Source organism: Protopterus annectens, chromosome 3.part1 (assembly GCF_019279795.1).
Source record: "Protopterus annectens isolate FY-2018-M chromosome 3.part1, PAN1.0, whole genome shotgun sequence".
Classification (NCBI taxonomy): domain Eukaryota; kingdom Metazoa; phylum Chordata; order Ceratodontiformes; family Protopteridae; genus Protopterus; species Protopterus annectens.
In genome coordinates, this window is record NC_056732.1 from 3,397,852 (window position 1) to 3,469,940 (window position 72,089).

Sequence of the window (72,089 nt, forward strand, 5' to 3'; positions counted from 1 at the left end):
AGGGAGAAAGTAGTATTTTGAAAGATGAAAAAGTCATAGAAGGAACAAAAGTAGACCATTCTTTAAGAGAAGTTTTGATATTGATAAGCTAAATAATGAAAGATCACATGAAGTTAGACTTACAGTCCCCTATTCTTGTGATAAGGCCATACAGGAAGTAATAAGAAATTGGGGGATTTTGACAGTAGATGAAAGGATTACTAACATTACAGGTACCAAACCAAGATATGCTTATAAAAATAAGAAATCTTTGAAGAGAATGCTTTGTTATGAAAAAGAGAATAACAGAGTCCAGTCCCACCGGAAATGAACTTTTTAATGCAGAAATTGTAATCGGTGAATGTACATGGCCAACGGTAATACTTTCATACCCAGTGACACAGAAGGTGTACAAGTTTGATCACTATGTGGTCTGTAAGACGTCAGACTTGGTGTACTTGGCTTCCTGCATAAAATGCTCTTCTTTTTATATAGGAAAAAACAATAGGACGCTGAGGGAGAAGGTTAGAGAGCATTTGTATGCAATAAATAGGGAGAATGACACCAATGCATTGGCACAGCATGTACTTAATAATGACTTTGCACAAATTTTCATTTCTAGTAGTTGAGTTAGTGAATAAGAGCATTAGGTTAGGGAATTTTAAGAACTACACCGAACAACTTGAAAACAAATGTATCATCAGACTGCAGGTTGATAAAGCCTGTGGATTGAATGATAAGATTTCCCTTAAACCCTTTCCTAGTTGCTAGACCTCTCAAACATTTGGAATTGTTATAAGTATTTTTTTGACATTTTATTGTTCTGTTCAGTTAAATTAATATATACTTTATCCATTTTGTATTTTTATGATGTTAGACTTAAGTACTTGCTTTTTGAAATTCCACAAAATATCATAATAGCTATCGGGAATTATTTGGCCATTTTAAATGTCTGAGTTTTTTGTGTGTACATTATACTATATTATAATATTTTGATGTTAAGAAAGCTGAGTATCAATGACCGTTAGTCTTGTGTGCAGAATCAGGGAAGGTTTATTAAGAACCACCCCATGTGGGTTAATTTTTGCAGTGATATGATTGGCAACTATTAGTATTTAAACTGAGGCTGTGATATATGGAATTTGTCTGATGAAGCGTTCTTAAGTTGAACATGAAAGCGTGCTCATTTTTACCTTGTTTTACACTAATAAAGTGTACTGGTACCCAAACCATGGAACCTTCTCTCTAGTTTGTTTTTATCGTATATTGGATTTTAAGAGAGCAGCTTTGTCCTTGATTATCTCTGCTGTTTATTGGGTCTTTCAAGTTGTTGCATATGTCTAGTGAGGTACATGCCAAACGGGGCATTGTACTCTATGACTGGTCTAATGAAGAAAGAGTAGAGAGAGAATGACCTCTTTCTTCCTGGATGCAAATCCCTTTGGAATGAGATGAGCCACATAGAAGGTTTTTCTGGCCACAGTGGCAATGTGATTGTCAAAGGAGAGGTTGCTATCCACTTGTGTTCCCAGATTTTTTATAACAACTTCAGTGTTCAGTGGGCTATCATTGATGTGCTAATTCATGGCTACCTTGTTTTTCCCCAAAGAGAGTGGCAATGCACTTTTTGATATTGAGCTTAAAGCCATGGATGTTCGTTTCACTGTTGCAGTCATTACATTTGGGTAATCTGCTGGCAGGTTGCCCTCAGTCGGCCTGATTAACAAAGTCTTGGGTCCTGTGTCAGTTGCTGTCCCTTCTTCCATGACGTCAGGTCATCAGGGGTATAAAACATGCAGCCGACACCATTACATCAGTCTTTCTTGCTGTGCGGTGCACGAAGCAGAAGCAGTTCGCAAGTGCCGGTTGGCCGACTCCTGAAATTTTTGTTTTCGAATTTCAGAACCGAAGTCTTCAACTTAAAACTAAGTACCCCGTTGGGGAAACTTTTTCTTGCTCCTTACCGATGTCAGTAAAAGTTAATAATTGCATTACTTGTGGAAAGCAAATTCCTCATAAAGATTTTCATTTGTACTGTATTCCTTGTCTAGGCCCTGACCACGACGTACCTTGCTGTCAGTTTTGTGCTTTATTTAATCAGCGCACTATCCGTCGTCGGTACATTTTTGCCTCTAAATATTTCGGTTCTCGGTTTAATTATCTAGAAATGACATTGGTTAGCCATCTGGCTATCAGGATTCTGAAAAAATGCAAAGATAAAGACAGACAGGCCGTCGAGGTCCAAAACTGCCAACGACACTTCACGTAAGCCAGTCACCAGTTCGCTGGTACTCAGTGAGGTGCTTTTGCAGCCCGTGATACCTGCTACTTCTGACTCATTTGCCTCTACTGAGAACCATTCGGAGTCCGGTATGCCGCGAAATGCTTCACCTACGGAACTCGCAGATGTTTCTACCTTGGATGGGTCCAGAGTCGCTGTGCAGGCACTGGCGTCTGAGGGTGTATTCAGGCCTACAGACTTGCATATTAAACCAACTCCACCTTCTATTCTAAGGCCTAAATCTCTATCAGGCCACATGTTCAGGCCCCTATGCCTAAAAAAAACAAATGATCAAAATGGCTGAAGATCTAATTACTCTAATCGGGGATAGTCAACCCCCCCCCCCCTTCTAAGAGGCCTAGGGCTGAGCTTGACTAGGAATCTTCTGATCAGGACTCTGTTTCTTCTGACTCTTCTAATGACCTGGATTTGTCCATACCTAATTATGAGGATTCTGATGCAGAGGATTCCATTCCCTCTGCTTGCCCCCCCCCCCCCCGAGGACTTTTCTTTTGGGGAAACTTTACATATCTTAAGGGAGCATTTCCACTGGGAAAGTCAGGAATTTTCTGATTCAAAAAAGAGGCTTAGGGATTTCCTTCTTCTACTTCAGCATAGGCCTTTGGCTATACCTCCTGTACTAGACATTGTTGATGTGTTTTTGGAATCCATTATAGCCCCTGATTCCCTGTCTCCGGCTCATAGTAAGCCTGATAGATACTACAGGGTTCCTGAGTCCCACAAGTTCCTTTTCAAAAATCCTGTTGCAGATCCAGAAACCATTTCTCAGGGGCCCAAGGGCATTAAGGCTTCTACTGCTAAAATTCCTACCCCTTCTGATAGAGACTCCAGGGCGCTGGACAGATTGGGTAAAAAGGTTTATACTTCTGCAACCTTGGCAATCAGGGCTTTAAACTGCCAATTTCATATGTTAAAAATCAACAGCATATTATTGGACTGCTTAAACAAAAAATTATGTTGATTTCTGACTGTGTGGAAAATAAAGATTTACAGGATTTATTGCATTCTGCTGAACAAGTTGGAAAACATACTTTGCAATGTGGTTTTGATTCTTTAGAGGTCTCATGCAGGGCTGCTGTTACTGGGTTTGTGCTTAGAAGGCATGCTTGGCTTAAGAAGCAATCTCTGCCTGATCATGTTAAAGCAAAATTGTTGGATGCTCCTTTAAATCAGGACTACCTGTTTGGCAATAAGGCTGCAGAAGTTCTAAAAAAATATGGAAGAGAAAGCTAAATCTATGCAAACTGTAAAAGATTTCTTACAAGTGCAACCTCCAAGATTTAGTAGGCACTGGCTACTAAGAAATGGTCTTTCCAGATCTTCTCAGGCCAAACCCAGACGCACCAAAAGCACCAGGTTTCAGTCCCAGGGGACGATCAGAACTAAGCAATGGGGAGCCTCCACTTCCAAATCTGGAAATAACAAGACATCCCCCTTTGGTAAACAGTCTCAATGGCTTTCCTTTAAAATTGCCAAGCACTTGCCTTTTAGCCACCCCTTTGGGGGGAAAGATTGCGCTTCATGCAAAAAACTGGGAATTCATAACCCAGGACAAATGGGTTTTAAATAGTGTCCCAGGGATACAGATTTCATGTCCACACGTTGCCAACACCAAACTGGTGGCCAGACCTGCCCCCAAATCAGTGGGCAGAGGCTCAAAAACAAGTACTTTCCCTCTTAAACATGGGGGCTATTCAACCGGTACCAGAAGAGGAAAAGGGACAAGATTTCTATTCCAGTCTTTTCCTGGAACCCAGAAAAGACAAATCATGGCGTCCAATTCTGGACCTGTCTACTCTAAATACCTTTCTGGACATTCCAAAATTCAAGATCGTGACTCTTCACCAGTTACTTCCTTTGCTAGGCAAAGATGCCTGGTTGGCAACTCTAGATTTAAAAGAAGCATACCTGCACATCCCAATCAGGGAATCTTGCAGAAGATACCTACACTTCAAAGCAGGCTACTTGCATTATCAGTTCTCTGCACTGTCCTTTGGCTTGTCTACTGCGCTCAGGGTATTCACAAAGTGCCTGGTTCCAGTAATTGCATTTTGCAGGCAAAGAAATATTAAAATATATCCATACCTAGACGATTGTCTAATTCAGGCAGAAAACCAGGGCATACTTCTAAATCATCTGGCGTTTGTAAAAAAGGTTCTAACTTGTCTGGGGTACACCATAAACGTAAAGAAATCACAACTGGTACCCTCTCAATAGATTACATTCCTGGGTGCAAGCTTGAATACAACTGCCCAGATGGCTTTCTTCATGCCAGAGAAGCAAATTCATTTGGTAACTTACTTCAAACAAGTGGCCACAAAAACCCTGTTATCTGCAAGACAAATACTGCAAGCCTTGTGGTTCATGGCCTCCTGCATTCTTCTAATACCATATGCAAGACTGCATATGAGGAAACTACAATGGTACTTAAAAAGTCTATGGAGTCAACATTGTCACAGCCTGGAAACAACGATTCCCATCATACCTTGCCTACGCCTGGAGTTCCTATATTGGGCAGAGGCCTGCCACCAAAACAAGGGACTGCCATTCACACTACCCCTTGCTATCCAAACCCTAACTACAGATGCATCAGACTATGCATGGGGGGGGGGTTCACCTGGCAGGGAAGTGCATTCAGGGCAAATGGAACCCAAATCAAATGCACCTACATATCAGTCAAAAAGAAATGGCTGTACAGAATGCTATGACAGCCTTCAAGGACTACATTTTTCCAGGACAACTAATGGTAAAGACGGACAACACCACAGTTATGTGGTACATAAACAAGTAGGGGGGTACACATTCCTACCCCCTCTGCAGACTAGCCATGGCATTGTGGAACACAGCCTTGAGCTACCAAGTGCACCTTACAAGCTCAATTCCTGCCAGGAAAATTGAATACACTGGCAGACTGACTAAGCAGAAATCTCATGGACCCACACGAGTGGAAACTGGAACAACGAATTTTCAACATGTTGACAAGCAAATGAGGGAGCCCAGACATAGATCTATTTGCCTCCCCCAGAACTACCAGTTGGACAAGTTTTGCACAAGGACTCCCCATAAAAAAGCCTGGAAAGTGGATGCTCTGTCCTTCAGCTGGAAAAACCTATCAATCTACACCTTTTCCCCTCTGCCTCTTCTCTCCAAAGTTCTGCAAAAAGTCAAACAGGACAAACCAAGAATGATTTTGATTGCTCCAGACTGGCCACTCCAGCACTGGTACCCACTCCTGCACAGTGTGTCACAAATATCTCCATGGCACCTGCCTCAGACACCTTCCTTGCTGTCTCAGCAGGAGAACCAAATTCTGCATCCTCAGCTCCCAACATTGAACCTTGCAGCCTGGCTAATCACTTAAATTCACCCTTCGCATCCCTCAGCAAACCTGTGATGGATGTCATCTTGGAGGTGAGAAGACCTAGTACTAGAAAATCTTATGCTGACAAATGGAAAAGATTCGTGCCTGGAACCAATCTTTAGGGATGAACACAGCAGCGCCCAATTTACGTCAGATTTTGCAATACTTAACTGAGATGCTTCACAAGGACTTGTCTTTTTCCTCTATTAAAATCCACGCCTCTGCTATTTCAGCTCATTATAACACAGAACCACCCCTCTTTTCTCATCCCCTGCACAAAGAGCTTAGAGGGGCAAAGAACTTGAGACCACCCAGGAGAGAACTTGTACCCCTGCGTGGGACCTTAACTTTGTTTTGGAGACGCTCACTTCAACTCCTTTCGAGCCAGCTGCTACTGCAGACTTAAAATCTCTTTCTTGGAAAACAGCCTTCCTTTTAGCAATCACTTCAGCTAGAAGGATATCTGAATTACAGGCCCTTATGGCAGTGGAGCCTTTCATCATCTTTCATGTGGAAGGGCATCTCCGAGGACCAATCTATCCTTCATGCCCAAGGTGGTTTCCAGTGTGGCTCTTAATCAGTCCATTCATTTGCCAACCTTTTTCCCAATCCACAGAACAAAGGGGAATGGATTCTGCATTCCTTGGACGTGCACAGACAACTTAGATTCTACTTGGACAGAACTAAATTTCGAAGAAAATCTGAACAATTGCTAGTAGCATTTGCTGCTGGGGCAGAGGGGAAGGCTATTTCAAAACAAACCATTTCTAAATGGGTTAAGCCATTGCATTAATTTCTGCTATAAGCACCATGGAAAACCTATCCCCCAAGGGGATCAGATCTCACTCCACCAGGGCTGCATCTACTTCTGCAGCCTTTCTCAGAGGTGTTCTGCCAGGGATATTCAAGAAGCTGCTACCTGGAGTTTTGTACATACTTTCACCAACAATTATCATTTACCAATTTTCTCTAAATCCAGAGCTGGCTTTTCCACTGCTGTCTTGCTGGGCCTTATAGCTTGTCCTAATGCTGTATAAATTCCTCCTCCCAACCATAGCTTTGGAAAACTACACAAATGTAATGACTGCAACAGTGAAACATGAAGAATATAGTACAGTTGTGTACACTTACCATAAATGTAGATGTTTGAGTGTATTCACTGTTGCAGTCCTGGTTACCCTCTTTCCAGCCCCCTGTTTTTCTCTTGACTATACCTCTACTTTCTTTTACTATGCTTAAAAGCCTTTTTGGTGTATTTGCTTTTGGTTGGAGGTATATTTTTGGGTTTTTAATTTTATTTGCTCACCATTTGGGGGGCACCTGACATCTGGGGCAAGAAAAACTGATGTAATGGCGTCGGCTGCATGTTTTATACCCCTGATGACCTGACGTCATGGAAGAAGGGACAGCAACTGACACAAGACCCAAGACTTTGTTAATCAGGCCGACTGGGGGCAACCTGTCAGCAGATTACCCAAATGTAATGACTGCAACAGTGAATACACTCTAACATCTACATTTATGGTACGTGTACACAACTGTACTTTCTAACACCAGTCATTGGTCTCCCTGAGTCCTTCCTGTAAAATGTCAACATTGGAGAGCTAGTAATGGCACCCAGTTTGGTCTGCCAGAGTCCTTTGGTTTTGGCCTAGACTTCAGAAAAGTAGATGCCAAAACAGGAGAGGACCAAGGACCTGATCCCTGTGGGAATACACTCGTGACTGGTAGTCTGACTTGGAGTCTGCTACTTTCATAGTGTGTTTTCTGTTGATGAGCCAGTTTGCAACCCATCTTGTGACATAGGTGCTGATGCCTAGTTTAGTGAGTTTATCGACTATTCTTGAGTGAGGAATTGTATCAAATGCCTTGGCCAGGTCGTGGTAGGCTGTGTGAACTACCATGCCTTCATCCACAGCTCTGGTGACAGGCTCTAGAAAGTCTACCAGTTTGAGCAGACATGAACTACCCTTCACAAATCCAAACTGTGTGGGCTCTAAAGTCTGAAGATTGCCTATGTCCTTATTTATTAGGTCCATGATGATGCACTCCATGGCCTAACACATCAGACTCGTTAGGCTAATGAGGCAGTAGTTCCCAGGGTCCATAGTCACACCCCCTTTGTGGAGAGGATGACTGTGGCAGTGTGCCATTCGGTGGGGACAAAGCCTGAAGTGAGGCTGCGATTGAACAGGGTGCAGAGGTGTGGTACCAGTTCATTTTGTAATTAATGTAGAACACAGCCAGGGATATTGTCAGTTCCCATGGATGCTGTATTCTTAGCCTTGGATAGTGTGATTTTAACCTGTGTAATTGTAATATTGGGTATTAGGCATTCCTCTGTTATTGCTATTGGCCCTTTAGGGGGTGAGGGGGTAGAGTTGGCACTGAATCTGTTGGCCAGTATATTGCCAATGTCTGTTGGCTCAGTATAGGATAAAAAAGAGCCAGCACAAGCATGTAGCAGCCAAGGTAAATAATCTTTATTGTGCCATCAAAATGTTTCAGACTGGTTTCAGCACACAGCCTTCATCACTGATGCACAGACTTCCAGCACAATTCCTTAAATATCAATTCAAAGCACTTATCCTGTAATATCATTTCCCTCATATTTTAAAATTTGTCATTAAAGCTAGGAGTAAAAAGTGCCCCTAATTTAACTATCCACTTTTTTTCTTTATAATTAAGCAGAGAATGCCATCCCCCTTTACATCCTTTATTATCTAGTATTCTGTCAATAATGATGAAAGTAAATTTGGCAGAGTGGTGTGTTTGACCGTATCTATGCAATGCATTGGTTATGTGTTTATTATGAACATCACTTAGTTGTTCTGATATTCTCAAACGAAAGGGTCTAGATGTCTGTCCTATGTAGAATGAACGACAGTGACAGCTAGCTAAATAGATGACCCAATCGGTTCCACAATTAGCGTAGAAATTGATGTCATACACATGACCAGTATTTTGGCTATAAAACTGCTTGGTTTTAGATATATGCTGGCAAAATGAACAATGTCCGCATGGATAGCAACCTACTAACTTCTCCCCTACAATACTGAGTTGGCGAATGGATTCCCTATTTCTGGGCTGTTTATGAGAAAAGTGGGACCCTATTGTTTTGCCACGATGAAAACAAAAGGGACAACTATCCAGTAACCATTGGCTAAGCTCCTCATTGGCCATCAAAATGTTCCAATGTTTATTAACCACATCCCTGAGTAAATTAACATTTCTCCCATATGTGGTTATTAATCTGATAACATCCAATTCTTTTTGGTCATCCTTATTCCTGTATTTAAGTAAATCCTCCTGAGTTTGCTGGGAAGCCCATTCCTGAGCAGTGACCACATCCCCCAACCTATATTCCCTGTTCAAGAGTCTACATGTAAGATCCTGGTTGGAAGGATTGTAATCTTCTCTTGAACAGATATGTCTAATCCTAGAGAATTTCGACTTAGGTATGTTCCTTATGGTATGTGTGGGGTGTAGACTGGTCGCAAATACTATATTATATTGTGGACATTTCCTAAATTCTACAGTCTATAAAGAGTTGTCAGGTTCCCTTAGGATCTTAACGTCCAAAAAATTGATTTCATCATAACTATATGTTAGAGAACTCAATGCCCCATTTATTGTCATTGAGGTATTGTGCAAACTATTTCATATATTCTATACCCCCATACCACACCAACCAACAGTTGTCCAAGAATCTCCTCCATATGTCCATATCAGGGCAGATATATGTTGTGTGACATATCATACATCAATACCTGCTCAATATAACCCATAAAAAGATCTGCATATATGGGGGCAAAGGATGCCCCCATTGCTGTTCCCTGGGTTTGCCAATAGCAACTTCCCTGAAAATAAAAAAAAAATGTTGTCAGGACATGCTCTGCCATACAATGAGTATTACATCCCACAGGATACAGACCAGTTAAATTCAACCAATAATCCAAGGCCTGTAGTCCCGCCCAGTGGGGTATGCTGGTATATAGGGTTTTGATGTCCAAGGTACACATGAGCCAGTGTGATTCCAATTCAGAATCAGAAATAATTTGCAGGAATTCAGTAGTGTCTCTAATCCTAGCCCGAACATTTGTTAATAGTAGCTGTAGATATTGAGTCAAATATGCTGATAGTGGCTCAGTCAATGAGCCTATACCTGAAACTATAGGTCTACCCGGAGGCTTATCCAAACTCTTATGAATCTTAGGTAAAAGATACAAAATTTGTTTAACCGGGTCCCTTACTATTATCTGTAACATAGTAGATTTATTTATAATTCCCTCCTCCACTGCCTGCTCCAAGAATGAGTCAGTCAATTCTTAAATCTAGGAGTGGGGTCTGTATCCATACGCATGTAGTGCAGAGGGTTAAACAGTTGTCTATTTCCCTCTGCCCAATAACTGGTATCCATGAGCACAACTGCCCCTCCTTTATCAGCAGGGAGAATGGTAATGTCAGTATTACTTCTAAGCTCTTGAAGGTGTATTAGATGTGTTAGCTTTCTGTAGAAAAATTTATTTGAAACTGTTTTTGGGTCCAATTCAGACTCTCAAAGATCTATGGAATTTAAGTTTTTTAAGTCTAGCTTTATGCCACCTATGAACAAAAATGTGGCTATATTTCAGCAAGCCATACTCAAAGATCTACACTTTAAGCTATGCTCTACTCGGCTGCTTAGACATAACCTTAGACAGGATGAACAAAGGGTCCTTTTTCTAAGGTGACTTTGCGGAATATTTTAAGATGTCCTTTATGATCATCCCTTATGACAGATCAACATTGTTTCATCCTAAAGTGAAGAACTCTCTCTCCAGAAATAAAAAGGAAGGCAAATCCATTTCTGCTGTACAGTAAGAAGAGTCACAGAGTTACAGGCATTAATGGCAGTGGAACCTTTCATCATTTTTCATCAGGACAGGGTCTCACTAAGGACAAACAAACATTTATGCCAAAGGTAACCAAACCATTAATTTGCCAACTTTCTCTCCAAATCCCCAGAATAAGGGGGAGTGACTTCTGCACGCTTTGGACATACACAGACAGCTACGATTCTACTTGGACAAAACAAAAGCTTTCAGAAAAACTGAGCAACTGTTTGTAGCTTATGCTGCAGGATCACAAGGAAAGCCTATCTCAAAGCAGACAATTTCAAAATGGATAGGACACTGCATTTGCTTCTGCTATGCACAACATGGCAAATCACTGCCTAAGGGCATTAGGCCACATTCTACCAGAGCAGCAGACACTTCAACAGCCTTTCTCATAGGAGTACCAACCAAAGACATCTTAGAAGCTGCAACCTGGAGTTCAGTGCACACTTTCACCAAGCACTACCACTTACCTCTTTACTCTAAATCCAGAGCAGGCTTTGCCACTGCAGTCCTGCAGGGCCTGGTAGCTTCTCCTAATCCTATTTAAGACCAGGCACCCAACCTCAGCTTTGGGATTCTACCCAAGTGTAATGACTGCAACAGTGAAACACGATGAACATAGTACAGTTGTGTACCTACCATAAATGTAGATGTTCGAGTGTATTCACTGTTGCAGTCCAGGTAAACAACCCACCATCCCCCTTTTCTTTGCTGGGACGTTTCTGTACTTCTCAATTCTATACAACCTATGTGGTGTATTTGCTTGTAGATGAAGGAAACGTTTATTTTACTACATGCATGCTTTTTGGCATACTTTTTTACAGCCTTCCTATTTGGGAGCACCTGACAACTGAGGCAAGAAAAACTGAAGAAAATTGTGTTGGTTGCATCTTTTATACCCCTGGCACACTGACATCAGGGAAGAGGCAACAGCAACCGACGCCGAACCTAGACTTTGGAACTCTGGCCGACTGCGGGCAGCCTGCTAGCAGGATAACCCAAGTGCAATGACTGCAACAGTGAATACACTCGAACATCTACATTTATGGTAGGTACACAACTGTACTTTTTGTTCTGATCCCCAGGGTGTGTCACTGAGCTATGCTGTGTGCCACAATTGCCTCTCAGTATTCCTTTATGCTTTCCATCCCATTCCTCTTATTCCAAAATTTTACAGAAGGCACTGGCGAATAAGATCACACTTATCCTTATCGCCCATTACTGGCATCAATGGGTATGGTTTCCCTTCCTCTGGCCTCATCTGGTACACCCTACCTGGATGCTGGGCTCTGCTCCACATCTACTATCTCACATGGACATTCAGTCTATCAGGTTGACTACATGGTTTTTCCATTTCCAGTAAAAGCTAGTCATTTTCTTCCTCGGTTATTCACATTCTAACTTCTTCTCAGAAATAAATACATAAGATTTACAAAAATAAATGGAAAAGGTTCTCCATATGGGCAATTAAGAACAATCTTGATTATTTTTGGCTCCCCTTCCATCAGTTTTAGAATTCCTGGCCAGACCTTTTCAGAATGCCTCCAGCTGTTGCACTATCAAAGTATAATTAGCAGCCATTTCTTCCTTTTACACAAGAATCACATGCCCATTGCATCTTTAAGGCTATCTGAAGCCTTTCTTAGACTTTCTGCTACACCTTCCTCTTAGATACCCATTTCCTCCTTGGGATATAACCATTTCACTGCATTCCCTAACTAGTCCTCCAATTGAACCTGCTGCCAAAGTTAATTTAAAATTTTTATCATGAAAACCTCAATTAGTCGCTTTTACTTCCGCTAGGTGAATTTCTGAACTCCATGCCTTGTCTGCAAAACCTCCGTACCTTTTTTTTTTTCACAAACACAATGTGTGTTTCAGAACTAACCCTTCTTTTCTTCTAAAGGTGGCTTCTGAATCACTGTCAACCAATCTATAAAACTTCCTGTGCTTTTCCCAACTTTTTCAAACAAAGGTGAATATACATTACACTTTCCAGAGGTTGACCTGGACAAGAGCTTTTAGGGAAATTGATTAGTTTTCCTCTTACTCTCCTGTCAAAATAAGAAAGGAGTATCCAAAGTTACACTCTCCCATTGGTTGTATGAGTGTTTGTCATATGTTTACAAAACATATGGGTTTGTCTCTGCTTATCAACCCAAAAGCCCACTCTACTAGATCAGTTGCTTCATGAACAGCTTTCTTTTCCAGACTACTATTTGATGACATTTGTGCAGCAGCTACTTGGTCTAAGTTCCATACCTTCATTTTACGTTATAAATTGGACATACAATCCAGATCAAAAGCATCTTTTGCTTCAGCTGTGCTCCAGAATATCCTTCTATATATCGCCCAAGTGTTACAGTAACTGGGGAATCTGTCCTGTACATTGAGGAATGGACGGAAAAGGCATTGGCTACATCTATGTACTCACCACAGCAATAGGTCTGTGTTGTCTTTTTCCATCCTTCCTCAACTTTCCACCCTCCATCCTTGTGTCTTATGGCATTTGACATTCAAGTTTCTGGACTTTTCTGGCTGACTTAACCTTGGCTTCTAGAGGCACCTTATAAAGACCTAGTTTTTCAGCTTTTTTTTTTTTTTTTTTCTTTTTCTTTTCTTACCTCTATCGTTCACGGTACACTTGACTTTTTTCCTAGGGGCAAACTTGACAAACAGTATCTGAGGTACTGTGGTTAACGTGGAGGATTATGAGTAAGTGGAGGCACCTGAGCATCAGATCCAAAAACTTGAAAGTGGCCAGAGTTAAATCTAACTGATCAGAAAGCTCATACAGACAACAGAGATTTATCTTTATGGTGAGTAACATAACCATATGTTTATAGCACACAGGTATGCACAGGTTTTCCATATTTAGATGGCCTGTTTGTCTTTGCAAAGTCTTTTTTAAAGTGTCAGGAATCTCTCACTTGGGTGAGAGGTCTCTTACACAAGCTGAGAACATTAAAAATTCTTTTTTGACTGCTTCACACAGGAGTGTGTTTATGGGATGTAAGCTGGACACCTCTGTTCAAAAAGTTTTTCTCCACAGAAAAAAAATAGATCTATAGCTGGATCTTTTTCTAAGGATTTCCACTCAAACTTCAGTCTCTGTGAGTGAATACCTCAGAATTTTGGATGTCATGGCATCTATGATTTACGATACCTCCGCAAGGACTCCATATGAGAAAAATACAGTGGTATTTTAAGATGTTTTGGACCAGTACCAGCAACCTTAGCCTTTTCAAATCCCAGTGCTGAGGTCTGTCAGAAGAGAAATCAGTGGAGACAGGAAATTTCCCAAAACTCAGGTGTCCCCTTCTGTATCTCTCTCCCAAAGCAGTCAGTCACCAGAGATGTTCAGATTTTGCTTGGGGAACAGTTTCAGGAGGGATAAAATTGCAAGGTGTGTGGTACACAAAAGACAGAAACAACCTCATAAATATAGAGCAGATGCTTGCCCTGATCAAGGCACTCAACTCTCTGAACCATCCTAGCTCTACTGGACCCTTTCAAGTTGTTACAGATGACACCACAGTGATAGGGTGCATCAACAAGCAAGGGGGATCCAGGTTGTTCCCCATTTGCAGACTGGCCATGTTAGCTTGGGATATAGCTTCACAGCACAATCTCACTCTACAGGCATCCTACATCCCATCAAAGCAAAATTTATGTGGCAGACACACTGAGGAGTACAATGGCAGAACCTCATGAATAAAAACTAGATCCAGGGGTCTTCCAAGACTTGATCCATCTGTGAGGAGTTCCTCAAGTAGACCTATTTGCCATTCTGCTCCATGAATTCATACAAGAAGGCCTGGAAGATGGATGCCTGCAGTGGGAAGTAAAAGTCATGCTCCTGTTTGTTTTTCCATTGAAGTCCAAGGTACTTCTAAAGATTCAGAATAAATCCTTCAAGATTGTTGTTTGCTCTCTTTTGGCCTAGGCAACAGTGTTTTCCACTTCTTTTGGAAATGGTTAGGGGCAGTTACCACAAGCTTCCTCACAGATTGGATCTACTCGCACAAGATCAGGTGTGTTTGATATACCACAACCCAATCAGCTTCACTTGGCTTCCTGGATGATAGTGTCTTAATTACCTTTAGGTAGGAAAGCCTGCTACTAGGAAATAAAATATGGAAAAGGTTTTTTTAATTGGTGCCAAAAACATAACCAGCACCCATTCAGGGCAAGCAGTTTATTTTTTGTTACAATATTTGTGTGATTTACAATAATATGGCCTTTCTTACTTCCCCATCAAGGTTCAGCTATCCTCTTTCAATGCATTCTCATGTAAAATGTTTTTGAAAGGGGTTTTGCATAAGAGACCTCCAAAAAACTTGTAATCCCTCCTTTGTATTTTAATTTTGTGTTAGAGACTTTAACAATTACCCCGTTTGAACCAGCTAATCTGGCTAACTTGAGGATCTGATGTTGGTAATCTTCTTTCCATTCATCACTGATGAGTTCAGTTACGAGCCCTCGGAACCAAGTAGGCCTAATACCAAGCTTGTGCCAGCCAAAAACACTTGAGCTAAGTTTCTACCCACAATGCCCTTATCCCTGTTACCTCAGATCTCGTTTGCCACAAAGCCACATTTCAGATGAGCTCTCAGCTAAGTAAAAAACTTTTTGATATTTCTTAGGATTTTTTGTCACCTTTCCACCCGTCTGTGGTTTATATTAATAATTATATGTTCATACAGTTATAGTTACTGCTTTCACTCCTGCTTCTATCTGTGTGGTAAAATTTTAAGTACCATTGATGGTATGACCTTTTCTCTATACCCTGGTGGTATTCCTCGAATACCATTGTTGGTATTTTTTTCTCTCTTTCCCTTTTATCTGAAAAGTTGGGTGTTTTTTGACGTATTTTTAGGTGTTTCAATACTCTCCATCCATAGACCCATTTCTAGGGCAGGTGTACAGTCCATTCCTAGAACGACCTAACTCCCTGTCAGGAGTATCCACTAGCTCCACCAGTAGCCTTTCAGAACTTGATGTGGTGCATCTTGTGGGACCACCTGTTGACAGCCAGGGGGTTACCCACTCCTTCCAGGACCCATACCCCTGCAGAACTTGTGTTAACTTCTCCAAGGACTACATCCTATTCTTCTCCTTTGACGATACTGGTTCCAAAGCCTTCTGCTCCGATGTTTTCAGAACCCCCCCATCTTGGTGCCTGTAGTGGACCTCACTGGGGCTCTGGGACTGTTCCTTTAGTCTTCTGTTCTTCCCACTGAACTGGTCCTTCCTCAACCCTGTGATTGGGCTGCAGGCTCTTTGATTCATGGCACAGTTCTGAGTGTTTCTTTGGCTCCGTCCTCTGTGCCGGGAGCCCTGTCTGCACCAATCCTGCTTTGAGGCTCCATCCTCAGGAGTGGGTACAATGGAGCGGGGTGTGACCCCAGTTCCAAGGTTATTCTTCTCAGTTCTGAGCTCCAATCCCTCTTTGGACAGACCTGCTGTCCATGGTATGAAGAGGGCCCTTGCTTCTGGTAGCATTCCGCCAACGTCTGATTCCCAGACATCTCTCCCTGAGCACAGTTGTCACAGACCACCTCCCCGGGACACCAGGCAGGAAAGTCACAGGATCCCCTGTTGCAGGGTGCCCTCTCTTCTGAGTCCTCCTCACCTCACAGGTCCCCACTGAGATTGTGCAAGAGGAAGCATGTAGACTCATCTGAGGAGTCTCTAACAGAGGACATGTATTTTGATGATGGTGTAGGGTCCCCACAGTCACCCCCTGATGATGTCTCCTTTGGAGACTCCTTGAAATTTTGAAACAAAGTGGTGATTGGAAGCCTTCTAACCCTTCTTCCAAGAAGTCCGTGTTTCTGCAGACATTGTGTCTGGCCATCTACCTCTTGGGTGACCCTACCTGCAGACGAGCTAGTTCAGCTCGTGGTGCAGCGCACATGGAAGAATCCTGAATCTGTTGAGATGATCCCTCAGAGACCTGACAAGATTCTTTCTCCACCTGAGGAAAACCCGCATTGGTCCAGAGGTTTACCACTCGATGCTATGGTGGTGGCGGAGGCCACGAAAAAGGATCTCGCTGAGGAGAGTCCTACTATTCACCCACCCAACACAGTCCTGGGCTGTGGACAGATTGGGGAAGTGAGTCTTTGCTTCAGCAACCTTCACCATTCGGTCCCTGAACTACTTGGCACATTTTACGAGGCTCCAAAGAGACTTGATCTCCAAACTCTCTGGAACGCTCGCAGGACAGTTATGTGAAGAGGCAACGGATAAAATTGCCACGCAGCTCGCAACCCTGGAATTGATCTCCAATTTGTCCATGAGGTTGCTCTCCCACACAACCAAAGGGACAGCTAGAGCTGCGGGTTCAGGCATAGTTATGAGACGCCATTCCTGGATGCACCTTTGTGACCTTGCGGACCCTTTCGAGTCTTCCTTCCTGAATGCTTCCATCGAAGCATCTTCCCTTTTTGGCCCCAAGGTGAGGGACACTCTGACCAGGTGTGAGCAGGATGGTAAGACCCTGTCTGCCATAGGTCTGTTTTTCCAACCCTCAATGTTCCTTTTCCAAAAATCAAAGGAGTGGCAAAATGTGGCACAAAAAAACCTCTGTCCTTTCTGTGCCACCCGTGGTGATGATACCCCCAGGGGCAGAGGGGGTAACCATTCTGGAAGATGCCCCTACTGAGGCAGAGGGGGTCCACATAGTCAGGGACCCAGGGATTCTTTCTCTGGGCAGCCTTATCAGCGTTCCTGAAGAGAGGCCCGATTGCTTTTCTCTGGAAGCAGTCAGGTCATTTCTCTCTGCACCAAGCTGCCTGGCATTCAATAACCACCGATTGTTGGATAAAGAAGATCATACTCAGAGGTTACACCATTCCTCTCATTGCTTATCCAAAGCTTCCAGCAAAACTTCCCAATGTTCCACCCAGTCAAAGGGAAGAATCTGCTGCAGAAATAAAAAAGCTGTATCAAAAAAGTCATCCAATTAGTCCCACAAGACCAATGCGGATTCGGATTTTACTCGGGATTCTTTTTGGTGCCAAAAAAAGACAGGGGACTGGAGACCCATTCTGGATCTCAGCAATTTAAACAAATCTGTTGCCCAAACCAAATTCCAGATGGTCACGGCTCAGTCCATTCTCCCTTTTCTAGGGGAAGGCTATTGGATGTGCTCGATAGATCTTCGGGACGCCTATTACCACATCAAAATGTACAAATGCTCCAAGACTCTCCTTCACTTCTGGCTGGGAGCTAATCATTACCAGTTCTGTGCCCTGCCGTTCGGACTCTGTACAGCCCCCAGAGTGTTCACAAAGTGCATGGCAGTGGTTACAGCTCACTTGTGACTACAAGGATTCTAGGTGTTTCCATATTTGGATGATTGGCTCCTTACCATCCCCACCAAACATCTTCTGATAACTGCCCTGCATTACACCCTTTCACTGGCAAAACTTTTGGGGATAACTGTAAACTGGGAGAAATCCAATCTTGCTCTGGTCCAGAAGATAGAATTTGTCAGAGCAGTATTCAACACCCGCTCTTTTCTGGTGCTGCTCCCAGCTCACAGACTTCAGAGATTGAGGCTTCAGCTCTGGGTGATGTTTGACAAAGTCTCAGTGAGAAAGGTTCTTCAGGTTCTAGGATCCATGGCAGCTTCCATACAAATAGTGCCTCTTGTAAAACTGCACATGTGAATACTTCAATGGCTTCTTCTCTCTCAGTGGTTTCCAAATTACCATCCTCTATATTTTCAGATTCAAATAACCAATTCTTGCAAACAGGACCTTCTTTGGTGGATGAGGCCAGACACAGAACTTTGGAGCCATCCATTCCAACCCTCTCAGCCTAAAGCCATTGTGACCACGGATGCTTCCCTGGTAGGGTGAGGGGACCATTTCCAGGGAAAGACAGTCCAAGGCACATAGTCCACATTGGAGGCCAACCTGCATATCAACGGTCTAGATCTGAGAGAGGTACTGTTAGTGTTGCAAGCATTGGACCTGTTCTTCCTTCTGGAACGATTGCAGTTCAGTCAGACAACATGTCAGTAGTCTGGTATATCAACAAGCAAGGAGAAACCAAGTCCTATCCCCTTTGTCAAGAAGCCATGAGAATTTGGCAGTGGGTGATAGCTTCCAACCGCTTTCTGACAGCAATGCATATCCCGGGGAGTTCTAATGTGATTGCAGACAAGTTGAGCAGATGTATTCTCTTGCCTCACGAATGGTCTCTCAATCTCAAAGTAGCAGTGGAAATCTTCAGCCGTTGGGGCCAGCCTTGCTGCGACCTTTTCGCCTCCCATCAAACAACAAATGCAGCAGCTATTTTGCCATATTCCCCCCAAAAGAGGGAGTCCCCGAGGGACGCTCTGATTCATGATTGGCCCACGGGACTGCTATTTGCTTATCCCCCCATTTCTCTGATACCCCAATTCATAAAGAAATCCGTTCATTTGAATTGTAAAGTGATCTTCATAGCCCACTTTGGCCTCAACAGGTTTGGTTCCCCTTCCTTAGGCCTCATCTGTTATGATGACCGTGGATTCTGGATCATCCAGAACTAATTTCTCATTCCCAAAGGTTGAATCATCCGAACCTGTCCAGTCTCAAGCTGACAGCTTGGTTTCTCCACTTCTGTTAGTTGCTATCCAGGATGATCTCACCTCACCAATTCGTGACATTATTCTGGCCTCTCATAAGCCATCCACCAGAAGAATATATCTGGACAAATGGAAAAGGATGTTCGTGTTTCACTGTTGCAGTCATTACACTTGGGTTATCCTGCTGGCAGGCGACCCGAGTTCCAAAGTCTTGGTCCGGCGTCGGTTGCTGTCGCCTCTTCCCTGACGTCAGTGTGCCAGGGGTATAAAAGCTGCAACTGACACCATTTTCTTCAGTCTTTCTTGCCACGTGGTGCCCGAAGCAAAAGCAGTTCGCAAGTGCCGGTCGGCCAACTCCTGAGATTTTTGAAATTGAGTTTCAGAACCGAAGTCTTCAATAAAGCTAAGTACCCCGTTGGGGAAACTTTTTCTTGCTCCAGACCGATGTCAGTAAAAGTTAATAATTGTATTTCTTGTGGGAAGCAAATACCTTATAAGGACTTTCACTCTTACTGTATTCCTTGCCTAGGCCCTGACTATGACAACAGTTGTCGGTTTTGTGCTAGATTCAATAAACATGCTATTAAACGTCGGTTTGATTTTGCTTTACATTATTTTGGCTGAAAGTTTAATTACATAATGCCGTCGGAACAACCGACGACCGGAATTTATAAAAAATGTAAAGACAAAGAAAAGGACAGGCATCTGAGGTCCAAAACTGACGATGAAGCCTCTTCAAGGCCAGTCGCCAGTTTGCCGGTTTTCAGTGAGGTGTTTTCGCAGCCCCTGACACCCGATACCTCAGAGCCACAGGCCATAACAGACAGCCACATGGAGACACTGAAGCCTGTGGAAACTCAAGGTATTGGTCCTACGGAAACTATTCCCTCAGATGGGTCTGGAGCCGCTGAGCAGGCATCGGCTTCTGAGGGTGTTTTCAGACCATCACAGCTTACAATTAAGCCCACTGCAGCAGCCAAGGCAAAGTCAAAAACACCATTAAAGACAAGGAAGCAAGTACAGCATTCTCCAGAACAGTCATCCATGCCAAAGAAACAGATGCTTGAAATGGTTGAAGACCTTATTACTTTAATCAGGGGTTCCCATCCCCCTCATGACAAGACAAGACACTGACTATGATTCTTCTGACCAGGCTTCCATTTCCTCTGATTCCTCTTCTGATCAGGGATATTCTCTTCCCTCCCTATGAGGACTCTGATGCAGAAGAGTCTATTCCTTCAGCCTCTCCGCCTGAGGATTATTCTTTGGGGAAACCCTGCACACCATGAGGGAGCATTTCCATTGGGAGAGCCAGGATTATTCAGAATCCAAGAAAAGGCTCAGAGACTTCTTTTATTGCCTCAGCACAGGCCCCTGGCTATTCCCCCTGTGCTTGATATTGTTTTTTCTGAATCCGGTCTGTCTCCTGATTCTGTACCCCCTGCACCAGTCAAGCCAGACGGGTACTACAGGGTCCCTGACTCTCCTAAATTTCTTTACAAAAACCCTGCTGCAGACCCAGAAACAATTTCTCAGGGTCCTAAAGGGGTTAAGGCTTCCACTGCTAAAAATCCTGTCCCCTCGGATAGGGATTCCAGAGCTCTGGCCAGATGGGGGAAAAAGTTTACACTTATGCTACTTTAGCTGTAAGGGCTTTAAACTGCCAGTTTCACATGCTTAAATATCAACAGTACCTCATGTCATTGTTAAAATAGAAAATGGTTTCAAATTCAGAAAGTCCTGACAGTAAGGAAATGCAGGATTTATTGCATGCAGTTGAACAAGTGGGAAAGCATACTATGCAATGTGGTTTTGATTCAATAGCGGCTTCTTGTAGAGCCGCGGTTACAGGCTCTGTTATTCGAAGGCATGCTTGGTTGAAAGAACAAAGTTTACCTGACCATGTTAAAGTAAAATTATTGGATGCTCCACAAGCAAAATCAATGCAGACAGTGAAAAATTTCTTACAGGTTCTACCGCTTAGATTTAGCAGAAACTGGCATTCAAAAAATTGGTCCTTTCCAGTGTCAGACGGGCCACAAAGAGGCAGATACAGACGCCCAAGAGGCAGATCTCAGCCCCAAGGCTCTTACAGACCTAAACAATGGGGTGCTTCAGCCCGCAAAGGAGGGGAAGACAATCACAACCTTATAGGAAACAGTCCCATTGACTTCCCTCTACAAATGGCAAGCACTTACATTTTGGCAGCACCCCTAGGGGGAAAGCTAGCACTTTTCTCAAAAAATTGGCACATGATCACCCAGGACCAATGGGTGCTGAATATTGTTTCTCAGGGTTACAGGTTCCACTTCCACACGCTTCCAAAATCGAAAGGTATGCCAGACCTGTACTTGTGAATGCCAAGGGAATTCTTGTATAGCCCACACTTGTAAATTCTCCAAACTCAAATGGCTGCTGTAGACAAAATCCAGAATAAAATCAGTTATGTTGGATGCTAAATAAATGTCCACAAAGAGGTCATATGCGACAAAATATCCATATGAATCAAGTAGTAAAGAAGATTTCTCCAAAAGCTTTATTGAACCAATACGGTGAAGCGCTTTTCGTCCCACTGAATAGTGGGACTTCTTCAGACAAACAGATTCTGACAAAAACCAAGGTTTAAATACTGATTTTGGCGCCAAAAAGGTGATGTTGCTAGGTTACAGTTCTGTGCTTCAATTAGTTAAAGGTATAGTGTCCTAACAACTAGTGAAATGAATCTATGAATGAATTTAAAACAAAATCAACAAAACTTCAGAACCATTAAAAAGGTTAAAAGCATCGCTAAGATGTTATTACAGTATCTAAATATATACTAAGTATAAAACAAATCTAAAAATATATAAAGTATATATGGTGATACAAATCACATCTAAATATTACTACATGTTTCAGACTAGGAATGAGCAGTAAAAAAACAAAAACCAGTATGTACAAAAGTTACTCAACTTGAGCACTGAATACATATATAAATAAATCACATCAAAGACTCGAGTGATTACAAAAAAGAAAAAAACGATGTTGTGGGAAATTGCTATTCAAAGATGGTACAAAGTCAGATTAGAACTACAATAGTCTGGTCATAATCCCACCTAAAAAACATACCTAACTACAAAGTCTAACAAAGGTCATAAATATATGTTCAGGATATACAGTGACACCTGAACAGAGAACTATTAAATAGTACAATTAATGTAGTAAGCATATGTATTGTAATTGTAAAAGAAATATGGTAAAAATATATGTTAACATGTAAGCGATATATTTAAAATCAAACGGCAACTAGTAAACCTATATAAAGGTAAAATGCAAGGTTACTGAAGACAAATTACTCCATAAGTGCGCGGTGATGTACAGAAATTCACTCCGAAAACAAAGCAAGCACATGATCACCCAGGACCAATGGGTGCTGAATATTGTTTCTCAGGGTTACAGGTTCCACTTCCACACACTTCCAAAATCGAAAGGTATGCCAGACCTGCCACAAAACCAATGGGCAGAGGCGCAAAAACAGATTGCTGCTCTTATGGACATGGGAGCTATTCAAAGAGTTCCACAGCAAGAACAGGGACAGGGATTTTACTCAAGACTTTTCGTAGTACCCAGAAAGGACAAAGCCTGGAGACCAATACTGGACCTGTCAATCCTAAATACTATCCTGGATGGATATCTGTTGTACTTGAATAAACATTTTTCATGACTCGTTCCTCTTATTGGGAGCTCCCAGTGTTTTCAGTTGGTTTTGGTTCTTTCCACTGGCATCTACGTGGTTTTTTGACTTTCCTGGATGTTCCAAAATTTAAAATGTTAACACTACAACAACTTCTGCCCATGCTAGGCAAGGCTTGGCTAGTTACTTTGGACCTCAAGGAGGCATACCTGCATGTCCCAATCAGACAATTTTGCAGAAGATACCTCAGATTCACAGCAGGCTCAATGCATTACCAATTCTCTGCAATGCCCTTTGGCTTATCTACTGTGCCCAGGGTCTTCACAAAATGCCTGGCACCAGTAATTGCATTTTTCAGACAAAAAGAAATTCAAATATATCCCTACTTGGATGACTGCCTTATTCAAGCAGAGAGCAAGGACATTCTTCTACAGCATCTGGCGTTTGTAAAAAGATTACTAATATGCCTAGGAAAAAGATTACTAATATGCCTAGGGTACACAGTAAACGAAAATAAATCAAAACTAGTGCCCTCTCAAGAGATAATATTCCTGGATGCAAGCTTAAATACAACTGCCCAGATGGCTTATCTCACGCCAGACAAACAAAGGCAACTGACTCATTACTTTCAAATGATGGCAACAAAAACCCAGCTCCCTGCAAGAAAAATTCTGCAGGCCCTGGGCTTCATGGCATCCTGCATTCCACTAATTCCATATGCAAAACTGCATATGAGGAAACTACAATGGTATCTAAAAAGTGTTTGGACTCAGCATTGTCACAGCCTGGAGACAATCATAACTTTAATTCCCTGCCTACAACAGGAGTTTTGATAGTGGTCCCAGGCCTGTCACCACAACAAGGGAGAACCTTTCACCTTACCTACTGCCAGGCAGGCAATAACAACGGATGCATCAGATTATGCCTGGGGGGCACATATGGCAGGAAAATGTATTCAGGGCACGTGGCCCAAGGAACAAATGCATCTTCACATCAATCAAAAAGAGATGCTAGCTGTACAGAATGCCCTGACAGCTTTCAAGGACCTACTACATCCAGGACAACTATTAATAAAGACGGACAATACCACAGTTATGTGGTACATAAACAAGCAAGGGGGCACACATTCCTACCCCCTATGCAGGCAAGCCATGACTTTGTGGAACACAGCACTGACCTATCAAGTACACCTGCAGGCACAATTCCTGCCAGGAACAAAAAAATACACTGGCAGATGAACTAAGCAGAAATCTCATGGATCCTCACAAATGGAAGCTAAATCCACAAGTGTTCAGCATGATAACGAGGAAATGGGGACGCCCAGACATAGATCTTTTTGCCTCCCCTCACAATTACCAAATACAGAAATTCTGCACAAGAACTTATCACTCTCAAGCATGGAAAGTGGATGCTCTATCATTCAGCTGGAAAGGCCTGACAGTCTATGCCTTCCCTCCGATGCCTCTTCTTGCCAAGGTACTCCTAAAAGTCAGACAAGAAAGGCCAAAAATTATCCTGATTGCTCCAGACTGGCCACGCCAGCACTGGCACCCAATCCTAAAGAGCTTGTCTCAAGGCCCAGCTTGGCTTCTACCTCAAATTCCTCATCTTCTGACACAACAAAGCAATCAGATTCTGCACAGTCAACTCAGAACCTTAAACCTGGCAGCATGGCAGATAATGTAGCCACTCAGACTGCACCTCTCTCTAAAGCTGTTATGGATGTCATTTTAGAAGCCAGGAGGCCCAGTACTAGGAAATCTTATGCAGAAAAATGGAAGAGATTCTGTGCTTGGAACCAGGCACAAGGGCTCAAACCACTTGTCCCTAATATACCTCAGATTTTACAATACCTAACTGAGATGCTGGACAAAAGCCTATCTTTTTCATCTATTAAAATCCATGCCTCTGCCATTTCAGCTCATTACAATATGGAACCTCCTATTTTTTCACATCCTCTACTACGACAGTACCTCAGAGGGGCAAAAAATATAAGACCCCCCAAGGAGAGCACCAGTACCAACTTGGGATCTCAATTTTGTTTTAGAAAAACTCACACTGCCTCCTTTTGAACCAGCCAACACAGCTGATCTAAAATTCTTATCATGGAAAACTGCTCTGCTCCTAGCAATAACTTCAGCAAGAAGAGTCTCAGAGTTACAGGCATTAATGGCTGTGGAACCTTTCATCATTTTTCATCAGGACAGGGTTTCTCTTAGGACAAACCCAACATTCATGCCAAAAGTGGTCTTCAATGTGGCCTTAAACCAAACCATTCATTTACCTACGTTCTACTCAAATCCCCAGAATGAAGGAGAGAGACTCCTGCACACTTTGGATATACACAGGCAGTAACGATTCAACGTGGACAAAACAAAAGCTTTCAGAAAAACTGAGCAACTGTTTGTAGCCTATGCTGCAGGATCACAAGGAAAGCCTATTACAAAGCAGACAATCTCAAAATGGATAGGACACTGTATCCACTTCTGTTATGCACAACATGGCAAATCAGTGTCTAAGGGCATTAGGTCTCATTCTACCAGAGCAGGAGCCACTTCAGCAGCTTTTCTCAGAGGAGTACCAACCAAAGACATTTTAGAAGCTGCAACCTGGAGCTCAGTGCACACTTTCACCAAGCACTACCACTTACCTCTCTACTCTAAATCCAGAGCAGGCTTTGCCATTGCAGTTCTGCAGGGCCTGGTAGCCTCTCCAAATCCAATTTAGACCCAGCCGCCCAACCTCAGCTTTGGGATTCTACCCAAGTGTAATGACTGCAACAGTGAAACACGATGAACATAGTGCAGTTGTGTACCTATCATAAATGTAGATGTTCGAGTGTATTCACTGCTGCAGTCCAGGTTACCCACCCACCATCCCCATTTTTCATTGCTGGGACTTTTCTGTTCTTCTCAACTCTATGCAACCTATGTGGTGTATTTGCTTCTAGATGAAGGAAATGTTTATAGTAATATATGCATGTTTTTTGGCATAATTCTATCTTTCCAGCCTTCCTATCTGGGGGCACCTCACATCTGGGGCAAGAAAAACTGAAGAAAATGGTGTCGGTTGCAGCTTTTATACCCCTGGCGCACTGACGTCGGACCAAGGCTTTGGAACTCGGACCGACTGCAGGTCGCCTGCCAGCAGGATAACCCAAGTGTAATGACTGCAACAGTGAATACACTCGAACATCTACATTTATGGTTGGTACACAACTGTACTTTCTCTATTTGGTCAAAGGAAAAGATGCTAGATCCGTATCTGGCTCCAGTCACAGCGGTTTTACAATACCTGTAAGTTTTTTTGAAGATGGAACCACAGCCTCTACCATACGAGTACATCTGGCAGCTATTTCAAACTGTCATAAAGGGTTGGATGGTACTCCCCTCATATCACTGCATTTATGTAAAACTTTTCTCAAAGGTGTTTCTCACATTAGGCCTCCAATCAGACAGCCTATAGAGCCATGGAACCTCACATTAGTTCTCCAGTCTGACTTAACCTCCCTTTGAGCCCGCATCAAAATGTGACCTCAAATTCTTGTTATAGAAATCCCTCTTCTTGGTAGCCATCATGTCAGCCAGACAGATTTCTGAGGTTCAGGCATTATGCACTAAAAGACCCTATCTAATCTCCACAAGGACAGAGTATCACTCCGGATAAACCCATCTTTCCTCCCCAAAGTTGTTTCTGACTTTTTCATCAATCAGACTATTGACTTACCAGTATTTTTCCCAAATTTTTCTAATAAAGGGGAATACTACCTACATTCCTTGGATGTGCACAGACAATTGAGATTTTATTTAGGCAGGACCAAAGGTCAATTTGTCAAAATGGTTAAGGGACTGCATACGTTTCACTTGCTCCTTTGCAAAAGAACCTATGCCACAGAATATTAAAGCCCATTCTACTAGATCTATGACAACATCTGTAGCCTTCCACTCCAGGGCTTCTATGGATATCTGTGCAGCAGCCACTTGTGCTAAACCTTTCATTTTTTCAGTCATTACAAATTGGATGTGGTTTCCAGCAGGAGAGCTGCCTTCAGCTCAATGGTACTCAGGAACGTTCTTCCATAAGGGTCCAAGGATCACAAGGTAGCTGGGGATTCTGTCCCATCAGTGATGAATGGAAAGAAGACTAACAACATCATAACGTTCCAACTGTGTTGCATCTTCTTTCATTCATCACTTCCCACCCTCCTTCCCCCGCCAAAGGCTCCTGGGGGATACTTAAGTGGTGTTTTAGGGCATTTGCGCAGAAATGGCCTCTGCTTTACTTGTATAACATGGGCAAACTTGATCTGAGGTAACAGGGAGAAGTGCATTGTGGGTAGAAGCTTAGCTCAAGAGTTTTTGGCTGGCGCAAGCCTGGTATTAGGCTGACTTGGTTCTGAGGGCTCGGAACCAAACCCATCAGTGATGAATGAAAAAGAATCAACAACCCAGATGGAACATTGTGGTAAGACATAACTTCTTTTTTCTTCTCAGACCTCCCTTTAGGGATCTCTCTCCTCCGTGGGATCGTCTGCTTGTTCTTCAGTCTCACTCAACCCCTCTTTGAGCCTGCTCACTCTTGTGATTTAAAGCATTTGTCATGGAAAGCTGCCTTTCTGGTGGCATTTACTTCAGCTGAAAGGGTGTCTGAACTGCAGGTTTTATCTTCTAAATCCCCTTATATTATTTTCCACAAAGACAGGGTGACATTACGGACCAACCTGTCTTTCATGTTGAAGGTAGCTACTGAATCCAATTTTATTCAGTCCATTCGGCTTTCAGTCTTTTTTTATTAATTACGCTAACTGTGGTAAATATTTATTACATACCCTGGATGTGCACAGACAGTCGTGTTTTTATCTTCACGAAACAAAAGATTTTAGAAAATCCAACCAGCTATTTATAGCTTTTTCTGCAAACAGATGAGGTCAAGCAGTTTCTAAGGTCACCATATCTAAGTGGACCTCCAGTTGTATTTCTGTTATGTGAGCAGTGGTAAGGAACTGCCTCAGGTCCCTAAGGCCCATTCTGTGAGATCTGTGTCTACCTCCACAGCTTTTTCAACTAGATAGGCCATAGACGAGATTTGATCTGCTGCCACATGGAACTCACCCCACACTTTTGTTTCTCATTACAAATTGGACATTGTCTCTAGAAGCAGGGTAGCCTTTGGTTCCATGATGCTCTGACATATCCTTCCTTAGGGCCTCTGAAGGGCTATATGGTAGCTGGGGACTCTGACCCATTCGTGATGAATAATGAAATGGATAACATCAGATTAGAAGTTAGGTACTTGCCATCTGTGTTATCCAATTTCATTATTCATCACTATCCCTCCCACCTTCCTCCCTCCCCTTCTGGAGGATCTGTGGATTTGGGCATGTAGTACTTGTGGGATCACCTCTTACACTTGCTCTTATTCAATGTTTTGGCTGTTAATTTTGTGTTCATAGGTTCATACTAGGCTATCTGCCCTGGGGCAATTACAAGCCTAGCCCAATTTTGTTTGGCTTATGCCACCCCTTGATTTGAGTATACTGTGCCCTTTTTAAGGTTTAGTTTACTGTGCCTCTGTCTAATAGTGACACGGAAGTAATCCCCGGGACAAGCCTACGATCCCCCATCCACTCATCAAGATTCTTCTTGAAGAGATTCAGTGAGGTGCTCTGCCTAACATGAATTGGAATTCTATTCCAGAGCGAAGGGAGCCTCTGGGTTATGAATCTGTCCCTCCAGCAAGTTCTCTTTATTTCTGTGCTGAAGTCCCTCGAGCGTGTGGCTCTAAGGGATTTAGATTTACTGAGGTGGAGCATGTCCATTAATTCTAGATTGGACATAGCTTTATATGTCAGGCATAGATCGCCTCGAAGTAGGAGGTATGCAACTGAGTAGAGCTGGAGTTTTTTTAACCGAGCAGCATATGGCATCTGCTTGAGTCCCTTGATCCTCTTGGTGAGGTACTTTTGGGGTCTTTCTAATTGCTGCAGGTGTCGGGTAAGGTACATCCCAAAAGGGGCATTATATTCTATGATAGGCCTGATGAGGGATGAATAAAGGGGCACGATTACCTCTCTTGATCTAGATGTGAATCCTTTCATGATGAGGTGGGCTATGTAGAAGGTCTTTCTAACCACTTTGGCAATGTGGTTGTCAAAGGAGAGATTGCTATCAACTTGGGTCCCCAGATCCCTAATTACTTTCTCTGTACTTAATGGGTTACCGCCTATGTGGTAATTTGTGGGCACATTGTTTTTGCCAAAGGGTATGACTATACACTTTTTGGCATTTAGCTTTAGATCATTGCTCTGGCACCAGTTATCCGTCTCTGTGAGACCTTTTTGAAGGATGTTTGTGTCAGCTGGAGAGTCGATTATGGCACCCAGTTTGCAGTCATCTGCGAACTTGGTGAGCCATAGTCCTCCCACGTTGACCTGTACCTCGGAAAAGTATATACCGAACAAGAGCGGTCCCAGGACCGAACCTTGTGGGATGCCACTTGTGACCGGTTTCGAGTCTGACATGGCTCCAGCAGCTCTCACTCTGTGGGTTCTGTCTTTGAGCCAGTTTGCGACCCATCTTGTGACATAGGGGTTTATATTTAAGCTGGATAGCTTATCTATGATGTCCGAGTGGGGTATTGTGTCAAATGCCTTTGCTAGGTCCAAATAGGCTATGTGGACTACCTTCCCTTCATCTATGGCTTTGGTGACTGTTTCAAAGAAGTCGACCAGGTTCAAAAGGCAGGATCTGCCCTTAACGAAGCCGAATTGGGTAGGATCTAGTGTCTGTAGGTCCCCAATGTCTTTGTTTATGAGCTCCATGACGATCCTCTCCATAGCCTTGCAGACTAGGCTAGTCAGGCTTATGGGACGATAGTTTCCAGGGTCCGTAGAGGCTCCACCTTTGTGGAGTGGGACCACTGTTGCTGTACGCCATTCTGTGGGCACATATCCTGTAGTGAGGCTGAGATTGTACAGCTGTTTTATTTGAGGGGTTAGTTCTTCTTGGAGTTCATGTAGGACAACCGGGCGCCATCTGGTCCCATGGAAGCAGTGTTTTTTGCTTTGGAGAGGGCAGCCTTCACTTGAGCATCAGAGATGTTTGGGAGGCAGCCCTCTGCCGGATAGATACTTGCTCTTTTGGGGGGTGGAGAAGTTTGCACTGAACCTGTCTGCCAGGATATTGGCGATGTCTGTGGGTTCAGTGTACTTTGTCGTTTAGAATCAACTCAGAACAAGTCTGGGAGTTGCATCCCAGGTTCCTAACATAACTGAAAAAGCCTTATGATTGTCTTTAGTGTCCTGTGCAATTTTTCTCTTGAAGCTGGCCTTGGAGGATTTTATGAGGGATCGTAATTTTTTGCTAGTACTGATCAGAGCTGCCTTCCCTATTAGGGATTTTGCTCTATCATGTAGTAGCTTCCTCCTTCTGTTGTACACTTTATTTATGGCTGGGGTCCACCAGACTGGATGCCTGCCTTTGGATGATTGGGTCTTGGTTTTGTTTGGGATAGCATGATCCATGCATTCCTGGAGATGTCCGTAGAATGCATTTATATAGGATTCTGCAGTTTGGGCTGTAGTTTCCACTGGCCCTGGGGCCTTGAAGGATTCCACTTCGGTTTTGAGAAGTGAGAAGTTCACTTTTGAGAAGTTTTTCACTGTGGTTTTCTGGGTTGGGGGTGGGGTCGGGATGTGGATATCCAGTGAAATTAATTTATGGTCTGATCTTACCAATGAAGGATATACTTCTGGTATGGAGCATAGAGTAACCATGTTGGTAATGATCAGGTCTAGTATGTTATCCCCTCTTGTGGGAGTGGTGACTAGTTGTTCTATAGCATTTGAGTTTATAATTTCCAGGAACCTTTGGGCTAAGGTGCTGGGGCGTGAGTAGTGCTCCCAGTCTATGTTTGGGTAGTTGAAGTCACCCAATATAATGGTGTTCGGAGAGATCTTCAAGTTCTCCAATGTTTTCAGGAAAGCCGAGTGGGATTGCTGACCTTGAGAGGGTGGTCTGTGGGATGCTATAAACTGAAAAGCAGTCTTGCCCACTGTTAGTTGCACATGGATGATCTCCGATACTTCGTGCAATGCCACTAACCTGGAGGTGTGGATATCCTTGATAAATATGGAAACTCCCCCTCCTTTTGTGGTTCGGTCCGGGTTTTGGGGCCGAAAAGCATGGTATGAGGTATAACCTGGTAGTGTTGGGGTGCTCTATGGAGCCTTGAACCAGGTTTCTGTCACTGCACAGATATCGATGTTCTCCATACTGAGGAGAGCTTTGAGTGCGTGCATCTTGAGGTTAAGACTTCTGGCGTTTAGCAGCATTACCCTTAGTTTCTTGTTCCTTGTGCTGTCCATGGAGGTGGGTTTGACTTTTGAGCCTTGCCTAAAAAAGGCACTATGGGGGTGGCAAGAGCCTTTGCCAATATCCGAAAGCCCAGTGGTGATGGGTGCAAGCCATCCCTAGCGAAGCAACGTGGCTTGTCGAGCATGTCATCCCAGGCTGACAGACACTGGATCCCCTTTGAATGACACCAAAATTTTAGCTACTTGTTAAAATCGATCATTTTGTCTTTGTACTGTGGCATCATTCTAGGTGAGGGTAAGATGCTGCTCAAGGTCAGGGTCATACCGGCCTGGGCTACATGATCAGAGAGCTCCTCTGTCTCTTTTCATGTAGTCCAGGGAGGTACGTCTCAGGTCATTCACACCAGCATGTACGATGACTGAGTCATATTTGTATTTGCTTTGGAGTGACCTGAGTGCTTGCGTTATGTGGCGGATCCTAGCGCCCGACAGGCAGCTCACTGTGACCTTCTCTTTGTTCAGCCTGGTGAGCGGGAAGTCAGTGTGTCTGACAATAGAGTCACCTATTACAAGAGTATCAGGTGTGTTATTCAGCCTTAAGGGCTGTGGCTGCTTGGCACACTGACTTTGCGGGCTATGTGCTGTGCGTGTTTTGTTTTGGGGTAGCGTTTGCTTGGATATCTGCTTTGGAGGTCTCTGTTGCTTAGGTAGATTTTTATTTAGAGCCTCTGAGTATGTTTTTGTGTATTTATGTGTTTGGTTCGCTGATGTGGTGGGACTATGTGATACTGGAATTGTGTTGTGTGAGGTTACCTTCTCCTCCTGACTGGTTTCACCAGTTTTGAGATTTTGGGCAAACTCTATCTGGGAAGCTTCCAGTGCTGGGGGATTATGGGAGAGGGAGGAGCTCAAGCCTTGGATCTTGCTTGGAGACTTGTGCTGGTTGGATCCAAGCTCGGATCAGAGTACCCATTCGTGAGGAATAATTAAATTGGATAAATAGATGCCAGGTTATGGTAAGTGCATAACCTCTATTCATTAAAACAATGTCCAACAAAACACAAATATTACCAATGAAATTATTGTCCTTATTAACTGTTTAGAATTTTCTGATAGTCTGTATACTATAATCATTCAGAATAACTGTAAATAATGAATTAACATCTAAGGTTGTTATGGTTTGCAATGTACCATAAATACAGTTGCCTCAAGAAATCATTGCTATCTTTTATAAAACTGGGTATCATTGGAAGGGGTCCTTTCAGGCTCTACAAATATACAGAAATTGATTCAGTAAGCCCAACCACACGACGAGACAGGTCTTGAAGGAGGACGAAATAAGTCCTTACTTATTTTAGGTAGCCCATAATACATAAGAATTGCCGATGTGGCGCAAAAAAATAATCTGATAATCTACCATTTAGATGAAAGTCATATACATCCATGTTAATACCTTTTATTATCATATCAATCTGCACTTTAGAAATTTCTTCATATATATTACCCCTAATAACTGAATCCATATAAACATCAGTCAATTGCAACAAATCACCCCCCTTATTAGCATTATTAATTACCAGTCATTGACCAGTTCAAATAAAGCATGATGTTCATCAGGGGTCAGATTGTCAGAATAATGTCCATTTTTACTTAAGAATAACGTGTGTGTGTGTGTGTGTGTGTGTGTATATATATATATATATATATATATATATCTACTTGGTAAAAGCGTTTTCAAATATTTCCACAAATGGATTTGATAAAGGATTAAAGATACTGGGTTTCTTAAAAGGTCTGGTATCTTGACCATTAATACCCATTTCTGGAAAAAACAAGGCTAACTTTAAACACCTAGTAAAGAGACCTAAATCAGTCAAAATTTCCATTAAAGAGGCAGACATTGTTGGTATAGAAGTTAAGCCTTTGCTTAACACTGTTCACAAAGAGAAAAAAGATGAGTAGCTATATTAACAACTGTACTTAGCTGATTTTTGCCAAGACCTGCCTGTGTCACCGGTCCTCGAACTCCCTTCTTCCTCATCCCCTTCACCTGCTTTTTTTTTACATTTCTCTGGTATCAGCATCGATTTCTGCTGTAGGAGGAAGGGACATTCTAAAGGGTCTAATGCTGAGATGTGACTGGTATCAACATGGGTGGGGCCTGGAGGTTGTAAAATGTGATGTGATGTAACAGGGTCATTAGAGGTCTGGATGCTATTGGTCATATCTAATTTATCACTTTTTGGCCAATGGAAGGCTTGCCCATTTTTAAAATCATGTGTCCAATTTAAGTTTTTGCCATTTAGTAGAAATCCGTTTTTGTTCAAAGGCAGAAACATCATCAAGCATGTCATTAAAGGATTTCAGGTGCTGTGAGAATATCACGTTCTTTTTTATCTTGCTGTGGAAAGAAATTCTCTCTCCAAGTGTCATTGTCTTGGGTTCAAGTCCTAGCAACTTGAATTAAAGATCCAGAAAGAAGTCTGTTCCATGCTAATCTGGCAAGATCCTTCAGTGTCATTCTTATGGTTGTTGTCAACATGTCCAGGCATCTGGTTCCAGGTTGCGCTGTAAGCTTGGTTCCTTCGATCTTTCCAAACATAATGTCCTTCTCCACTGATCTCTCATCTGACAGTATGACCAAAGTAAGACTGTCATAACTTCATCATTTGGGCTTAGAGTAACATAGCCAGTTTGATCTGTTCCAAAATCAATTTGTTAGATGTTCTTCATGTTTCACTGTTGCAGTCATTACATTTGGGTAATCTGCTGGCAGGTTGCCCTCAGTCAGCCTGATTAACAAAGTCTTGGGTCCTGCGTCGGTTGCTGTCCCTTCTTCCATGACGTCAGGTCATCAGGCGTATAAAACATGCAGCCGACGCCATTACACCAGTCTTTCTTGCCGTGCAGTGCCCAAAGTAGAAGCAGTTTGAAAGTGCCGGTTGGCCGAGTCCTGAAATTTTTGTTTTCGAGTTTCAGAACCGAAGTCTTCAATTAAAAGCCAAGTACCCCGTTGGGGAAACTTTTTCTTGCTCCTTACCGATGTCAGTAAAAGTTAATAATTGCATTACTTGTGGGAAGCAAATACCTCATAAGGATTTTCATTTGTACTGTATTTCTTGCCTAGGCCCTGACCACAACATGCCTTGCTGTCAGTTTTGTGCTAAATTTAATCAACGCACAATTAAACGTTGGTATATTTTTGCTTCTAAATATTTTGGCTCAAGATTTAACTATCCAGAAATGTCATTGGTTAGCAATCCGACTACCAGAATACCTAAAAAATGCAAAGAAAAAGACAGACAGACCATCGAGGTCCAAAACCAACAACGACGCTTCTCCTAAGCCAGTCGCCGGTTCGCTGATACTCAGTGAGGTGCTTTCACAGCCCCTGATACCCGATGCTTCTGATTCGCAGGCCTCTACTGAGACCCATTTGGAGTCCGGCATGCCGCGAGATTCTTCAGTTATGGAACCCAAGGATGTCTCTACCTTAGATGGGTCTAGAGCCGCTGTGCAGGCACCAGCTTCTGAGGGTGTTTTCAGACCTACAGATTTGTATATTAGACCGACGCCATCTTCAAAACTAAGGCCAAAATCTAAATCTATGTCTAAAAAACCGACGCCTGGGCCACATGTGCAGGCCCCTATGCCTAAAAAACAAATGATCAAAATGGCTGAAGATTTAATTACTCTGATCAGGGGTAGCCAACCCCCTCCTTCTAAGAGGCCTAGGCAAAACATTGATTATGAATCTTCTGAACAGGATTCCATTTCTTCTGACTCTTCTAATGAACAGGATTTGTCTATTCCTACTTTTGAGGACTCTGATGCAGAGGATTCCATCCCTTCTGCCTCACCCCCTGAGGATTTTTTTTTTGGTGAAACTTTACATGCCTTAAGGGAACATTTCCACTGGGGAAAGTCAGGATTTCTCTGAATCTAAAAAGAGACTTAGGGATTTTCTTCTACTTCCTCAGCATAGGCCTTTGGCTATACCTCCTTTTCTAGACATTTTTGATGATGTATTTTCAGAATCTAGTATGACTCCTGATTCTCTGCCTCCAGTTCCTTCTAAGCCAGACAGATACTACAGGGTTCCTGACTCCCACAAATCCCTTTCCAAAAACCCTGTTGCTGATCCTGAAACCATTTCTCAGGGTCCCAAGGGCATTAAGGCCTCTACTGCCAAAAATCCTACCCCTTCTGATAGAGACTCCAGGGCGCTGGATAGATGGGGTAAGAAGGTTTACACGTCTGCAACCTTGGCAATCAGGGCTTTAAACTGTCAATTTCATATGCTTAAATATCAGCAGCATATCATGGGACTACTTGAACAGAAAATTATGTTAATCTCTGTGTGGAAAATAAAGAATTGCAGGATTTATTGCTTTCAGCTGAACAAGTTGGAAAACATACTTTGCGATGTGGTTTTGATTTCTTGGAGGCCTCTTGCAGGGCTGCTGTAACTGGATCTGTGCTAAGAAGGCATGCTTGACTCAAAGAGCAAATTCTGCCTGACCATGTTAAAGCAAAATTGTTGGATGCTTCTTTACAACAGGACCGTCTCTTTGGTAATAAGGCTAAACAAGTGTTAAAAAAAGATGGAAGATAAAGCTAAATCTTTGCAAACTGTGACAGATTTCTTACAAGTGCAGCCTCCAAGATTTAGTAGGCACTGGCCTACTAAGAACTGGTCCTTTCCCTCGAGAGCCGCTCAAGTCAAATCAAGACATTCCAAAGGCTCCAGGTTTCAGTCACAAGGAACTTTTAGAACAAAACAATGGGGTGCCTCCACCTTCAAATCTGGAAACAACAAGACACCTCCCTATGGTAAACCGTCTCAATGACTTCCCTCTACAGTCACCAAGCACTTACCTCTTAGCCACCCCTTTGGGGGGAAAACTAGCACTTCATGCATGAAACTGGCAACTAATTACCCAGGACAAATGGGTTTTAAATATAGTATCCCAGGGGATACAGATATGACTTCCACACGTTGCCAATCCCAAACGGATGGCCAGATCTGCCTCCAAATCAGTGGGCAGAGGCCCAGAAACAAGTTCTGAACCTCATGAACATGGGGGCTATTCAACCAGTACCAGAAGAGGAAAAGGGACAAGGTTTCTATTCCAGACTTTTCCTGGTACCCAGAAAAGACAAATCGTGGCATCCAGTTCTGGACTTATCCACTCTAAACACATTTCTGTACATTCCAAAATTCAAGATGCTGACTCTTCAACAGTTATTACCTATGTTAGGCAAAGATGCCTGGTTGGTAACTCTCGACTTAAAAGAGGCTTACCTGCATATCCCAATCAGGGAATCTTGCAGAAGATACCTCCACTTCAAAGCAGGCTCTGCACTGCCCTTTGGCTTATCTACTGTGTCCAGGGTCTTCACAAAGTGCCTGGCACCAGTTATTGCATTTTGCAGGCAAAGAAATATTCAAATATATCCATACCTGGACGATTGTCTAATTCAGGCGTTTGTAAAAAGGGTTAACTTGTCTAGGGTACACCATAAACGAAAATAAATCACAACTGGTACCCTCTCAAAAAATTACATTTTGGGGTGCAAGCTTGAATACAACTGTCCAGATGACTTGCCTTTTGCCAGAAAAGCAAATTCAATTGATGACTTACTTCAAACAGGTGGCCACAAAAACCCAGCTATCTGCAAGACAAATTCTGCAGGCCTTGGGGTTCATAGCTTCCTGCATTCTTCTAATTCCATATGCAAGACTGCATATGAGGAAACTTCAGTGGTACTTAAAAAGTTTATGGAGTCAACATTGTCACAGCCTGGAAACATTCTTATTATACTGTGCCTGCAACTAGAGTTCCTTTGGTGGGCAGAGGCCTGCCACCACAACAAGGGACTGTCATTCACTCCACCCCCTGCCACCCAAACCCTAACAACAGATGCATCAGACTATGCTTGTGGGGCTCATCTGGCAGGGAAGTGCATTCAGGGCAAATGGAGCCCAAATCAAATGCACCTACATATCAATCAAAAAGAGATGCTAGCTGTATAGAATGCTCTGACAGCCTTCAAGGACTACCTTCATCCAGGACAACTAGTGATAAAGACCGACAACACCACAGTTATGTGGTACATAAACAAGCAGGGGGGTACACATTCCTACCCCCCTTTGCAGACTAGCCATGGCATTGTGCAACATGGCCTTGACCTACCAGATACAACTACAAGCTCAATTCCTGCCAGGAAAGCTAAATACTCTGGCAGACGAACTAAGCAGAAATCTTATGGACCCACATGAATGGAAATTGGAACCACAAGTTTTCAACATGTTGACACGCAAATGGCGGAACCCAGACATAGATCTTTTTGCCTCACCCCAGAACTATCAGTTGGACAAATTCTGCACAAGAATTCATCACAAAAAACCTTGGAAAGTGGATGCTCTATCATTCAGCTGGAAAAACCTATCAGTCTATGCCTTTCCCCCTTTGCCTCTGCTCTCCAAAGTTCTCCTAAAAGTCAAACAGGGCAAACCAAAAATGATTCTTGATTGCTCCAGACTGGCCTCGCCAACACTGGTACCCACTCCTGCGCAATGTGTCACACCTCCCTCCATGGCATCTGCCTCAGACACCTTACCCACTGTCTCAGCAGAACTACCAAATTCTGCACACTCCGTTCCAAACTTTGAATTTTACAGCATGGCTAATCAACTAATTCCACCTTTGGCATCCCTCAGCAAACCGGTGATGGATGTCATTTTGGAGGCTAGAAGGCCTAGTACTAGAAAATCTTATGCTAATAAATGGAAAAGATTCTGTGCCTGGAACCAATCACAAGGAATAAGCACAGCAATGCCCAATATTCCTCAGATTCTACAATACTTAACTGAGATGCTTCACAAGGGCCTATCTTTTTCTTCCATAAAAATCCATGCCTCTGCCATTTCAGCTCATTACAACACAAAACCTCCTCTCATCCCCTGCTAAAGCAGTATCTCAGAGGGGCAAAAAATTTAAGACACCCCCCCCCCCAGGAGAGCACCAACTCCTGCGTGAGACCTCAATTTTGTTTTGGAAAAACTCGCTCTCCCTCCTTTTGAGCCAGCTGCTACTGCAGACCTAAAATTTCTCTCATGGAAAACAGCTTTTCTTTTAGCAGTCACTTCAGCTAGAAGGATTTCAGAATTACAGGCTCTCAGGACCAATCCATCTTTCATGCTAAGGTGGTATCCAGTGTGCCTCTTAATCAGACCATTCATCTACCAACTTTCTTCCTCAATTCACAGAACAAGGGTGAGTGGATTTTGCATTCATTGGATGTACACAGACAACTTAGATTCTACTTAAACAGGACAAAATCTGAGCAACTACTGGTGGTTTTTGCTGCAGGGGCAGAGGGGAAAAGCTATTTCAAGCAGACTATTTCCAAATGGATAAGCCATTGCATTCGTTTCTGCTACATGCACCATGGTAAACCTATCCCCAAGGGGATAAGGTCTGCTTCTACTTCTGCAGCCTTTCTCAGAGGGGTTCCTACCAGAGACATTCTAGAAGCTGCCAGCTGGAGCTCAGTTCATACATTCACCAAACATTACCATTTACCTCTCTTCTCTTAATCCAGAGCTGGCTTTGCCACTGCTGTCCTGCAGGGCTTTATAGCTACTTCTAATGCTGTATAAATCCATCCTCCCAACCATAGCTTTGGGATTCTACCCAAATGTAATGACTGCAACAGTGAAACACGAAGAACATAGTACAGTTGTGTACACTTACCATAAATGTAGATGTTCAAGTGTATTCACTGTTGCAGTCCTGGTTACCCACCCTCCAGCCCCCCTGTTTTTTCTCTTACTATACCTCTCCTTTCTTTTACTATGCCTTTCTGGGTGGTATATTGTTTGTGTTTTAATTGATATATATATATATATATTTTTTTGCTCCCCATCTGGGGGGCACCTGACATCTGGGGCAAGAAAAACTGATGTAATGGCGTCTGCTGCATGTTTTATACCCCCGACGACCTGACATCATGGAAGAAGGGACAGCAACTGATGCAGGACCCAAGACTTCGTTAATCAGGCCGACTGAGGGCAACCTGCCAGCAGATTACCCAAATGTAATGACTGCAGCAGTGAATACACTCATTTATGGTAAGTGTACACAACTGTACTTTCTTCTGGTGGTTCACAGCATGCATAGAATCCTTCTCCAGCACCAGAGTTCAAATGAGTCAATCTTCTTTCTGTTCCGTTTTTGTACTGTCCAGCTTTCGCATCCATAATTAACCACTGAGAAAATGAGTGCGTGGACAAGTCTGATCTTCATTTTGAGTGTTCTTTCCTTGCTTTCGAATACTTTGTCAAGAGCCTTCATAGTAGATTGACCAAGTGCTGTTCTGTGAAATATTTCCTCCCTGCTAGTTGCTTCCATGTTTACAAAGGATCCCAGGAGATTAAAATTCTTTACAACTTCTATTCGGTCGTCCTCAAGCTCAGTATCTGTCATTTTCATAATCTTTGTCTTGTTTATGTTCACTTGTAATCCCGTGTTATGACTTTTGGCTTTAACTTTTCTCAATAGATACAGCATGTCTTCTTTGCTGCTGCCGATGAGCGTTGTCATCTGCATTGTGCAGATTATTTATATTTTGGCCGCCAACTGTAAAACCGATGATATCTCCTTCCAAATTTGCTTTTCTGAAGATGGATTCACCGTAACGGTTGAACAGGTAAGATGACAAGATGCATCCTTGCCTGACACCACGTTTTATTGGAAACCAGTCAGTGTTGCCATATTCAGCTCTCCTCCTTGATTTTCATAAAGGCTCTCTCTCTTCTGAGTTATGTGTTTGGATATTCCCGTTTGCACTAGAGTTCTGCATAGTTTATCATGATACACACAGTACTGCAGCTGTAGTTAATGAAGCAAAAGTATACAGGCTTTTGGTATTCTTTGCTCTACTATAATATCCATCTAACATTGGTAATAATATCTCTTGTTCTTTGATCTTTTGTGAAACCAGACTGAACTTAAGATAATTCTTGCTCAACGTATGATTGTAGCCTTCATTGTATTATTTTTAGCAGTACTTTGCTAGAGTGTGGAATCGATGCAATCATTCTGTAGTTATTACAAACCTTATTGTCACCTTTCTTCATTATAGGTATGAACAGGGATCTTCTCCAGTTGGTTGGCCATGTTTTCCCTTCCAAATCTGTTGACACAGTCGTTTGAGGGCCATGATATCACCTTCTGAGCTTTGGATTAATTCAGTTGGAATACCGTCGATGCCAGCTGACTTGTTCAATAGTTTTAATTGCTGCTTTGACTTTTAAAATATCTGGTTCTTCCTCGAGGTCAGTTTCCGTTTCAGTTTACCCAATGTTATCTACATTGCCTTTTTTGTACAAATTTTCCATATATTCTTTCCATCTATTTTTAATGCTATTTGGATCATTTAATATTCCATTGACATCTTTAACCATCCCCAATCTAGGTTGGAATTGCTGCTGCAATCTCTTAATATCCTGATAAGCTAGTCTGGGTTTTCTGTTTACTTGCTCCGATTCAGTTTTCTGACAGATATCCTTGAAATATCATTCCTTGTCTTTCTGAGTTTGATGTTGTAACTCTTGGTTTACTTGTGATGTGTTGTCTCTATCACAGGAACATTTTGATTGTCTTCTTTTCTAGGTTCTTTCAAGATCCAAGGTGATTTTTTGGCTTTCTTTCTCTTCTGGAGTGTTTTTTCAGCTTCATCAGTAATTACGGTTTTATCTCCTTTATCAAGAATGGCATTGTCTTGTGGAATATTTTCAATGTCATATTTTGAAAGGTCTCTAATGGTCTCCTTCTTGTGAAACTTTTGATCTTGCATGTCAAAAGCTTGTGGCCACTTCCACAGTCAACTCCTGGTTTAGTCTTCGCCATCAACACTGCAGATTTCCATTTCTGTCCTATGCAGATGTAGTCAATTTGATTTCGATACATAGCATTTGAAGAAACAAAGAAACTACTGTAGTTAAATATTCACTTTCTATAGATGCAAAAACTCGTTTATAAGGTGCATATTGTCCAAACTCAATTTTACATTCAGGACTTGCCACTTACTTAAAGTAGGATACTTTATTCCATATGTAGGCATTTGTAAGATGGGCAAGCCTGTCGGTATAATTCTTAACTTTATATAGGCTTGGAAACTCATCCTTTGCCACTGTAATTTTTTTTTAAGATTTTTTAAATTGTAACTCATGTATGCTACCCTATATGTCTTTTGAAGCATCAGAATGGCGCACATTGTCCATATTCACAGCATCTTACTGATTATCTATTAAAAGCAGGTTATTCTTAATCTTTAATAGACTCTGCAAACAATTATCCTGCAGAGAATCATGTTGAGAGAAAAGCGATTGTAAGTATGCTGTATCCATAGCAGGTGGTGGCTTGCGAGCACATCAGCAAGCAAAAAAAGTTCCAGAAAAGAATTATCTCGAGCAGAAATGCAAGACAGTGACACAAAAGTGAAAAACAGAACAGAGAGCTAAATCTGGCAATTCCACTTATCTCTGTTAAAACGCAAGCTCCAGGGTTTCACATAGAATGTGCTTCTTCAGGTAGTAAAAATAAAATAAAAAAACAGTGTATTTATAAAAAAATTAAACAATCACATGCCATTTATTAGGCTTATGGCCACAAGGGCCTTTTTAAGCCTAGCCTTGCATCCTAAATATCTGACAAGTTCTGATACTCTTAGTAAGTGTAAGCAGGGGCTTGGGAGATGAAACACAAGCAGGGGCCTGGGAGCTGAGCTTGTCTACAGGTTGCCTGTGTCCATTACAGACAAAGGTACCAAACCAGGGATGAATTTCCTTTTTCCCATCCAGGTGTCCAAGTTACATTTGAAGTGGATTAGGGAGGAAGTCTGCTTCACATGGATGGGGAACCTGTGCCAGAGACTGCATAGTCTCTGGGATACATACCTGTCTCTCCAGCAGGTCCTGTTTATGTTTGAATCTTTAGAACAGATGATTCTAACGCCTTGTATGCCAGGCATAGATCTCCCCTCCATAACCTGCAGGAGCCAGAAAACAGGGATAGGGCTTTGAGGCAGTCTGCATAGGACATTTTACTTACATCCTGTATTCTTTTAGTGGAGAACCTCTGTGGATGTTTCATTTGTTGGATATGCCTGGTTAGGTACATACTAAAGGGGGAATTGTATTCAGTGATAGGTCTGATGAATGCTGAATACAGTACAACAATGACTTCCTTGAACCTAGATGTCATACCATTGTTTAAAAGTTGTGCAACATAGAATTAGTTCTTCACTACTGTAGACACATGATGGTCAAAGGCTAGATTACTGTTGATTTGTGTCCTTAAGTCTCGATGACTGGGACAACTCTAAGGGGGTGTGTTGCCAGTAGGATAGTTACCAGGGGTGGATGGTTTCCCGAAGGATACTGTTATGCATTTCTTGGCATTTAGTTCTAGTCTATGGCTCTGACACCAATTGTTTCTGTGTCGGCCCTTCCTGGAGAACATTTGTCTGTGTGGGATTCAGTGACAGTTCCTAATTTGCAAACATCTTCACATTTAGTCAGCCAGAGACCATTGACATTGGCCTTGATATCAGAGAAGTAAATGCCAAAAAGGAGCGGTCCAAGGACTGATCCCAGAGGGACTCCACTTGTGACTGGCCTCTCTGTAGAGGTGGAATCCCAATTCTAACTTCTGGGTCTTGTCATGATAAAATAAACCAATAATAAATTATCAAACAATCCTGTGCATTAATGAAACACTGTATTTGAGACCAGGATACATATTTGCCATAAAAGTTGCAGATCCATTTATATTTTTCATTTTCTGTGATAGTTACAATGCACTGCACCTGATAGTTTGCAAAACTGCAAATCTAAAGCAGTGTAAATCCACTTCATTTTTTATATGTTTATATAGTGCATATGTTTCATTGCATCAACTAATATCAGTCTTATGTTGAGATGGTCTTTATTTAACCTTCCTATTAGTTTTCCCAGTGTAGAAAGCAGGGTAGATTGTACATAAAGCAATATATATGACATTTACACCGTCACAGGTGAAGGTGACCTGAAACTTTGAAAGCTGGCTGTTATATCCTATGCAGGATATAACCCATATAACTAAGGATACTGCAGCAGTAATCAGTTTAACATCTACTGTTTGCACAACTGTATTTTGGCTGCATAGCTGATAAGTTAGAAAACATTAAAAAAAAAAATAATTGAAAACTGAGCTCAACCAAATCTTCAGGCTCTTGTTTCTTTCAACCAGACTGCAAATTGACAGATTAGTATTAATCCATAAGTATTGTCGCCTCACAGTTAGACGTTGCCCGTTCGATTCTCAGAGCGTCTTCTGTGTGGCGACATGCATGAATGGGCGTTCCTTCATTGAAGGTTGTGCATTACGCCTGGCAAGCCAGCACGTAAAAATCTACTGCCAATCATTAACTGACCGGAGTTCCGCTGTGGCGACCCCTAACCGGGAAAAGCCGAAAGACACAACAAAAAAAATATAATTGGTTCATAGGAGGTTACTAGGCTAATGGCCGTAGGGCCTTTACAAGCCTAGCCATGTTATACCCGTGTTCCCTAACTGACCTTGGTTAGATGGTCATTATTTGCAGAGTGAGACTGTGATCAGCACTGGCTGCCCTTGTCCATGAGGGATACCTCATTCTTCCGGGATGAATTTGCAGTCTCCCATCGTACAGATTGCGCTTGAATAAGGTTATCGAGGATCTCTGGTTCAAGTGAATTGGGAGTTTATTTAGGAGTAGTGGCAGTCTCTGGGAGATATATTTGTCTCTCCAGCATGTTTTATTAATGTCACAGGCTAGGTTGAGATCCCCTGGAGCAAGTGACTCTTGTCCCATTTGATTTGTGGATGGGCAGGGTCTGAGACTGCTCTGTAGGCCAGACACAAGTTGCCTTTCAGCAGCCTGTAGGATACAAAGTACAGTGACAGGACTTTCAGTCTTTAAATGTAGGTTATGTTTTGGAGGCCCAGTATTTTCCTGGTGAGAAACCTCTGTCTCTATCCAGTTGCTGCAGGTGTCTAGTAATGTACATGCAAAGGGGAGCATTGTACTCTGTTAGTGGTCTAGTGAGGATCAAGTATAGAGGAGTTATAACATCCTTAGACCTTGATATGGTGCCCTTACTTATGAGATGTGCAATGTAGAAGGCTTTCCTTACCACTTTAGACACATCGTGATTGAAGTTTAGATTGCTGTCAACCTGTGTTCCCAAATTTCACACCACCGGGTTTGAGCTTAGGGGGCTGCTGCCAATATTGTAATTTGCAGGGACTTTAGCTCTGCCAGAATGGATAACGATACACTTTTTTGCATTTAGTTTTAGTCCATGGCTTTGGCACCAATCATTTGTCTGTGTTAACCCCTTTGGTAATATGTTAACATTATTTGGGGACTGAATGATTGTGCCCAGTTTGCAATCATCAGTAAACTTAAGCCACAGGCCATCTATTTTCACCTAGACTTCTCAGAAATAGATTCTAGATATTAGAGGGTCCAGCACAGATCCTTGTGGTACACCACTGGTAACTGGTGTACAGGTAGAGGTGGAATCCCCAACTTTGACAGCATGTGTTCTGTCATTGAGCCAGTTGGCTACCCATCTAGTGATGTATGGGTTAATCCCCACCTGGGAGATTTTCTCAATGATACCTGAATGGGGGATTGTGTCAAAAGCCTTGGCTAAGTCAAGACGGGCAGTATTTACTGTCTTGCCTTCATCCGGGGCTTTAGTGACATTCTTGAAGAAGTTCATCAGGTTCAGTAAGCATGATCTACCCACGACAAAGTCATAGTGGGTCGAGTCAAGAATTTGATGGTTGCCTATGCCCTTGTTGATAAGGTCCATGATGATACTTTCCATGGCCTTGCAGATAGGGCCGGTTAGGCTTATGGGTCTATAGTTCCCAGTATCAGTTGATGGACCCCCTTTGTGCAAGGGGATTACTGTTGCTGTTCTCCACTCTGCTGGAACAAAGCCAGTGCTCAGGCTGAAGTTAGAGTGCCAAGTGGTTCTGCTAGATCTTGTTTTAGATTTAGTAAGAAGCCTGGGATGTTATCTGGTCCTATAGAAGCCGTGTTTTTGGCCTTGTAGAGCATGGATATGACCTGCTCTTTGGAGATACTAGGTAGAGGACTGGTATCAGGTATGCTTTGGTGTATAGCTAGTGGGGAAAGGGGGGTGAAGTTTGTGCCAAATCTGTCAGCTAGCAGGTTGGCAATTTCCTCAGGTTCAGTACGAGAGGCACAATCCACTATAAGTTTGACACATAGTTGGGCTTCCACTTTAGATTTCGAACATAGCTAAAGAATGACCTATGATTATCATTAGCTAGGGATGATAATTTAGCTTCACAACTAACTTTAGAGGACTTTACAAGATATCTGATTTGCTTGTTTAAGCTGTGGAGGGTATCCTTCTTCTGCTGAGTAAGTTCCATCTTGTTCTCAGACATCAGTTCTTCCTTTTGTTATATAACCCATTTATGCTTGAGGACCACCAGGGTAGCCTGTCTTTTTTTCTTTTTGGGAGGACCTGGTTTTGATACAGTCAGGTACAGCCGAGTCTATACAGTTTAAGTGGTTATACAAGGCATTTGTGTACTCCTCTGTATATAGGAGTCATTGTTGGCTGTGTTAGCGGGATGGGGGGGGGGGGGTTTGCAACTTTTTTTTATCATTGCCTAGTAGACTGTAGTTTGCTTTGGAGAAATTGTGTATGCACCTGTATATATGTGTATATGAATCCCAAAATTAAAGACAGGCCACTGGAATTCTGCAAATAAGGAGTTTGTTTGAAATGCCATCATAAAAAGCAAACCAGGTTTCACTTAAATGTTTCTTTCAGTGCATATCAAACAGAAAGAAGTGGCAAATTTAAATACAGAATGTAGCAGGGTCATGTGACTATCTGTTTAACCAATCTCTCTAATGAATGCTGTGGTACTGCTTCCCTGGTGTCCTTCATAGGATGACTCAGAAGCTTTTACTCCCATCCCTTTCCCAAGAAAGGTAAATCAGCCTTCACTTGACTTACAGCTCACAACACTAGTTGAAGCCAGTGTTGGCAACATTGCACACTGAAATCCAACTTTTAAGATAACTGTATGGCACAAATATCCACACAAAAGCTCAGAAACATGGCCTATGCACTTCTCCTCATGTCTACCAATGTCTTATTCTCTGATGTAAATATTCAAAGACCTAATATGTATTATCACTGTTCTCAAATTATTGATCCCACCTGCTCTCATCCCCATACCCTCTTGTGCGTGTGATATACACACAGATACTCTGTGTGTATATACCACCTCTTACATTAATTATAGTGAAATTTCTACTTTGTTTACAGTATATTTGCTACAGCTCTGTTAACTGATTGTAATTTCAGCAGAATTCCTTATTGATAACATTTTCTGCTATGTAATCCTGGGTCACCACTTCTAAAAAAGTAGAGGTCAGTAGTCTCCCCATGTTAATAAAGTAAATACATGTTTTGATGTTATTCTAGGGATGGCCATCCTAACAGTGTGCTTAATGAGGTTTATCTGTGTTCTCCGATGACTGTTTTCAGCATTTAACTGTTCCTCTTGATGGTAATGCCAGTTTCATGTTGCACAGTCCCAGTGTTTGTTGGACTGAGCACTGAATGAAAACAGGTACTACCCTGCACCAGCAGCTCTTCTCACTCCTGTTAACCTGTTGAACAGTTGACTGTAATATGTTTGTATTTGCATTGTTTTTCATGTGTTCTGTATGTATAAACTTTATCTGTAAAATCTTTTTAATACCATTTCAAGTTTAATTGATCCTATCTTGCAGTAAGGTTAAAACATTTAATGAAAAGACGTTTTTGAAAGAAATCATTTTAAATCCTTTCAAATGTAACTTTAATAGTTGAATTACTGGATGGTTATGTTCTGTCAACATTTAAATTTGTGAAGGGAGCATGCATAGAGTAAGCAAACAAACGATAAGGATTGCTGTTCAGAGTCTGTTCATGATTGTGGTAATTACCGAATCTGCATCAGGTATAATGTTCAGAGTCTGTTTTGGAGACTGTTCATGATTGTGGTAATTACCGAATCTGCATCAGGTATAATATTCAGAGTCTGTTTTGGAGACTATTCATGATTGTGGTAATTACCGAATCTACATCAGGTATAATAAAGCTGCTCAGTTAAAATGGCTGACTAGAAAAGATTAAATGCCTTAGGTTTTACAGTTACAACAGAAATGAAAATTATGAAAAAGGATGCATAACAATACAAGTGAAGGAATAATAGTCTTTATAATTCACTTGTTGCAGTTTTGAATCTTGGGATTCCTGCCTCCAAGCAATCGTTGACAGGCCCAAATTGCAGAGCTGTTCACTCTTCCCCTACAGGTCTAGCATACTCCCTCCCACACTGACACAGCATTGAATCCAATGTAGTCTTTTCCTTCTGGCTTTAGCCTGTAGGCTGTGGAATCAGAATACAGCCATTTTATAGTCTTCAGCCTGAGAGCACCTCCTCCTCTATCCATAGTGCCGTGCTGTACTCATCGTATCCTTTTCTGCCAACATTAGCTTTGTTGTAGGTATCCTCCTAGTTAGTATTTAGTGTTCAGTTAGTGTAGTTAGTTTGGTGAGTCATTAGGTGATGGTTAGAGTTTTTCTCTCTGTCCTATTTACTCTGTCTAGGCATTCCACACCCTTTTTTCTTATCTCTATTAAAAATATATACTGCTAAGAGGGTTTACTGTGTAAGAAATGTTCTTATTAACTTAGAATCAGAAATTGTTGTATTCATTTGGTCTTCAACCTGTGGGTCCCGGATCCTAGGCCATATACTCCAGCCTTGAAGCCAAAAACTGAGTTCCTCTTATCCCACCCATAAAGCCCCACGCTCCCTCTACCCCAGTCTCATTTGCCGCTCGTTTGAACAGCCACAGAGGTCTGTCTCTAAGCTTTCGCCATGGAAATTTCAGTGATATTTTTGTTGTGAGAGTACATATTTTTTCTCCTCTTTGAAGTCCATTCCTATCTCGTCTATCCCTTGTTAGTTTAAAAAAAAAGTAAAAGTAGGACCCCTCTCTCTTTCCTTTCTTCTATTCTTAGAGTGTGTTTTTTGTTGTTGTTGTGTCCTGCCATGGCTGATTCTAAGCCACCAGGCTTCAAGAAATGCACAGAATGTGGGCATAAAATTCCACCTTCTGATGCCTCCACTCTGTGCTTAATTTGTTTAGGCGCGGCTCATTGAGTTTCTTCCTGTTTGATATGCACGGGCTTTAATCAGCACACAATTATCAACAGTAGGAATAAGTTAATCCTGAAGGGCCTTCTCCCTGTTTCTGCCTTTTCTTCTTCTGCAGCAACATCATGGGCTCAAACCCCCTCAAAAAAACGCTAGTGACAAGGGTCTTGAAAAACCCAAGGACAAGTCTAGGAAACAGTCCCTGACAGAGCATCAGTTCCTGCGGGAGAACCGCCCATCAAAATTTGCTCAACTGTTTCTGTTTCTTCCCCTAGGCTCGGATCTCAGTGTTTTTCACAGGAACTGACAGCCTTCTCACAAAGTCTCCTCTGTTGGGGTCACCCAGGCACTACTCCAGGCTGAGGTCAACAGCTTCTTTTGCCAGGTCCTCCCAGAGCATCTCAGAATTTGAGCCAGACAAGCTGTGACATCCTTGCACTGGCCCAGTAATTTAGGGAGCCTCAATCCTCACCACTAGCACCAGTGAGGGACATGCACATTGAGAGGATGAAAAGTACACACACAGTAAAGTACAATTTACCTTAAGAGCACATGGATCACAGTCAGTTTGGGACTGGTTTCTGCCTCTCTCTCCAGAACCCCAGTAAGACTCCCCACTGGCACAGCTGTAGGGTTAAGATGTCAGCCAAGCAGTCAAGCCAAAACCTCCAGCACCCTCTCTGTCTAACCAGTGCTTCATGTCCCTGCCCAAGTAGCCGACACACACTTGAGGTTTGATTTATATATGAACACACAGACAGTCCTGGGGAAGGCTGCTACAGTTTTACTAGCTATGCCCCCTTCTGCCCAGACTAAAAGGTAGTTAACACTGCCACCAACCAGCTTTTTATCAGCTACTATAAGGCCCTTCCCAAAGGGTGACCAATCCTACTGTGTGATGTTACTATTATCCAAATGGTAAGTGTGACCAAGATTATTTAGGAGTGGCCTATACAGTGTCACCAAATGCATATGCAAGTGCTCTAAGAGCTTAAATAGCTCTATACAAACCAGCCACAATTAAAAGGTTTAAATATATTTAATAATAAGTAAAAGAACAAGACAATATATAATAACTCAGCACAGTGACTACAGAGTTCAGAATCACAGGAACTATTTTAAAACAACATGCAAGAGATACTATTCCCTAAGTCTTACTTACAGACCAAGGCAGAAGTGCTGCAGATGGATGTTTCCAGGTCCAAAGACAAATACAAAATGCAGTCTCTGAGAGAGTTCCCAAATTAATATCAAAACATTACTGCTGGGTCAGTTGGATGACATCACCATTTTTCACCTGCCTTCAGCTCCCAGGCTAACAGATATCTCTGTGTGAGAAGTGCATATCTCATAAGTTTGCCTAGAACTGAAAGTCGTAAAGCAGTTAAACAATTTTGCATTTTAAACCTAGTAATTAATTCTGTTTCAAGACAACAGAAAGAAACCTCTAGCTGTAGACATCCTGTCTCCTTCAATGAAACTGTGAGATAAACACAATCACAAAACAGTTCACATATTTTCTTAGAGTTTGCAAGTTAACTGTGTTCTTTTCCAGTAGGGCACAATGTGGTTAGTTTCTTGAAGCTCAGTACAGAACAAACAGTTCAACACACACTTCTTCACCAGTAGTTTAATATACACATAACATATAGTTCTCTTACATTTGTAAGATAAGCATATGAATCATATTAATATTCACAAATGACATGATTATTTACAAAATTCCAGATAGCTGGGCTGACAGCCTCATAATCCCCCCCCCCCCCGAAAACTAGCTAGTTGTTCAAGTGACCCTTGAGAGGGTTGAGCCTGTCTGGGAATACCTTACCTCATTCCCTGTCTTGAGAGCCCATCTGCGTTGGCATTGCTAACCTTACTGTGGTGCTGCACTGTCATATATGCTTGCAACCCTAGGCGTCACCTTAGTAACTTGACATTTTGCTGGCTGGCTCAATGTAGCCATGTTAAGGGATTCTGGTCTGCAACTACAATGAATTTCCTTCCATATAGATAAGGCTGAATTTCTGCAGTGCCCACATTGTCTAGGCATTCCTTTTCTACAGCTGCATAGCATTCCTCCCTGGGTTGGAGCCTACAACTGAGATAAACCACTGACTGCTCTTCTCCCTCTGAGTAAACCTGGCTAAGTACACTCCCCACCCCATAGTTTGAAGCAACCACCTGCACAACAAATTATTTGCTGTAACCTGGACTGGTTAACACAGGTGGTCCTCCCAAAGCTCCTTTAAGCTTCTGGGATGCCTGCTCACATGCTGGTGTCCACACTACCTTATCTGTCCTGTTTTCCTTGTCAGGTCCGTGAGGGGGCAGCTATGGTAATATAAATGGGGATGAACTTTCTATAGTACCCTGCTGTCCCTAAGAATGCCTTCACCTGCTTTTCACTCCCCACTCTGTATCTCAGGTAGGAGACCTCTGCCATACCCACCTGACATTTGCTGGGCTTAATGATCAACCCTGCCCTCTGTAGTCTGCCCAGCACCTCCTGGACATGCTCAATGTGCTCTTACCAGGAATGGCTGTAGATGGCAATGTCATCTAGGTAAGCAAGGGCAAAATCTCCTCCTCCTGCTATGATATGATCTACCAGCCTCTGGAAAGTTGCTGGGTATTTTTCTTCTCAAAGGGCATCTTTGTGAACTCATATAAGCCAAAAGGAGTCACAAATGCTGACCTCTCTCTAGCACTGGGAGTCAAGGGTGCCTGCCAGTAACCCTTGGTAAGATAAATGGTGGTAAGATACTTAGCCCCATCCAGCTGCTCTATATCCCATACAGAACCTGGTGCTGCCACACTTCTTTGATACTAGCACCACTGGGGAGGCCCAGGGACTGCTGGACTCCTGAATTGCCCCTAGTTTCAACATTTCCTGCATCTCCTCCCTCAGAGTCTGTTTGACTCTCTCAAGTATCCTATAAGGGGCCTGCTTAATAGGCCTTTGGAGTCCTGTATCCACATAGGTTCATAGGTTCGTACTAGACTATCTGCCCTAGGGCATTTATAAGCCTAGCCAGAGTGTGTGCGGCTTTCACCACCCCTTAGGATGAGAATACTACGCCCTTTTAGGGTTTAGTTTACTGTGCATCTGTCTAGTAGTGACACAGAGATGACCCCCGGGGTAAACCTACGATCTCCCATCCACTCGTCAAGATTTCTCTTGAATAGAATCAGTGAGGGGCTCTGCCTAACATGGACTGGTATTCTATTCCAGAGTGTAGGGAGCCTCTGGGTTATGAATGCACACAGTGCAGACTAGAGAGGTTGTTGACTGCAACTGAGCTACAAAATATAAGTATCTTGATTTTTTTGATTATTTTTACAGATTACTTTTTTACAATTTAATATATATAAAGCACTTTGTCTATTCAGTATCTTCACAAATCCTTATCTGTTTAAAAACTTTCATTTGTCTCTGTAGTGCTTGCTGTCTTGTAGGCTATTGTGTAAACTGAAACATCTCCTCTGTGTAATTATCTCTTGGCTAGTGGGGGCTGGTTCTTTTGTGTTCTTGTAAAAAAAAAGTTTCTGTCTTTTGCACACAGTGCAGACTAGAGAGGTTGTTGACTGCAACTGAGCTACAAAATATAAGTATCTTGATTTGTTTGATTATTTTTACAGATTACTGTTTTTACAATTTAATATATATAAAGCACTTTGTCTATTCAGTATCTTCACAAATCCTTATCTGTTTAAAAACTTTCATTTGTCTCTGTAGTGCTTGCTGTCTTGTAGGCTATTGTGTAAACTGAAACATCTCCTCTGTGTAATTATCTCTTGGCTAGTGGGGGCTGGTTCTTTTGTGTTCTTGTAAAAAAAAAAAAAAAGTTTCTGTCTTTTGCACACAGTGCAGACTAGAGAGGTTGTTGACTGCAACTGAGCTACAAAATATAAGTATCTTGATTTTTTGATTATTTTTACAGATTACTGTTTTTACAATTTAATATATATAAAGCACTTTGTCTATTCAGTATCTTCACAAATCCTTATCTGTTTAAAAACTTTCATTTGTCTCTGTAGTGCTTGCTGTCATGTAGGCTATTTTGTCCCACCCTCCCTCCCTGTTGGTGTCTTGCTCTTATACTTGGTGGCTTTGCAGTTGCCCGCCCCTACTGTGACACACCTCCCAGTCTAGTGTCATTAGCGCATTCTGCTTAATACAGAAAGAACATTTGATAAGGCCTTCTGTTCCTCCTTTTTCCCTTTCAAAAAGTAAAACAAAACTTTTTTTTTCTCTTTCGCCTGAACCTTCTTGTGTTCTGACTGTCCTTCAAAAACATTTTTAAATATACAGTATATTTCAGAGCATTTGTTATAACTGTATTTGCTATAACTGATTTAAGTATTTTTTTCTGGCTTTTTGATTATTTACTGCTTAGCGACTGCACTTTAGCCTGTTTATACAGCTCTGCATTCTATTTAAACTGTTTTTGTGTTGATTAACTGTTTTGCACTTTTAAAAAGTTAGTTGTTGCTTAATTTTACCTGTAGGCTAACACACTCAAGTGCGCTAGCCGCTTAAAAGCATTTATAGCATTTACTGTCTGTTTTCTGCAAAAAAGAAAAAAAAAAAAAAAAAAAAATCTTGTTTTCCCGCCTTACTGAACTAGAATAGTCCAGTCTTCAGAGTTTGCTGATCTCTGGGCTTTGTCTTGGTTCCTGTGCTATTCCATATCCTTATTTGGATAAAAGGAAGCGTCTTTGTTCACCAGTGGGAGTGGGGAGCACTGAGCGGCCTATTTGTCCCTAGACGAGTGGTTCCAGCCAGAAACTTGTAGTCTATTGGCCATTTTGGGTCAATTCCTAGCTCTTTTCAGCCCCCTGTAATAAAGCCCGCTTTAGCGCGCTTTTTCGCTTGTATTCAACTCAACACAGCTCCTTGTGGTGTCCTGCAGAGTTCTACAAGCAGCAGAGAGCAAAAGAGTGACTTTTTCCTGATTTAAGTATTTTTTCTGGCTTTTTGATTATTTACTGCTTAGCGACTGCATTTTCGCCTGTTTATGCAGCTCTGCATTCTATTTAAACTGTTTTTGTGTTGATTAACTGTTTTGCACTTTTAAAAAGTTATTTGTTGTTTAATTTTACCTGTAGGCTAACACACTCAAGTGCGCTAGCCGTTTAAAAGCATTTATAGCATTTACTGTCTGTTTTTCCTCTGTTTTCTGCAAAAAAAAAAAAATCTTGTTTTCCCGCCTTACTGAACTAGAATAGTCCAGTCTTCAGAGTTTGCTGATCTCTGGGCTTTGGCTTGGTTCCTGTGCTATTCCATATCCTTATTTGGATAAAGGGAAGCTTCTTTGTTCACGAGTGGGAGTGGGGAGCACTGAGCAGCCTATTTGTCCCTAGAGCAGTGGTTCCAGCCAGAAACTTGTAGTCTATTGGCCATTTTGGGTCAATTCCTAGCTCTTTTCAACCCCCTGCTATAAAGCCCGCTTTAGCGCGCTTTTGCGTGGAGTTGCCCATAGATCACCATCGGGCAGCGCCGGTTAAACAAGGTTAAACTATTTCTGGCTCCGTAAAGTCTGCTTTTCAAATTTTCCCTTAGAACTTCTCTACTTGCAATCTAAACAGTCTATTCTCTATCTCAAAAGCTCAGCACTTGCTCCTAAAGCATTTTTATATAGGTAAAGCTCAGCACTTGCTCCTAAAGCATTTTTATATAGGTAAAGTACTTGTATACTAAACAAAGTACTACATTAGCCTAGAATGCCCTTGAGTACCCATTTCCCTATAGGTCCCTTCTGACTCAGTTACACAGCAAACTTTTCACTTTTTCTAGCATGTCAAGGGTCAGTTGCTAGCATCCTCTCCTGTTCAGCTGGTGAATCTGGGCATCTTGAGGCAATGTTACAATTGCCTCATGTACACAGACAACCCACTCCTTCTCCCACAAAACACAAATACATGTGAGAGATGCAACTATATAGCCAAACTGGAGGCTGAGCTCTCTCAACTCAGGACTGGCAAGACCAGACAGGAGGAGAAGGAAACCACACACACCACAAACCCAGTTTCACATAGAACTATTACAACTGCAAAACAAACACATAAACACACAAAGACATACTCGGAGGCACTGATCAAAAATCTACCAAAACTACAGAGGCCTCCAAAGCAGACACCCAAGCAACTGCCACCTCAAGACATAAGACATGCAACACACAGTTCTCAAAGTCAGTGTGCTAAACAGTCACAGCCCTTAAGGCCAAACACAATGCCAGACACACTTGTTATAGGTGACTCCATAGTCAGACACACTGATGTCCCACTCACCAGACTGAACAAGGAAAAGATCACAGTAAGCTGCCTGTCAGGTGCTAGAATCTGCCACATAACACAAGCACTCAGGTCACTCCACAGCAAGTACAAGTATGACTCAGTCATTGTCCATGCCGGTGTGAATGACCTGAGACGTACCTCCCTGGACTACATGAAAAGAGACATAGAGGAGCTCTCAGATAATGTAGCCCAGGCCGGTATGACCCTGACCCTGAGCAGTATCCTACCCTCACCAAGAATGATGCCACAATACAGAGACAAAATGATCAGCTTTAATAATTGGCTTAATTACTGGTGTCATTCTAAGGGGATCCAATGTCTGTCTGCCTGGGATGACATGCTTGACAAGCCACGCTGCTTCGCAAGGGATTGCTTGCACCTGTCACCGCTGGGCTTCCGGATATTGGCAAAGGCTCTTGCCACCTCCATAGTGCCTTTTTTAGGCAAGGCTCAAATGATAAACCTACCGCCCTAGAAAACAAAAATGGAGAAAAACTAAGGGTAATACTGCTCAATGCCAGAAGTCTAAACCTCAAGATGCACCCGAAGCCCTCCTCAGTATGGAGAACATCGATGTCTGTGCTGTGACTGAAACCTGGTTCAAGGCTCCTGAGAGCATCCCAGCACTATCAGGTTATACCTCATATCATGCGTTCCGGCCCCAAAATCCAGACCGAACCACAAAAGGAGGGGGAGTATCCATATTCATAAAGGATACCCACACCTCCAGGTTAGTGGCAACGCACGAAGCATCGGAGACCATCCAGGTGCAATTAACCATAGGTAAAACTGCCCTACAGTTTGTAACATGCTACATACCACCTTCTCAAACTCAGGAAACCCACACAGCCTTCCTGAAGACGCTGGAGAGTATGAATGTCTCTCCAAACACCATCATATTGGGTGACTTCAACTACACAAACATAGACTGGGAACATTACTCAAGCCCCAACACCCTAGCCCAAAGGTTCCTTGAGTTCATAAACTCAAATGCTATGGAACAACTAGTCACCATTCCCACAAGAGGAGAAAATATACTAGACCTGATCATCACAAACATGGGGACAAAATGCTCCACACCGGAAGTATATCCTTCATTGGTGAGATCAGACCATAAATTAATCTCACTGGAGATCCACATCCGCCCCACCCCAGCAAAAAGACCACAGTGAAGAACTTCTCAAAAGCAAACTTCACACTTCTTAAGACTGGAGTGGTATCCTTCAAGGCCCCCGAGCCAGTGGAAACCACAACCCACGCTGCTGAAACCCTTACTAATGCCTTCTACGAGCACCTCCAGGAATGTATGGATCAAACAATCCCTAATAAAATCAAGACCCTTTCCACCAAAGGCAGGCGCCCGGTCTGGTGGACTCCAGCCATAAACAAACTCTACAACAAGAGGAGAAAGCTACTACATGACAGAGCAAAATCCCTAAATGGGAAGGCATCTCTGATCAATACTAGCAAAAAACTATGATCACTCATAAAATCATCCAAGGCCAACTTTGAGAGAAAAATCGCTAATGACACAAAAGACAATCATAAAGCCTTCTTTAGCTATGTTAGAAACCTGGGTGGAAACTCCCAGATATGCTCAGAATTAGTCCAAAATGATAAAAAAATCACTGAACCCACAGACATTGCCAACATACTGGCAGACAGGTTCAGTGCAAATTCTCCTCCCTCCCCAAAGGAGAAATATCTATCCCACCAGAGTCTAGCCTCCCAAACATCTCAGATGCCCAGGTGAGAGCTGCTCTCTCTAAAGCAAAAAACACAGCATCAATGAGACCAGACGGTGTCCCCAGCTGTGTGCTACACGAACTCAATGAGGAACTAAACCCACACATAAGGCTGCTGTTTAATCTTAGCCTTACTACAGGATACATACCCAAAGAATGGCATACGGCAACTGTGGTCCCACTCCACAAAGGCGGTGCTTCTACAGACCCTGGAAATTACTGCCCCATAAGCTTGACGAGCCTTGTCTGCAAAGCTATGGAGAGGATCATAATGGAACTCATAAATAAAGACATTGGGGACCTACAGACACTGGATCCTACCCAATTTGGCTTTGTCAAGGGCAGATCCTGCCTCTTGAACTTGGTCGACTTTTTTGAAACAGTCACTAAGGCCATTGATGAGGGTAAGGCAGTTCACACAGCCTACCTTGACCTAGCAAAAGCGTTCGACACAATACCCCACTCGGGCATCATAGAAAAGCTCACCAGCTTCGATGTAAACCCATATGTCACAAGATGGGTTGCAAACTGGCTCAAGGACAGAACACACAGGGTTAGAGTTGCTGGTGCCATGTCAGACTCTAAGCCGGTCACGAGCGGTGTCCCAACAGGGCTCAGTCCTGGGCCCCCTCTTGTTCGGCATTTATTTTTCTGAAGTGGTGCAGGCAAACATAGGGGGATTGTGGCTGACAAAATTTGCAGATGACTGCAAACTGGGCACCATAATTGACACTCCATCAGACACAGACATCCTCCAGAAAGGTCTCATAGAAATGGATAACTGGTGCCAGAGCCATGGCCTTAAGCTAAATGCCAAAAAATGTATAGTCATACCCTTTGGGAAAAACAAGGTAACCCCTAATTACCACATAGGTGGTAATCCATTAAACACGGAAGAAGTTATCAGGGACCTGGGGACCCAAGTTGACAGTAACCTCTCTTTTGACACTCACATTCAAAAGTGGTTAGGAAGACCTTCTACAATGCCCACCTGATCATGAAGGGATTCACATCCAGATCAGGAGAGGTCATTGTACCCCTGTACTCTTCACTTATCAGACCAATGATTGAGTACAACACCCCATTCGGAATGTACCTTACCCGACACCTGCAGCAGTTGGAAAGACCCCAAAAGTTCCTCACCAAAAGGATAAAGGGGCTCAAACATATGTCATACGATGCCCGACTGAAGAAACTCCAGCTCTATTCAGTCGCATACCATCTGCTCAGAGGTGATCTGTGCCTGACATACAAGGCCATGTCCAACCCGGAATTAATGGACATGCTCCACCTCAAAAAATCCAAATCCACCAGAACCACGAGAGCAAGAGACTTAAACCTCAACACGGATATAAATAGGACGTGCTGGAGGGACAGATTCATCACCCAGAGACTCCCTACACTATGGAACAGAATCCCAGTCCATGTGAGGCAGAGCCCCTCACTGACTCTGTTCAAGAGAAATCTTGACGAGTGGATGGGAGATCATAGGTTTACCCTGGGAATCATCTCTGTATCACTGCTGGACAGAGGCACAGCAAACTAATGGGTATAGTATTCTCATCCTAAGGGGTGGTGAAAGCCACACACACTCTGGCTAGGCTTATAAATGCCCTAGGGCAGATAGCCTAGTATGAACCTATGAACCTATGAATCTGTCCCTCCAGCACGTCCTATTTATTTCTGTGTTGAGGTTTAAGTCTCTTGCTCTCGTGGCTCTGATGGATTTGGATTTTCTGAGGTGGAGCATGTCCATTAATTCTGGATTGGACATGGCCTTGTACATCAGGCACAGGTCACCTCTGAGTAGGCGGTATGCGACTGAATAGAGCTGGAGTTTTTTCAGTCGGGCAGCATATGACATATGTTTAAGACCCTTTATCCTCTTGGTGAGGAACTTTTGGGGTCTTTCCAACTGCTGCAGGTGTCAGGTGAGATACATCCCAAATGGGGCATTGTACTCAATCATTGGCCTGATAAGAGAAGAGTACAGGGGCACAATGACCTCTCTTGATCTAGATGGGAAACCCTTCATGATAAGGGGGGCAATATAGAAGGTCTTCCTAACCACTTTGGCAATGTGAGTGTCAAATGACAGGTTACTGTCAACCTGGGTCCCTAGGTCCCTGATTACCTCTTCCAAACTTAATGGATTACCACCTATGTGGTAATTTGTGGGTACCTTGTTTTTCCCAAAGGGTATGACTATACATTTTTTGGCATTCAGCTTAAGGCCATGGCTGTGGCACCAATTATCCGTTTCTATGAGGCCTCTCTGAAGGATGTTTGTGTCCGCTGGAGTATCAATTATGGCGCCCAGTTTGCAGTCATCTGCGAACTTTGTCAGCCACAATCCTCCTATGTTTGCCTGTACCTCGGAAAAATAAATGCCGAACAAGAGGGGTGCCAGGACTGAGCCCTGTGGGACACCGCCAGACTGGCTTAGAGTCTGACATAGCTCCAGCAACTCTGACCCTGTGGGTTCTGTCCTTGAGCCAGTTTGCAACCCATCTTGTGACATATGGGTTTACATTTAAGCTGGTGAGTTTGTCTATGATGCCCGAGTGGGGTATAGTGTCAAAGGCTTTTGCAAGGTCAAGGTAGGCTGTGTGAACTGCCTTGCCCTCATCAATGGCCTTGGTGACTGTTTCAAAAAAGTCGACCAAGTTCAAAAGGCAGGATCTGCCCTTGACAAATCCAAATTGGGTAGGATCCAATGTCTGTAGGTCCCCCAATGTCTTTGTTTATGAGTTCCATAATGATCCTCTCCATAGCTTTGCTGACCAGGCTCGTTAAGCTTATGGGGAGGTAATTTCCAGGGTCCATAGAAGCACCGCCTTTGTGAAATGGGACCACTGTTGCCGTACGCCACTCTTTGGGTACGTATCCTGTAGTAAGGCTAAGATTAAACAGCAGCCTTATGTGTGGGTTTAGTTCCTCTTGGAGTTCATGTAGCACACAGCTTGGGACACCGTCCGGTCCCATTGATGCTGTGTTTTTAGCTTTAGAGAAGGGCGGCTCTCACCTGGGCATCTGAGATGTTAGGGAGGCTACACTCTGCTGGGATAGTTACTTCTCCTTTTGGGGGGGAGGAGAAATTTGCACTGAACCTGTCTGCCAGAATGTTGGCAATGTCAGTGGGTTCAGTGTATTTTGTGTCATTTTGGACTAACTGTGAGCATATCTGGGAGTTTCCACCCAGGTTTCTAACATAGCTAAAGAAGGCCTTGTGATTGTCTTTTGTGATTTTTCTCTCAAAGTTGGCCTTGGATGATTTTATGAGTGATCGTAGTTTTTTGCTAGTACTGATCAGAGATGCCTTCTCTTTGGGATTTTGCTCTGTCATGTAGTAGCTTCCTCCTCCTGTTGTAAAGTTTGTTTATGGCTGGGGTCCACCAGACTGGGCCTGCCTTTGGGGAATGGGTCTTGGTTTTATTTGGGATTGCATGATCCATGCATTCTTGAAGGTGCCCGTAGAAGGCATTTGCAAAGGATTCAGCAGTGTGGGTTGTGGTTTCCACTGGCCCAGGGGCCTTGAAGGATACCACTTCAGTCTTAAGAAGTGTGAAGTTGGCTTTGAGAAGTTCTTCACTGTGGTCTTTGTGCAGGGAGTGGGGCGGGATGTGGATATCCAGTGAGATTAATTTATGGTCTGATCTTACCAAAGAGGGATATACTTCTGGTGTGGAGCATTTTGTCCCCATGTTTGTGATGATCAGGTCTAGTATATTGTCTCCTCTTGTGGGAATGGTGACTAGTTGTTCCATTGCATTTGAGTTTATGAATTCTAGGAACCTTTGGGCTAGGGTGTTGGGGCTTGAGTAATGTTCCCAGTCTATGTTTGGGTAGTTGAAGTCTCCCAAAATGATGGTATTTGGAGAGACATTCATACTCTCCAGTGTCTTCAGGAAGGCTGTGTGGGGTTCCTGAGTTTGAGAGGGTGGTCTGTAGCATGCTACAAACTGTAAGGCAGTTTTGCCTATGGTTAGTTGCACCTGGATGGTCTCCGATGCTTCGTGCGTTGCCACTAACCTGGAGGTGTGGGTATCTTTGAATATGGATACTCCCCCTCCTTTTGTGGTTCGGTCCAAGTTTTGGGGCCGGAAAGCATGATATGAGGTAAAATCTGATAGTGCTGGGGTGCTCTCAGGAGCCTTGAACCAGGTTTCAATCACTGCACAGACATCGATGTTCTCCATACCGAAGAGGGCTTCGAGGGTGTGCATCTTGAGGTTTAGACTTCTGGCATTGAGCAGCATTACCCTTAGTGTTTTTCCACTTGTGTTTTCTAGGGAGGTAGGTTTGTCATTTGAGCCTTGCCTAAAAAAGGCACTATGGGGGTGGCAAGAGCCTTGGCCAATATCCGGAAGCCCAGGGGTGACAGGTGCAAGCCATCCTTTGCGAAGCAGCATGGCTTGTCAAGCATGTCATCCCAAGCAGACAGACATTGGATCCCCTTTGAATGACACCAGTAATTAAGCCAATTGTTAAAACTGATCATTTTGTCTTTGTACTGTGGCATAATTCTTGATGAGGGTAAGATGCTGCTCAGGGTCAGGGTCATACCGGCCTGGGCTACATAATCAGAGAGCTCCTCTATGTCTCTTTTCATGTAGTCCAGGGAGGTACATCTCAGGTCGTTCACACCGGTATGTATGAGTCATATTTGTACTTGCTGTGGAGTGACCTGAGTGCTTGTGTTATGTGGCGGATTCTAGCTCCCGACAGGCAGCTTACTGTGACCTTTTCCTTGTTCAGTCTGGTGAGCGGGACGTCTGTCTGACTATGGAGTCACCTATTACAAGTGTGTCTGGCATGTTGTTTGGCCTTAAGGGCTGTGACTGTTTAGCACACTGACTTTGTGAACTATGTGTTGCATGTGCTATGTCTTGAGGTGGTGGTTGCTTGGGTGTCTGCTTTGGAGGCCTCTGTAGTTTTGGTAGATTTTTAATCAGCGCCTCCGAGTATGTTTTTGTGTGTTTATGTGTTTGGTTTGCAGTTGTGATAGTTCTATGTGAGACTGGGTTTGTGGTGTGCGTGGTACCTTCTCCTCCTGACTGGTCTTGCCAGTACTGAATTGAGAGAGCTCAGCCTCCAGTTTGGCTATATAGTTGCATCTCTCGCATATATTTGTATTTGTTGGGAGGAGGAGAGGGTTGTCTGTGTACATGAGGCAATTGTAACATTGCCTCAAGATTCCCAGATTCACCAGCTGAACAGGAGAGGACGCCAGCAACTGACCCTTCAACATGCTAGAAATAGTGAAAAAGATTGCTGTGTAACTGAGTCAGAAAGGACCTATAGGGAAATGGGTACTCAAGGGAATTTAGGTGAATGAAGTACTTTCTTTTGTTTGAGTGCTTTACTTGTGTAAAAAATGCTTTAGGAGCAAGTGCTGATCTTTTCAGTTAGAGTATAGGCTGTTTAGATTGCAAGTAGAACAGTTCTAAGGGAAAAATTAAAGAGCAGACTTTACGGAGCCAGAAATAGTTTAAACTTGATTAACCGGCACTGCTCTATGAGCAACTTCGCGCTAAAACATGCAAAAGAGGGCTTTATAGCAGGGGGTTGAAAAGAGCCAGGAATTGACCCAAAATGGCCAATAAACTACAAGTTGCTGGGCTGGAACCAATCCTCTAGGGACAAATAGGTTGCTCAGTGCTCCCCACTCCCACTGGTGAACAAAGAAGCTTCCTCTTAGTTCCTGTGCTATCCATATCCTTATTTGGCTAAGACAAAGCCCAGAGATCAGCAAAATCTGAAGACTGGACTATTCTAGTTCAGAAAAGTGGGAATACAAGGATATTTTTTTTTCTTTTTTTTACAGAGAAAGGAGAAAAAGATACAGTAACAAACAGTAAATTCTATAAAACAGCTAGCGCACTTGAGTGTGTTAGCCTAACAATTAAATTAAACAAAAAATAACTTTTTAAAGTGCTAACAGTATAAATTCAACACAAGTACAGTAAAAACAATATGCAGAGCTGTTTTTTTAAGCGAAATGCAGTCGAGATGCAGTAATTTAAGCGAGAGCCAGAAAAAATCCTTATAAATCCAGGAAAGTCACTCTTTCACTCTCTGCTGCTTGTAGAACTCTGCAGGACACCACGAGGAGCTGTGCTGAGTCTTTTACAAGTGAAAAAGCACGCAAAAGCTGGCTTTATAGCAGGGGGTTGAAAAGAGCCAGGAATTGACCCAAAATGGCCAATAAACTACAAGTTGCTGGGCTGGAACCAATCCTCTAGGGACAAATAGGTTGCTCAGTGCTCCCCACTCCCACTGGTGAACAAAGAAGCTTCCTCTTATCCACAGGAACTAAGACAAAGCCCAGAGATCAGCAAAATCTGAAGACTGGACTATTCTAGTTCAGAAAAGCGGGAAAACAAGGATATTTTTTTGTTTTTTTTTTTTTACAGAGAAATGAGAAAAAGATACAGTAACAAACAGTAAATGCTATAAAATGGCTAGTGCATTTGCGTGTGTTAGCCTAACAATTAAATTAAACAAAAAATAACTTTTTAAAGTGCTAACAGTATAAATTCAACACAAGTACAGTAAAAACAATATGCAGAGCTGTTTTTTAAGCGAAATGCGGTCGAGATGCAGTAATTTAAGCGAGAACCAGAAAAAATCCAGGAAAGTCACACACTCACTCTCTGCTGCTTGTAGAACTCTGCAGGACACCACAAGGAGCTGTGCTGAGTCTTTTCCCAGTGAACATATCCCCAAACACTCAGACACTCCTGGGGAAGGCTTGCACAGCTTTACTAGCTATGCCCCATTCTACCCAGACTAAAAGGTAGTTATCACTGCCACTATCCAGCCCTTTATCAGCTGCTATAAGGCCATTCCCAAAGGGGGACCAATCCTCCTGTGTGATGTTAGTATTATCCAAATGGCAAGTGTGAAAAAGACTTTCAAGGCTATTTAGGAGTAGCCCATGCAGTGTCACCAAATGCATATGCAAGTACCCCAAGAGTTTAAATATCTCTAAACAAACCAGCCACAATTAAAAGGTTTAAATATATTTAATAATAAATAATGAAAGAACAAGACAAAATTCAATAACTCAGCACAGTGACTACAGAGTTCAGAATCACAGGAAATATTACTATATTCCTATCTATATCTAAGAGATACTATTCCCTAAGTCTTACTTACAGAGTAAGGCAGAACTGCTAAAGATGGATTTTTCCAGGTCCAAAGACAAATGCAAAATGCACAGTCTCTGAGATAGTTTCCAAATTAATATCAAAACATTACTGCTGTGTCAGCTGAATGACATCACTATTTGTCACCTGCCTTCAGCTCCCAGGCTAGCAGATACCAACAGAATTTTTAGCATCTGTGTGTGAGAAGTGCATATCTGTCAGAAGTTTGCCTAGGATTGGAAGTAGTAAAACAGTTAAACAATTTTACATTTTAAACCTAGTAATTATGTATGTTCCAAGACAATAGAAAAAAACTTTAGCTGTAAACATCCTGTCTCCTTCAGTGAAACTGAAAGATAAACACAATTGTAAAATAATTAACTTATTAATTAGGGTTTGTAAGTTAACTGTGTTCTTTTCCAGTAGGGTACACTGTGGTTACATTCTTGAAATGCAATACAGAACATACAGTTCCAACACACACTTCTGCACCAGTAATTTAATATGTATATAACATATAGCTCTCTTACATTTGTAAGACAAGCATATGAATCATATTCATATTCACAAATGGCGTATGATTATTTACAAAATTCCAGATAGCTGGGCTGTCAGCCTCACACAGGCTGATGAGGAAATTTCTGAAGGGGCAGATTCAGTTGGGAGTTTTGCCAGTTCTATCTCCTTCTGGAGCTGTGAGTGCACAGCCTACCTTTATACCAATTTCTCCTTTCTGATCCAACCTTTGGGGCCCTCTGGTCCAAGGATCCCGAGTTTCGAGACATCAGCACCAATAGTTACCTGTACTTTGACACAGACTGTCACCATGAGTAGTTTGACCCTGGTTTCTTCAGGCTCTACAGACTCTCTGAGCCATGGCTTCAGTGTCAGGTCCAAGAAGTTGGTTTCAGCTGCCAGACTTTCAGAGCTGTCCCTCCCCCTCAGTGCCTTGGCTCTTGACAGTTCAGCTTCGACTCCACCTTCAGCCCCAGGAGTGGTGGGGGCTTCGATGTCGGTGGCTTCAGCCCCAACGGCATTGCCCTTGGATTCTCATTCAGCCTTGGCCTTTGAAGTAGTGGAGAGGGTTCTCTTGGCCCCCATGAGAGCCTCAACTCTCCCTCCCTCAGATCCAACCCCCTTCCTTATGGGTTGGCCGCATTGGATCCCTCTCTCCTGTCTCCTTTGGGGTAGCCTGTTCCAAGAAATGTTCAGGTGTCTTCTCATCAGTGGCACCCTGAGTCTTCCAACATCTCCCTTGAACATCCCCCGGATGAGGTGCACCAGAAGCACACATACAAAAGGAGGCTGTTGGATTTCCCACTGGAATCCCTGACAGAAGACACAGAGTTGGATGAAGGTGAAGGGGTCCTCCAGATCCCCACCTGAGGATGTCTCTTTTGGAGATGTCATGGAAATTCTTTGACAAAAAGGTGGGTGGTTTACCTGCAAACCCAACTCTAATGAGTCTGTGTTCCTGGAACTGGTTAGAACAGGTCCATCTACATCCTGGGTTCCCCCCTGCAGACCCCCTGATTGCTTTGATATCCTGTAGGGCTTGGAAGGGACCGAACATGGTAGATGCCATTCCTAAGCACCCTAATAAGGTACTTAATGCCCCCTGGACAGGTTCCACTGGACTAAGGGTGTCCAAGTTGATCCAATGGTGGTTGCAGCAGCCACAAAGAAAGAGCTGGTCCAGGAGAGCTCTTTGGTCCATCCCCCTGAGAGGGGGTTAAGGGTGATGGACATATTCAGTAAGCAGGTCTACTCTTCAACGATCTTTTCTCTGCATGCACTGAATTAACTGGCACACATGATCAGACTTTAGAGAGAACTCATTAAGCAACTCTCTGCTTCTGCTCTGGGTTCCATGTCTGAAGAGGACAGGAAGATCTCCTCCTCCAGAATGGCCACCCTCCATTCGATCTCCAACACATCCATGAGTTTACTTTCACATGCGGCAGAATGCAACTCAAGGGCAGCCAGTTTGGGCTTTGCCATTAGGTGCCACACTATGTGAATTCTTAGAACTCTTCAAGGCATCCTTCATCAATGCACCCTTTAATGGATCATCTCTTTTTGGTCACATGGTTAGAGACATTCTCTCCCACAGTGAGAAAGACTTTGTCTGCTGTTGGAATATGGTTTTCTACCCCACAACGATCCTACTCCAGAGATCAGTGTGGTGGTAAGAAGCTGTGGCTTTGAAAGTCTCTAGGTGTTTCCCAGGACTCGAAGGGAGACTTTTCCTCTAGAGACAGAGGAGAAAATGATTCCAGTGGCAGGTGCTGTGATGGGGGAGGGGGTCCAAAGAAATCAGTGGTCTCAAATACATTCTCGGACAGGCCCTTTCAGCAATCCTGAAAGATCGCCTGATTGCTCTACTCTGGAGGTGGTTGGGGTACGTCTTTCCTTACACCTAACAGCCTGGGAAGCCATCACTGCAGATTGTTGGTTATTAAAAATAATATCCAGAGGTTATATCATTCTGTTCTTCAAATCCTCAAGTCTGAGACAAAACCTCCCCGATGTGCCACCCAATTAAAGGGAGGCAGCAGCCCTGGAAATCATAAAGCAGCTGGCAAAGAGAGTCATTCAAACTGTCCCCCAAGACCAGTTTGGATTAGGCATCTGTTCAGGATTCTTTTTGGTGACAAAGAAGATGGGGGACTTCAGACCAATTCTGGATCTCACTTCCCTAAGCAAGTCTGTTAACAAAACAAAATTCCAGATTGTCACAATACAATCCATTCTGCCCTTTCTGCAGAAGGAAGATTGGATGTGCTCAGTAGACCTTCAGGGTGTGTATTACCACATCAAGAGAGACAGATGCTCCAGAAGTTTCCTGCACTTCTGTCTGGGAGCTAATCACTTCAAGTTCAGGCTACTTCCCTTTGAACTTGCCACAGCCTCAAGGTGTTTACTAAAGTGATGGCAGTAGTGGCTCCTCACTGCTCCCACCAAGCATCGACTTCTTCAGACCAGAGATTTTTTCCTTCACCTAGCCTCGACCCTGGACATAACTATCAATCTTTCAAAGTCAAAAATGGATCCAGTCCAGGTCATCGACTTCATAGGAGCCTGACTAGACACAGCACCATGTATAACCTTCCTTCCACTGGACAGTATTCAGTCCCTTCAACTACATGTAATTCAGGTCCTTTCCAACCATCCCCCCTCTTGTTTCACATTCTCAGAGCATTGGGATCAATAGCAGCTACTATAACTCTTCTGCCAATGGCTCACCTTCACATGAGGGTACTTCAGTGAACCGTAGCGGTGCAATGGTCTTTTCTCGAACTGCCCAAGAACTATACCATAAGACTATCTCAAGTCTGCAAGGAGTCCCTCCTGTGGTAGCTTCAATCTCAGGATCTTTATGTAGGACAACCATTTGTTCCCCTCCTCCCAAGGCCACAGTGACCACAGATGCCTCCCAGCTTGGGTGGGGGCATTGGCTGGGCCGGATGGTCCAAGGTACCTGGTCCTCCCTGGAGACCAAGTTGCATATAAATGTCCTGGAGATGGCAGCAGTCCTTTTAGCATTCTAAGCTCTTCATGCCTGTCTTCCCAATGGGACAGTTGCCATCCAGACAGACAATATGTTGGTTGTCTGATACATCAACAAGTAGGGAGGAACCAAGTCTTAATCCCCTATGTCAAGAAGCCATGAGATTGTGGGAATGGGCAATCTGTTCCAGCTGCTTTCTAGTGGCAACGCCCATTCTGGGGAGGGCAGACAAGCTCAGAAGAACCATTTTGATGCCTCACGAGTGGTCTCCCAATCCATCAGTGCAAACATATTTCAGAAATAGGGCCAACTTTGCTGCAATCTCTTTTCCTCTCCTTCCAACAGCAAGTGCAGTGAGTACTTTACCCTGATCTCCCTCTGGGGGAGTCCCCCAGAGACCCTCTGATCCATGCTTGGCCTCCCAGTCTACTTTATGCCTACCCTCTTCTTCCCCTGATACCCAGATTCTTCCAGAAAGCTTAGAGGTTGAAGTGCAAAGTCATTTGCATTGCCCCTTTCTGGCCTCGACAAGTTTGGTTCCCCTTCCTGTGGTCACATCTTGTATGTCTTCCTTGGACTCTTTATCCTCTTCCAGATGTTCTGTTCATCCTTCAGGCTACCCATATTCAGATGTACTCAGCCTGAAGCTACCCACTTGGCTGCTCCACTTTCCTTGATGGCTAAAACTCCCAGGCTATCCTCTCCTGTTCAGAAGATTTTGATTGCAGCTCATAAGGCTTCTACCAGGAAAATTTACTTTAGCAAATGGAAGAGATTTTCTATCTGGGTGCTGCACCAGTTAGATCCTTCCACGGCTCCTATTCCTGCTATTCTGGATTTCTTAGCTCACATTTCTAACAGTGGAGCAAGTTTTTCTACAGTCAAAATACAGCTACCAGCCATTTCAAATTTCCATATTGGTGAAGATTCTGTATCTTTAGCAACTACAAAAATATGTAAGGCATTTTTAAAGGTTAGCTTTCTACTTCAGCCTCCTGTCAAGAAGAATCCTACGCCTCCTTGGGACCTCATTTTAGTGTTACAAGTCCTAGTTTCTGCCCCCTTTGAACCACCTGTCACAGTTGAGTTACACCTTTTGTTTTGGGAGGCCTTCTTAGTGTCAATCACCTCTGCTAAGAGGGTTTCCGAACTACATGCCTTGTCCATTACACTTCCTTATTTTCCACAAGGACAGAGTGACTCTTTGAACTAATCCTTGCTTTATGCCCAAGGTTGTTTCAGAGGCTAACATTAATCAAGTTATTAATCTCCCAGCTTTTTCCCTAATTTCCAAAACAAGGGAGAGTACAAGCTTCATCTACTTGATGTACACAGACAGCTACATTTTTACTTGGATAGGGGGGAAAAAAACATCAGAAAATCAGACCAACTTTTTGTCTCCTTTGCTAACTCTGGATTAGGAAGACCAATCACTAAAGTGACTTTAGCTAATTGGATTGCAAAGTGTATTTCATTGGTGTATTCAAAGAAAATAATTCCTGTACCAATTCAAATCAAAGCCCATTCCACTAGGTCTGTTTCCACCTCTGCAGCTTTTTGGTCCAAAATTCGAATCGATGACAATTGTTCAGTAGCTACTTGGTCTTCCTCTTATACCTTCATATCCCATTACAAATTGGATTTTTGTTCCTTTGGCTTTGCCCTTCTCCAGAATATCCTTCCATGAGGGCCACCCAGGGGTTATGTAGATGGGAGAATCTGTTCCACAGGTTGAAGACCAAATGAAGACAACTTAAGATAAAAAGCGTTCCATCTGAGTTGTTGCTTCATTTTTCTTCATCCCCCCTTCCTCAGGTCCTGGGGGATTTGGCAGCAGTACACTCAGGTTTCTCCCACTTCCTGTAGCACTCGAGGCCTGATGTATACTCTGCTGTATAATGTGGCTGATGCTTGATTGTACTTGGGGATTGTTTTACTTAGCAGCAGATCTGAGGGGTGGAGGGAGAGTGGGCCTTTATGGGTAGGATAGGAGGAGCTCAGTTTTTGGCTCCAAGGCTGGAGTATATGGCCAAGTCAGATCCAAGACCCACAGGTTGAAGACAAGTGAAGCAACAACTCAGATGTAACGTTATGGTAAGAACATAACTTTTTTTTTCTACTGTGGTTACTATGTCAGGGTGTTATGTGCTTCCTATGTCTGTAGCTTCCTCTTTCCCTTCTCCCTGTAAGATGCTTCAGAAGAAAGACAGAGAGTGATTCCAGGACAAGGACTCAAAGTCCCAAACCAAGGACTGAATGGACCATAAGTGGCTCAACTCAGTGGCTGAAGATCAGCCATAGCAGAAGGTTTACAGACTTGTGGCACCTCCGGCTTAATCTACATTGGGCAAGACTGTGCATGTTCTTCCCCAGTCACCAGGATTACCAGTGTTTCAGATGCCCAAGTCTTTCAGTCCCTTCTTAGCTTAGGAATCCTCTACAGTGGGTAGGTTGCATACCTTTTTTTTTTATCCGAGTTTCCCCATTTCCTCCAGAAGAATCTTTTCCAAACCACTGTCATGGCTTCTTCCATTAGATCTGTTGGGACCATGAAGTCTTCCTACTTGGAACAGCTGATGTGGTCCCTTTTAGTAGACCAAGATTTAACTAGGGATCCTTGCAGCCTCCTTGACTCCAGTGTTTGAGGTTTCTACTCCTGCCATTGTATTTCCTCCCCTGCATCAGGTGCTAGCTATTTCCTTGTCATTCTGGACTCCAGCATTGTTGGAGTCAAGGATTCTGGGCCTTGGCTGTGGGGTCAGGGTTGACCTTTTGGATTTTGGACTCATCCTTCCTCCTGGGCGCTTTGGCACTCTGCAGTTCAGTCCTGATCTCAAGGTCAGTGCCAGTCAGGTCCGCACGGGATACTGATGTTTTGTTTGGGTCCTCTGATTCGACCAGTATCAGGTCTGGCCATCTAGGTGATGGATGTTCTGCTTTGCCTTTTTGGAGGACAGAATAGAAAAAATAATCACTGTTAACAAGAGGATTTTATTTTTTTGTACATTTGAGGGTCTGTAATGGGGAAAAAAAAACCTGTATTGATATCTCAGTGCCAAATTGAACACGGGAAACTTTCTGACCTGCTTTATATGTTTTCTCAACATCAAGGATAGAGCAGCCCAGCACATTGAGTATCATCATTAACAAAGCTAATATCCTTGCTTATACTGCATTTGTTTTATGGGAACAAAAGGAAAACGGTTGAGTCATAAGTAAAATGCTTGCAACATGCTGAGATTTTAAACAAAGAACAAGGACTAATGGAATTTAATAAATTAAGGTACACCAGACATAGGCTTGTAAATGAGTATATTTGAAGTACTACAGTAGCTGAAAAATGTGATGTTCTGCCTGAAGTCACTCTTGCAGTACTCATAATGAATGAGTTATCACTGCTGATGTCTGGCCAGGTACCAAAGCTTTAACTTCCCAGGATTGTACATCTAGGGTCTGACCTCATCTTGTAACCATAGAGGTTTAGAGGTGAATGTATGAGTGTAATTCCCCAGACTATCTCCCCTCCAACCTGAATGCAGGTCGTGTATCCATCAGACTGCTTGTCGCTTTCTTCAAGTAAACAATTAAGTGCCCTGTTGGGGAGCCTTTCTTTACTTTTCTAAAGTGTTTTTGCTTACTGGTATTAACTGTCAGCTTGGCGAGGTAGATATGAGTGTAATAGGCAAATTCTGTACAAAGACTTGTGTACTCTATATCTTTACCTGCTTAGGAGTGGAACATGACTTTAGGGTCTGTTCCATTTGCCACTTGTTGGTACCTAAGACTTTACTCAATATTTTTCTGAAGACTCAACATGCTAAATGCTAGCATATTCTACTTCCCAGACATACTACTATTACCTAAGAAGAGAAGTTTTAAAGACCTAGGCCAAAAACTCAAGTCTACTCTTTCTGACTCCAGTGTATCTACAGTACATCCAGTTCCTTCTCAGATTCCCTCTACTGAGACCGCATTGGATGCCAATAGGGCATCAGAGGCTGTTACAACTCAGGAACCCATTGATAAAACCAAGCCACATATCATCATCTCAGAGGATCCAGAGGGCATTCCTCAGATACTAGTTACAGAGGAGATCCCAGCTAATGAATCTGAACCACCACTTTTGGTTCAGGTGGATGTCACATCGTCGAAGAAACACCAAAAAGCTAAACATGTAACCCCTCCCCCTTCTAGGGAGCAGAAATGGATAGACTTTTCTCAAGGCCATTATGGTCCTGAAGCCACCATCCTTTTCTTCTCACCTCCCCACACCATCCTTCAAAAGATTGCTGTGGATTAATCTCCTTCTGAAGATGTCGAGGCTTCAGATTTAGATCATTCCCTTGCATATCTATCTCAAATCCACTCCCCTGACCATCTCCATTCAGGGGATGAAAATTCCCTTTCTCCTGACTCTCCAAAAAAAATTCTTCCTAATGATCCCTGTCTGTCCAAGGCAACATTGATTTTCTCTTCTCTCTCACCTCATCAGGGGCAGCTACTACAAACGGCCACTACAAATGGATCTCATCACACAGCAAAAGGGGTCACTACCACACCCCAGTCTGTCATCCCTGAACTTATCTTTGTGAAAGAAGCCAGGAGATTCACCACTTGAAAATCCTACATAGCCAAATAGAGATTTTACTTTTGATACCACAGAAATGGACATAACCCCAACAAATCACAGGTACCTTCCATACTAAAATATTTGTGCAAGATCATGGATGCAGATTTGGCCTATTTACCATCAAAGCCCACCTGTCAGCCATCTCTGCAAGTGTACCCCTCAGTCCTCCTGTTATGCCCAGACCTTGGGTCAAGTTATTCCTTAAATAGGTGCTAAATCCTGTGGCTTTAGAGATTCAGTTTACAATAGTTTTAGCCACTGATTGGCCTAATTTTGAGTGCATAAAGAAGACAAATGGTCAGAGTTTCTAATGGTTTTGGTTTTGTCCAGATATAATCTTACCTGTATGGGCACATTTACAG